Below are 72089 nucleotides of genomic sequence, written 5' to 3'. Positions count from 1 at the left end.
TTTGGTAATGAATGATAAACATGAGGCTGAATAATCTTAAGAAGAACTGTTACCTTGAACTTGGTCTGGATTGGCGGAGAAGTGGTAAGGATACTTGGTACGCATGTCTGCCTCTGTTTCCCAAGTAGCTCCCTCAATAGACTGATTTAGCCAAAGAACTTTGACTAGAGGGACTTCTTTGTTCCGCAATCTACGAATTTGATAGTCAAGAATTTCGATCAGAATTTCCTTATAGAAGAGGTTGTTTTGAACATCAATGCTCTGAATAGGGACTATAACTGACGGGTCACCTATGCACTTCTTGAGAAAAGAGCCATGAAAGACTGGATGGACTGAGGCTAGATCAGAAGGCAACTTGAGCTCATAAGCTACCTTGATGAAATGACTGAGAATCTTGAAAGGACCGACATATCAGGGACTGAGCTTTTCCTTCTTACCGAACCTCTTCACTCTATTCATGGGAGAGATCATGAGATAAACATAATCACCAATCTTGAACTCAAGATCATTTCTGCGCACATCTGCATAAGACTTCTGTTAGCTCTAAGCAGCCCAAAGTCTTTCTCTGATCAACTAGACTTTCTCTAGGGCATCGAATACTAAATTAGGCCCTATAACTGAGGCCTCACTAACCTCAAACCACCCAACTAGAGATCTATATCTCCTACCATAGAGAGCTTTGAATGGAGCCATCTGAATACTGGAATGATAGCTATTGCTATATGCAAACTCAATCAAAGGCAAGTGGTCATCCCAACTTCCCTTAAAATCAATTGCACACACTCGCAGTATATCTTCAAAAATCTAAATAGTCCTTTCTGCTTGACCATCTGTCTGAGGGTGAAATGTTGTACTGAGATGAACTTGGGTACCAAGACCCTTTTGGAATGCTTTCCAAAAATGAGAGGTGAACTGGGTACTTCTATCTGAGATGATAGATAATGGAACACCATGTAATCTGACCAACTCCTTGATGTAGAGTTTGGCGTAATCCTCTGCTGAATAAGCGGTATGTATTGGAAAGAAATGAGCTGATTTGGTCATCCTATCTACAATGACCCAAACTGAATCATGCTGATGACGAGTTTGAGGCAAACCCATCATGAAGTTCATGTTCACTTCTTCCCACTTCCAAGTAGGAATGGTAAACTCCTGCATAGAACCACTAGGCTTCTGATGCTCTATCTTAACCTGCTGACATGTAGAGCACTTAGCCACAAACTTTACAACATCTTTTTCCATCCCATTCCACCAATATATCTCCAGCAAGTCGCGGTGTATATCTTAGTGGCCCCTGGATGAATAGAGTAGCACACACCATGCGCTTCTGTAAGAATTCGCTGCCTCAAGTCATCTACACTACACACAGACGACCCTGACAACGCAAGACACCATCTCCCCCTTGAGACAAAACCTCTACTTTATGATCTTTGACTGACTCTTTTAACTTAACAAGGCTGGGATATCTATCTTGGTTTTCTTTCACCTCAAAAATTAGAGATGATTCTGAACTACTCTGAACACATACACCACCCTCTAAAGAATCAACTAAGCGAATGCCTAGTCTGGCAAGCTGATAAACTTCCTAAGATAACTTCTTCTTACTTTCCTCAACATAAGAAACACTACCCATAGACAATTTATTGAGAGCGTCGGCCACTACATTGGCCTTGCCCGGATGATAAAGGACACTCATGTCATAATCTTTCAAGAGCTTTAACCACCTTCTCTGGCGAAGATTAAGATCTTTTTGAGAAAATACATACTAAAGTCTCTTATGGTCTGTGAAGACATCTACATAAACTCCGTTTAGATAATGCCTCCAAATATTTAAGGCAAAAATAATGACTACTGACTCGAGATCATGAGTAGGATAATTCTTCTCATGGGGTTTAAGCTATCTGGAGGCGTAGGCTATGACCTTACTATGTTGCATGAGGACATAATCCAAACCTACTCTGGATACATCACAATACACTATGAACCCGTCTGGACCATCTGGAAGCACTAGAACTGGAGCTGAGGTGAGTCGAGTCTTCAAATCCTAAAAACTCTTCTCGCAAGGATCTGACCACTGAAACTTGACTTTATTTTGAGTTAATCTGGACACAGGGGATGCAATAGAAGAAAATTACTCAACAAACCATCTGTAATAGCCAGCCAAACCCAAGAAATTCTTGATATTTGATGGAGAGATAGGGCGAGGCCAGTTTCTTACTACTTTGGTCTTCTGAGAATCTACTCTAATACCATCACCAGAAATGATATGGCCAAGGAATTCTGCTGACCTTAGCCAAAGCTCGCACTTACTGAATTTGGTGAATAGTTGATGGTCTCTGAGAGTTTGAAGTACTATTCTGATATGGTCTGCATGAACATGCTCAGTGCGGGAATAGACCAGAAAATCATCTATAAAGACTATGAAAAATATATCCAAGTACTGCTTGAACACACGGTTCATCAAGTCCATGAAAACTACAGGTGCATTGGTAAGACCAAAGGATATAACTAGGAATTCGAAGTGACCATACCAAGTACGAAAGACTATTTTCAGAATGTCACAATCTCTAACTCTGAGCTGATGAGAGCTTGATCTGAGGTATATCTTAGAGAAATAACTGGCACCCTGAAGTTGGTCAAATAGGTCATCAATTCTGGGAAGTGGATACTTATTCTTGATCGTGACTTTATTGAGTTGATGGTAATCAATGTATATCCTGAGAGAACCATCTTTCTTGCACACTAATAAGACTGGTGCACCCCACGGGGAAATACTGGGTCTGATGAATCCTTTATCTAAGAGATCTTTCAACTATTCTTTTAGTTCTTTAAGTTCTACTGGTGCCATTTTGTATGGTGAAATAGATATAGATTGAGTATTTGGAAGGAGATTAATGCCGAAGTCTATTTCCCTCTAGGGAGAAATGCCTGGAAGATCTTCGAGAAAGACATCTGAGTATTCATTAACCATTGGGACTTTTGGGAGGTATGTTCTGTTAATGAAGAGAAGAAACGGATTAGACTGAGAGTTTAAATTGAGACTATGATCATTGGCATGACATGAATACTGAAAGGAGAGAAACTGTTCCTAAAACATCCCCTAGCTTCCTGCACATAAATGTAGTGCGCAATACACCCATGTACAAGACTCTACTAGATGCGGCTTTCAGACTTCCTAGGATACTATTGAACCTTAGGCTTTGATACCAAGTTTGTAATGCCCCAAATCTAGTACCTGGAATGCTACACGGTGCTCATGACCCCAAAGGACCACAAGCTAACCCATGACTGATATCTGTACCTATATACTACATAATATCTCATAAAAATACGAAAAGATGAACTCAAAGGCCATAAGATTCAATACTGAACATAATCTAAATCACCACAATGTATGAATAAAGTGGTATCATAGTACCAAAAAAATTGAAATACTGAAGTTTGAATCTAATTTGAATGCCTCTAAGTAATTTGAATGCCTCTAACTACTATCTGAATAAGGAGTTGAAGGAACATGTCTCCAACTAACTCCGTCTAACATAACTGAACTGAAATAAATAATTATGTAAAGAATGATTATGTCCTCAAAGGATGAGGAATCACTACTAGTCTGTCTGTTGAAGGTTTGAAGTCCTACTACTGCTTTAGAACTCGTGTTTCTGAACCTATAGTGTGAAAAAAATAAAGACACCATAGAGCAAATGAGTTAACATGATTAATTGTACTGAGTATGCATGGGGAGGGGGTAGACTGAATGTATAGGTTCATATACATGAACAATACTAGCTGACTGACCAATATGAATGTGAGAATGCAAGCATGAATACATAGTAACTGTAACTGAAATCGTGATATCATGATTACTAAGTCTGAGTACTGATGACATGTGTTTACTGATACTAACATGACTGATATAACTGATAATATGGGTGACTATATCTGATAGTCCTGAATCTGATGGAACTAGATGAGTTCTATATTGTATCTAAGTTGTTTGTATCTGACAGTCTTGATATTCTGAGGAGGGGATAAAAAGATAGATGAATTCTGGATTAACTACTGTGGTATGTCAGTTTGTTTTGGCTTACAAGAGTTTGCCATAGTGACGAGCTTGATATGCGATCTTCTAAAGAACATATCACCAGGGCAAGCAGGATAGACAAACCACCACAAGCAAATAGAGGGAAGGCATTATCCCAACGACCACCCAACAAAACTACCAAATGCAAGGAAAAAATAGATGGGTTGTTGGACATTGCTGGACGTAGCTACAAAGCATAAAATTTGATGACAAATATGAAGGATAAAACCATACCAAAGCAATACAGGGAGCAATTGTCCTTAGTTTGGTTAGCCCATTCCGTTATATTGGCAAGAGACGTCAACAAGGTCATAGAAGATGATTTATTGGCGCGTGCTGAGGATTTTGATAAATTTAACAATTATCCCTGGGGATATGACAACTTCTACTTGATTGTCAAATATTTATTGACAAAGCTATACCCAAGGACAATCACATTATACGACTTTTCTTGGGCCTTCATGGTAAACTTAATCACTATTTTTACTCATCCATTAATTTATATTAAATATAGTTAATATGACTTTTTTTGCTTGCTTCCTCTTTACATCTTTTAAGCTTGGGCATTTGAATTTATTCCTCGCTTCTGACAGTAGGTAATAGATTACTCGAATAAGGTTTCTCATCCAAGGATATTTAGGTGGCTGGCTGCAAAGAACAACACAAGAATTAAGGAGGCTGATCTCTTTAACCCTCTGAATGATGCAATAGTTCTTCTTTAAAGTAAAATAATTTGACTCAATAAAAGATATTGAACAGACTTTATATCTGGTGCAACAAATGTTATATCTGATGCACCATATAGGACATCTGTTGTGACAGATTACCCTTTCTGTGCCAACGAGTGCAATAGATGGGTAATCTGTTGTGACAGACGATTGATATTTTACATCAGATTACCCATCTGTTGCTTTGGTTTTCTGAACCTGAATCTTCATATTAACTATCTACTGTAAATTATGCAACAGATGGATAATTTGATGTAATATATTATTAATCTATTACGACATACAGATCATCTGTTGCATAAGTTATATGTATTAATATGTAACCCAACTATGAAAATTATTATATTATATGATTTAAATGTGTCTATCTTTTTTATAGGTTGTGCATCCATGGATCGTGCCTACTGAGCAGAAGTTGGGGATGACTTTTATTATTACTCTAGGTCATGTTGATGTTATAGAAAACCCAATAGTGGAGTTAATAAAGAAGGAATTGGTTGTAGCAATAGTCATAAGAAGAGTAGTTAGGTAAGGTCAGCCTAGTGTTGAGGCTCTTCATGACCAAACTACTGTAACAGATTCTGGCGCTTCTTCTGGGGGTATTATTGGTAGAGTTGATGTTGGTGGTAGACATGCTGATGCTACTCCCAGTCGTGATGTTGAGTATGTTGATGCTCAAGAGAAAAAATATGTTTGAAAACACACCTCTCACAAGTCCCTCTCCCCATACACAGGGCCCTCTTACCCTTATACTGGTCCCTCTCACCTCTCTTCATCCTCATGTTCTCGTTACAAATATGAAGAGTGCAAGGACAATCAGGATAAACTCTTTTAAAAAGTAGAGGCTATCTCTAAAGATGTTAAGGAATTGAAATCCAAGAAGGGTGTCCTACCATCCAAGAAGGTGAGGGAGACATACACTACTACAATGGCGGTTAGGAGGAAGAAAAAAGAAATTAGACAAGTACTCTCCAATTGGAAATCCAAACGAATTACAACTTCTCCCTTTCCAAAAGTTGTTGAAGTTCAGGGGTCATTCAAGAAGGTGGACATATACGAGGAACTTGGCGCAAAAGAGGAGAGGGATCTGCGATGGGCCAAACAAGGCGCAAAAGATTACCCCATCCATATCTTTTTACCGAAGACTTCAGAAGTATAATAGATATGCATATGCCAGTATATGTATAACCTAGCCTTCTAATCTACTTTTCATTTGTTGAAATATATGTGTATTCTGGTGCAACTTGTGGTAGTTCTTTTGCAACATATTACCCATCTCTTGCATAAGTTGCATTAGATGGGTAATCTGTGAACAAATTCAGAGACTCTACAATAGATGGACCATCCGTTGTATCTTTCACTATGTTTTCCTTTTTTACAATTACTAACCTATTTAAAAATTGACTTCTTATATCACAGTATTTTGAAGAAATTCTCTGCCTCTTGAGGAGCAGGCAATTAGCCTACCCGAAAGCTTATGATGCTACAGATAGAATAATGGACCTCAACTTCTACAGGAATCTCAAGGATAGGTAGATTATATCAGTAACCTAGCATTAACTCCCGGTTGCAAGGGATTTTATTTGTTACTTTTTGGGTTCCAATGGGATAAAGAAATGATAAAATATGTTAGAGAGGAGAGTCCAAATCCATACAGCAAGAGCTGCACCGAGGCAAAGAGAATTCTTGGAGTCATGAGCATGGATGACGTACATTATTGGGATATTGAGATACTTCTCGAGGATGAAAGATCAATGTTTATGACTGCAACTTACCTGCCTTGGATGAGATTAATTTTTGTACCTACATGCAGCCACTATTGGAGTTGTTCCCTATCTTGTTGAGGCAGAGTAAACTGATGGATTGTTTGCCAACAAAAGTATTGATGAAGCAGCCATGGAATTTTGAAGGTCAAAATAAGGACATGGACCTTACAAAAAATAAAACCACTGCCGCGTGCGGGTCACACGCTCTTGCACACATCGAATGTTTGCTAACCAACACAGAAATAGTCGAGCCAATGACCTTTCTATATGACAACGCTGTGACAAACATGCAAGAGGTCTGGTCTTATGGGGTATTAACTAGAGGCTTGGAGCCTGTGTATAAAGAAGATCCTTGAAATAATATTTTTTTTATTTCAAGTCACTTCACTTTACATACTTACATTACATTGCATACATACATACATACATACATACATACAAACATGTAGGAGCAATTTTTTTTGTCTAATGATAGTTGAATTTTTCACAATGCAACAGATTGTCCATCAATTGTAAAATATATCCTACCTGTTCTGACAGATGGTTTATCTGTTGCAATAGGTTAGTCCTCGGTTGTATTATGCTGATATAGTCTTAGCTTTGAAACAATGGGAAGACCTATTTGATAATTTTCAATAGATGACCTATATGTTGCTACATATTTCTAAATCTGTTTGATATTTTCCAACTATTTTGCTTGAATATCCATATGCTCAATAACACCAAACCAGTAGCAAATACAAACACCACCATAAAAATTTCAGCAATTAGCATTGAATATCCATGTGCACAACACTACTAAACCAGTAGTAATAACACCAACAATATAGTATCTTCTTGCTCGATTTTGTTTCTCTTCAAAAGCCTTGACTTTCTTTAACAAACCCCAGATTACATGATTTGCTTATGAAGGGTGTCGTTATTCATACCAATCAAAGTAATCATATCCACCCAACTTCTAAAAAACAAGACCACAATTATAAAATAATTATAAGTCAATAAGTAATCAACTAATTAAATAAAAAAATATTACCTTTGAAATCTTACAAGTAAAAAACCTACGACCTGAATTTTGTTGAGTACAAGAAGTCTTAAATAGAGCTTCATGACCACACTTACAATATCAAAAATCTTTGTCACAAAAAATAGCGGAAGATGAGCTCAACATTATCAAGCTCAGTTGAAAATAAGAAAAAAATATGCAAAAAAAATACAAATAATTGAGATGAATTTGAATAGAGAAAAAAAGAAGAAGAAGAAAAAAGAAGATTTGGGAATTTAGGGTTAAATTTTAGGGAAAAAGATGAATATATAAGACAATGAGAGAAAAATAATTGTTGGGGGCCAAATCAGCAAAAATAGGAGTTCAACTATCCTTGGCTGCGTGAATTACATGCGCGCAGCCAAAAGGGCAAAAAGTGACAAACTGACGCATTTAATGCTTATTTTATTTTACGTGTTTAAAATGAATATTGTCTACTTGATGTCTATTTTATTTTAGGTGTTTAAACTGAACATTGTCGATGGATTCCGCCGTTTTTATTTCAAATCACTTTCACTTTTTTACATGTGGTGAAAATTTTTATGTCTAATGAAAATTGAATTTTTATAATGCAACAGATTGTCCATCTATTGTAACAGATATTCTACCTATTCCGATATATATTTATCTATTATAATAGGTTGGTCATCTGTTGCATTATGTCGATATTTCTATCTAAGTCTATCTGTTGTAAAAGTGGGAAGACCTATTTGATAGTTTCCAATAGATTACCTATTTGTTGCAACATATGTCTAAATTTGTTTGATATTTTCCAACAGATGTGTCGTCTGTTGCAACAGATACATTATCTGTTGCAATATTTGAATCTAGTATTCCATTTCAATTAATGAGTTCAAATCTAAGGAAAAATAAAATTCATAGACAAAATAACATAAATCGAAGCCTTCAAAAATTAGCTGAAATAAATCAACAAATAAATAAAATGTAGAAAAATTGTTATGGGTACAGATCTCAATAAATACATCAACAATTTAAGTATTGATGCCAAGAATTCCTAAGGAGGGGTGAGGTTATTACTTTGATAGACTTAAGCTATAAAGATCTACTCAATATGGACAAGTTGTTCTTCATCCGGCACTATGAAATTCGGCTTTGGTAGTCATGGATCTTTATTGTCGCTTACGTATGATTTCTGAGCTTTTTGTTCTCCTTATTTCCATAAAAAGAGTAGCATATTGTCAATGTTGTTCAACAGTAGCTTCTACATCTATCTGGAAAGTCAAAATTGATCAATGCTAATCACAGAGATACAACAAAATAAAAAAGGATAACTCATCTGTTCTAGCAAATCAAACAGGTATTTATCTTATTTTAAATTATCTCAAACAGATTATATTTCTATTACAATAGATGAATCAACTGTTGGGATAAATTTCTACATGAGAAAGACCTGTGTGATAATTTTCAATGGATGAACCATCTATTGTAACATATGACTTATCTGTTGCAACAAATAAGTCATTTGTTGGTATAAATAAAAGTGGTATAAAGAGCTGCTTGATTTGCTAAAACAGATGAGACACATGTTGCAATAGATACTTTATCTGATGCAACAAGTTAGTCAACTGTTGCAACAGATATATATCTGTTTGATCATTTTTAGCAGATGTGTCATCTATTAAAATAGATATGTGTCTGTTTGTTAGTTGGAACAAACATATATATTCACCTTCTTCAGCTCGTGCTGCTCTTCTTTGGCCATTATACATTGCTAAATGCAACATACGAACAGAGGAGTTGTAATTTTGCCTTTTTAAATGCTTGATAATGCCTTGGAAATTACTTTCTTTCTCCTCTTAGCCTTAATCTCTAATAGAGTGGATGGATATAAAATCCTCTTTGATGGAATGACACCCCTCTTAGATATCAATTCATTAGCAGAAGAAGTTAATGCATTAATAACACATCATGTTTCATCTTGCAGTCTTGACATTTGCATGTAGAACATTCACTGGGAGAGATAAAATCTGTATAACCAGTATGACCGTATTCATAATGGTTTGTTTTAAATAGTGTAAGAGGAGCATTATTAGCACCAACAATAGAACCACTACCACCACCACCACCAACAGCTTCATCACCGCTAAGAACATCAACAACAACAAGCCCACCCTCTAAAATTATTTTTCTTGTAATGGTTGTTGCTTCAAATAATTTCATTTTTATTGTGTCAATGACCTTAGGGTCAGATAAAGTTTGCACATATCGTAAAGTAAGAAAAAATGACATCTTCAACTCTTGATTGATCAAAACTAGCGACGGATGCACAATCTAACATAAATCATTACATATATTAGAATGATGATTAGAGCATTAAAAAAATTATTAATTAAAATAAAAATTTAATTATAATTATACTTACTGCATCCTTCGGGAGGTTGAAGAGATCAAGAAATTTTATATTTTTATCAGTTTTGGCCGACAACCATCTCAAGATTCTTGGACAGGAAACTTCTTCCTAGTAGTTCACTTGTTGTCTCAAATAAGGAATGACTTCAAATGCCCAAGACTATAAAATAACACCAATAAATCAAAATCATTATTGAGTAAAACAAAGAATGCTATCATAATAAAAGAAAGAAACATTTACCATGAAAGCCCATGAAAAGCCATATAAGTGGACTGTCTTTGGAGCTTACAGAGTCAACAAATATTTGACAGTCATTTTGAAACTTTCATAACCCTATGGATAGCTGTTAAACGCCTCAAGATTATCGGAGAGCTTTATTAAACCAACGCTTATGTTGTTGTTAACGTTTCTCTCCCAAAGAATATTATGTACAAACCAAACCAAGCACAATGACTGTTTGTGCTTCTTTGAAATTCTTTTACCTTTTAACGCTTCTATCAAATTTTTATTTTTAAAGTTAGGACCAACAATAGACACCAAGTCATCATGATCACACGACTTGCCTTTGTCTTTTTTGGATGTGCGGGGTGCTTTTTTGGGGTTAGAATAGGTATAACATGAGAATAAGAATGAAGAGAATATTTTAGTCCAGTAATTATGGCAAACTCCTTCCAAACAAAACAAACAGGCATGCCATAATAGTTTATCCACACCTCATCCATCTTATCTTTATTTCATACATAAACCAACGCTTGAGAAGTTCATATACCATTTTTATTTGGAAACGAGCATTGTTGTCCTCTGGCAAATCAAGATATTTTTCAAAGCAGTTGTGCCTGAAATAAGCATCTAATTTTTGTTCTCGAAGTATTTTTCTGAAGGCATCAAAAGATTTTCCTATGGCTGACTTAACCATGAAATCATCGGTTAAATCTGTTGCACTATTGTACTGTATTCTCATAAGATAACAATCAATGCTAAAAGTTTTGACCAACTTTTCGGTGGAAGGGCTATTAGCTTTTGGATCATCTCTTTTGAAACATTCCTCCTCCACATGTTCATCATATTCTGCTCCTAATTGAGATAACGCTTGTAAAGCAAGCTCATAGAGTGGTGGATGTAGCCTATCTGCGTCACTTATTCCTTTATTTGAATTTAACTCGATTTTCATTCTTTTAGGAGCCATATTATCTAAAATTAACAGGAACATAAAAAAAATCTATTATAGTTGATTAATGCATTGTTAAAAAAGGATAACAGTAAATCTAACATGTAAAACAGTAAAATAACAATTGCAACAAATCACACATCTGGTGCACCAAGTAGGTTATCTGTTGCACCAAATAACTAACTTGTTGCAACGGATGAGTAATCTGTTGCAATAATACAAAACATATTACTCATATTTTAAGATAGATAAATGGTCTATGCAACAGATTACACATTTATTGCAACATATGAGTCATCTATTGAAACAGTTAAATAACCTGTTCAACGAATGAATAATCTATTACAATAATACAAAACATATATTGAGAAGGATGAATGGTCTGTGCAATAGATCACACATTTGTTGCAACAAATGAGTGATCTATTAGAATAGTTAAATAACCTATAGCAACGGCTGAGTAATCTGTTGCGATAATACAAAACATATGACTCATTTGTTGAGAAAGATAAATGGTTTGTGCAACAGATCACACATTTGTTGCAATATCTGAGTGATTTGTTTGAACAATTAAATAACCCGTAGCAACAACTGAGTAGTTTGTTGAGACAATACAAAACATATCACTTATCTATTGAGAAAAATGAATGGTCTGTCCAAATGGTCAAACATTTGTTGAAACATATGAGTAATCTTTTAGAACAGTTATTGTTGACACCCAATTTTGACCTCCCGATACTACATTTATGTTGCTATTTAGCAAATTATTAATTTTTAAATGTTAGTATTTTTACACATTTTTTCTTGCATCAAGCAGATTTTTGACGTGTCACATTCATGATTTAAAATGTACAAATTATTTTATTAATTTTTTTGTATCATTTTTACAATTTATTAATTCAGATACAACCTTTTTATACATAATTTTATTAATTAACTTATTTTATTCAGAAAATATCCACACTCACAATTTACAAATATATTGTCTATTAATATTATCATTTATAAATATATCAATAATTTTATATAATATTATTTTATAACATTAATTTCAAATACGTCAGTTATTTCTAAGAATAGTAATTATTGATATTTTATTATATTATTATTGTATTAAATGACAGCCTAGCTTCTTCTTCTTCATCATCAATTTTATATAATAATTTTACGTAACATTAATTTTTACATGCATAATTTATTTTAATATCGATATTTTTATTATTATGTCATTGCATTTATTGAAGTAACAGCCAACCTCAATTAATTCTCCTTATTTAATTTGTAGCCACTTTTTGTACTCAATTGATGTCAATCATTGTCGTCGTTGACATTAATTGGACCATAAATCAAATCCCATCTTTTTAACTCTTATTTTTTTCCATGTCTTATCTCAACCGTTGATCAAATATGATCCAACGGTTGGCATCAAATCCCCCACTCTTCTCTTTTAAACCAAAAACCAAACCCTACCTTCGTTCTTTCCCATAAACAGCCGCCTCTCTCCTCCCCATATTCTCTCTCTCTCACGACAACAGACGCATCATCGACGCTGGCGAACTGCCGCCGGTCGACCACCCAACACCAACGTCTCCCATCTGTCCCTTATCTCTCACTTCCTCTCTTGCTCGAAGGAGGCATCCATGGCTGGCGTCGCTAAGCCAGAGAACCACCACCCTTCCTTCGATCTCCCCTCTCTCCCCTCGTTCCTTTCTCCGGTGAAATGGCCAGCAGCCTTCAAAACCTCGACGACGACGCCACCCTCGCCCTCGCCGGCGAACAACCAGCCATGCAAAGACAATCGCCGACCAGTCCGCCTCCCCTCCGAACCAGCCGCTGCTCCAACGACCAGCCACCCTACGCTTCGATCGCCGCCCCACCACCTGCCGGTGAAATCCGCCACCCTTCTCCCCTTTTCTTGAGGCCGGCGAGCCAACCATGACGACTCCCTTCTCCCTCGTAGCCCTCCCAGTCAGCTACTATCGCGGTTTAATACTATGGAATCCATCCCAAGTTTGTGGTTCTGTTTAAATGTTCCTCTTCTACTTTTTCTTCATTTCTTTCTCCTGATCGATTTTATGGAATCTAACCTGGTTATAAATTATTGAGCTGAATCCTTCTAAGTATCATGTGTGACTTATGCCTTCTAGTTAACGGAAAATTCTTAATTTTCATAAACAGTTTTGAAATTCACGTTCTACTTTAAATTACACGCTACTCAATTCGAATTTGTCTGTCTTTCATCTCACCGAATTTAAATTGTGGTGGTCATTCTTATGTGTGTTTGAACGTATCAAATTAGTTTGCTCCATTTTGGGAAAGCTACGAGAAATTAGATTTTTTTTTCCATACTAATTAACTTAAATTATAGGAAATTGACTTGCTGACAAATCTTTTTGTTTATTTGTTTGCTCTCTCTTTGTTGCAATATTCTGATTTTATTTCCATATTACTTCACCTAACCGGTTAATTTTCTTATTTAATTAATTTTTCGCATTCCTAAACTCCTTTAATGATGACACATTATCACTTTTGTGACTGTTTGAGTTGTTTTTGTTTTGCTGCCTTTTGTCATTGGATCATGTTTTATTCGATCAATGCGAGAATCCGTGCACCGTACAATTTGTTTGTGTTTGTGTATTTTGTGATGTTCGAGCAGGTGCTTTGGTCGAGTTGTGCTAGAATGTGCCGCCTTCAGGATATGTCGCCTTAATTTACTTTTTATTTTTTGGTCGAGTTGTGCTAGAATGTTGCCGCCTTCAGGATATCTCGCCTTAATTTACTTTTTATTTCTCTTTTATTACCATTTAAATTCATACTAATGTATTGTATAAACATCTGTGTAATAATTAATTATGGGGACTACTCGGGAGTGGGGTTTATGTGCTTTACATACCATGTGAATCTCTTAGGCAAACAAATTTAGGATTCGTTACTTGACTTGTTTGTCATTTAGACAAATCTAATTTAGGATTTACTAATTTACGACTTATTAGTTGATCCATTTAGAAATCATGCTTTTAAGAGTTTAATTAATATCCGTCTTGTTAAATCACATTTGAATATGAGAACTTAATTTACAACTTGTTTATTGACTCTTGCATGTTTAACAATTGTGGACATATTATAAACGACATTCTTAGCATTCTAAATCACTCTTTCAACAATTATACTCTCAGCATTTAAAATAACATTTTTGGCATTTTAAATAATATTTTCAACACCTTAAATAATATTTTCTGCCTATTAAAATTAATTTTCAGCCCGTTAATTTATTTTCAACATTTTAAAATGATTTTTGGCACATTATAATTAATTTTCAGCATTCCTATTTGTCTTTCTGTATGTTTCATTAATTTCTGCTTAATAAAATAATTTTTAGCATCTACGTATTTAAAAAAATGACTCTTTATTTCTCTATTAAAGTCATGGTGTGATTTTTGGACTTTCACAATTTAAACAAGACTTGACATTTTACTCTTTGTACTATCTCTTGACCTATACTTAACGGGAAAATAAAAAGAATTACGAAATCTGATTTTCATATTTTTTTTGATACAGTTTTGTGAGCACCATGTACCAAAAGTTTCAAAAAGAGAGACTATACATGTATACATAAATTTTTTTTATTTTTTTTCACTTGTCTTTAAAATTATAATGTTATTATTTTCACTTAAAACCGACCTCTAATTAAAATTATTGCTAAGTTGAACGAACACGATTAATGATATCGTGACATCGTTTCTATAAAGCAACAATTATTTTTTAGAAAAAAAAACTCTTTTTTTTAAGTTTTGAATATTATTCCTCTATCAGTTAGTTGTTGTGCATTTTTCTTATTTCTTTATTTATCTGGGGTAGTTCAAATTTTTTCTGTTGCTTAATAATTTTGTTATAATTTATATCATTTCTTTCTCCTCGTTTGTCTTATTTACATGTTTATTGACTTTTTAGATAATTAATAATTAGAAATGATAAAATAACATGTGTTCGTTTATTCACCATTTTATCACTTAATTAAATAACAATTAGTAATAAAACCAGAGACTTTATTTGATCACATAAAATCTCCACGTAAAATACGAATTCAGCCTGGAACCACCTTTGTGGACCTCGAAAGGTGCTTAACACCTTCCTTTTAAGGTAATTTGAACTCTTACCTGAATTTCTGGTGAACTATGACAAAACAACAAAAAATAGGTTCGTAGTATCCCCGACCGGTGCCCTAACGCACCTTAATACGTTAGGTGGCGACTCTTCACACCTCTTTAAATGCATCCCAAGAGTTTGTCACGCCGAATCCTGCTTACCGAGAGGAAAATGGGGCGCGACAGTTATCAATGGTCAATATTGTTTAGATTTCTTTCAACAGAAGGGTCGTATATCGCTACAAATGAATGATCAATTGAAAAAATCAAGTCTTGGACATGTCCTGTTGGAAGAGTTAATAGGATTTTATCCAATAGGAGATTCATCTGTTGCATTAGATCTTTAATTCGATGGTTTCTCTGTTGCATCATATGGTTAATCTGTTGCGTCAAATTTTTAATCGGATGGTTTCTGTGTTAGTAAATCTGTTGCATTAGATAGTTAAAATATTACAACTTATGATTAATCTGTTGCATCAAATATTTAAACTGTTGCATCAGATGATTAAACTATTGCACCATATGCTAAATCTGTTACATCAGATTTTTTATCCGAAGGTTCCTCACTTCCTTTGTTGCATTAGATGATTAATATGTTTCACCAGATAGTTAATATGTTGCACCAGATATTTAATTTGTTGCATCAGATGGTTGATCCTTTACATGATATGCTAAATCTGTTGTATCAGATGGTTAATATGTTGTACCAAATAGATAATCTATTGGAGCAAAAAAATAGTAGCACGATTTTGTTCAATAGAACAACAGTAATATCACCATTTTACCAAGAGCAAGAACAAATCAACCTAGCAGCGGGCGCAACACGAAAAATACCAAAATAGTTGTTTTGTTCTTACAAACACAAACAACAAAAATCAAACTTCAAAAAAATGCAACAAACAACAAAAAATCATAATTCACTTTGAAAAGAAAAGAGAAGAAATATCAGAAATTAGGATTTTATTCAGACCGCATTTAAAATTAAAGCAACAAATATTAAAATCAATAACTAATACTATAAGAGAAGTCGGCTCAAGTTCCTCGTTTTCTTCAAAACTAAAAAGGCCATAATTTTTTACCTATGAAAGAAGAAAAGAAACGATGAAGAATTTGAAGTTGTTATGGTCGGAGAGCAAGGTTGTCTCATCGATTGACGGTTGAAGTCGAAAAGAAACTCGAAACTCAACTATTTGTCGTTGAAGGTTGAAGTCGTCGGGGATTGAAAAGAGAAATTTGCAGAACTGTTGGTTGAGAGAAGCTGTCGAGAGAGAGGAGAGGGACGATCGATGATTTGGATTGAAGAGGGGTGTGGATTGTGTTAATTTGTATTTTTTAAAAGATTAGAAAGTTTTGAAAATATTAATCAAGTTCACAATTAACTTAATCAGGTTTCCTAATTATGTTTGACCCTTTAAGTTGGTTAATGTCACAAATCCTTCGTTCAAAATTTAAAAGATACCTTTCCTTCAATTTTCTCGAGTTACTTGGCACAGAGTTTAAAAAAAGAAAACATTTACTTGTGAAACTTGCTCTCTAAAATAAGTTATAGATGTTTTTGTCGCTATAAATCATTTCATTAACAGTAAATAGTCATTTTAAAGTTAAATTGATAGTAAGTATAGAAATGTGTCATTCATTTTAGTACTAAATAACAAAAAAAGTGAGTCATATAAGTTAGGACGGATGGAATAACACATGAACTAATTTGAATAATTTTTAAATATTTAAAATTCATATATAATATTTTTAACATCATTAATAAGTGGAGAAAAATAAACAATTGTAACATATTTTGAATTCAATATATTATACATATTATAGACGTATTTCAATGCACGTGGTAAATATATGTAACTAATATTTTAATACAAATATATTATTATAAGTAATGTATGTAAATTTTAAATATTCCATTACAATTTAAATTAGTTGACGTTGTTAGAAGAAATATATTATATTTGTTATAAAATAGCAACTATTGAATTCATAACAATGTATAATATTGAATTCAAATTGTATTACAACGATCTTTTATATTTATTACAGTTCTAATACAAATTTCAAAAACTTCACCTCCTCTTCTTTGTCTATGAATGACCATCATCACACTTCTATTTTGTTCGGCAAACAAACAATAATACTGTCAACTCTGGCTAATCCACCACGATGTCATTATCTTCTCCAACCTTAAGCCATCAAACTCTGATACGACCTGTAGCATTTCAAAAATTCTAATCTAAGATCAAAATCATTCTTTGAATGCATATAAACTCGAATCTAGTGATTTTTAAACGTACATGAGTGTTAAGATTAATTTTTTGTGCGGAGATAGATTTGGATATGAATTAAGGTCACAAGGAATTTCTAGCACAAAGTTGAGTAGAAAGCTTCTTTACCGATTGAGTTTTCATATATAATTTCACTAGGGTCAACTTCAAACGAGCATTTCTCCTAAAATATAAAAAGTTACATATCCAAATACCCACTAAATTAAAGATTTTTGAGTCTTTTTTTCAACTTCATCTATCATTCGTTAATTCGAATTTGGAGTAAAAAATTATGGATATTTTAGGGAGGCACTATTTCAGGTGCACCGTGAACACCGAACGGCGAAACACAAGTCAGGAAGCCACTAGATAGCCTCCGTGTTGGGTGTGTGTGGTGCGGAGCACCCCTCCCAGATGTAAAAATCTGTTTTTTTCCAATTCACTTTTACCCCCCAAATTCACCTCAAAACAATGAGAATCATCTCAAATCCCTTATCCCTCTTCTCTCTCAAAACTCAAGAGCTCAATAAAGGTTGTTTCAAATCTCAAGAACCTAAAGCTCTTAAGTTTAAGAATTCCTCCAAGAATCTTCTACCTTTGGGTATTTGAGATTTCAAGGAGAGTTTCCTTTTCTGTCATGCCCAAAACTTCATGACTTTTAGATTTACAACTTTATGATTTCATGATTTAGGGTTTAAGTATTGAATTCCTTGATTTTTTTTCCCACTATTCTTGTTGAAGTTGACTGATTACATATAACTACCCATTTATTCCATGCCATTAATTTGTCTAATATGCATAGACAAAAAACTATTACTCAATTTGTAGACATCGAAATTTTGTGAACTCTACAAAAAAATTATTTTTTGTTAGAGTTCTTTAAAATAATAACTAACGAACAATTACCAGTATATAATGTTTATTTTAAAAAGCAACGAACCACTTAATATTTTATAAGTATAAATTTTATCCTTGTAATTACACTCGCGAGCTAAGAGGGTAGTGTTTGAAGAAGTACGAGCCTTGAAAAAAGTTTGTGATTATATTAACTCTCGCTTTAAAGATCCTAATTAATCATAAAACACAAAGTATACACGTATTTTTTATTGTCAATCATATAAATATCGCAAACTATGAAAAAAAGTAAAAAGGAATCATAAATAAGAAATAAAACACGTATTTGTTGTCTTATCGAGAGTTTTGGTGTTAAAATTTTGTAAAAAAATAATAAAATTGATGAATATAAAAGGTTAAAATCAATTTTTTAAAATTATATTATCATTTATCACACATTATGATAGGACAAATAATTGAAAAAAAAAAAAAGAGGAGAAAGAGTTTCCTATATATACCAATAAAAGAAGTTTTTGGTATAAGGCACAAATTAGAATATTGATTTTGTTCGGTAATAAGACAGATTTTAAGAGTGAAATATTTTATTTTAAAATTTTTTTCTAATGGTTAATTTCATTTTTTTTTTAAAATAAAGTTTTTTAGAAAAAGGTTTAGATTATGCGCAGTATATTTTCTTGGAAAAGGAGGAAAAAGTTCACATTCCAATAGGACTCGAACCCATACAGATCCAGCAGCCAAGACCTTTGTGTAAGCCTCTATCTAACCACTAAGGCCTCATTTATTTGCATTTAATGAAAGTCTGAATCTAAATGGTTTAGACTTCAGACCATTAAGTGCATTTGTGTAATACCCCAAAAAATTCAAACCAATATTAGTGTCATGTTTCAAGCTCATGCAAAGTACATCATGGTTCTCTTATAGTTTTATGAGTAAGTTAAATGTACATTAAGGCTTCAAACAACTTCCAGCTATTCGACAGATCAAAACATTCCTTACCGATTGAATTCTTGGGAAAGATATTACTATAGTCATCTTCAAATGAGCATATCTCTTGTTATACTATGAATTTTTGAGCCCATGAACCACCAATAGATAGATAATTGAATTAGCTTTTCAAAGATACCAATTTTTTCCAAATCTGATATCGGAGCAAAAAGTTATACGCATATTACTCCAGCATGTCAGTCTGGCAACTAAGTGACGACATGAGCTGACGGCTTATCATAGATCTGACGGCTTATCAGTCCATGTCATCCGTCAGACTTAGATAGAAACCCATCAATTTCAGCTCCCAGGTGATGACCTGGCTGACGGGCTATCACAGATCTGACGGTTTATCAGCCTTGGTCGTCAGCTGAAAATTTCAGCAACTGGGAAGTGATTTCATAGGGGTATTTTGGTCTTTTCCCTAACCCTAAACCTTACCCCCACGACATAAAACACTAAAAACACGTACTTAGCTATTGTGATTTAGTTTCAAAAGCTCTTAACCCTCTTTGTTCCCAAGAACAAACTTAGGGTTTCTTCTCAATTAACTTTAAGACCTCATCACACTCCCCATAAGATAATCAAGAATTAAGATCCCAATCCAAGAACGTTCAAGAAAGGTCAATTCTCTTTCAAGATTCAATCTCTAAGGTATGCATAGTGTTCATTCATGGATCCCTTTCATCCATGAAGTTCAAGAATCCACTTTTAACTTATATATCATGATGTTTATGTTATGGATTAATGATGACCATGATTATGTTGTTGTATGATTCCCAAAATGAAATCTTTATGTGATTTTATGAAACTACGTTGTCATGTGAGTTGAAAACTATGAATTTAGTTGGTGATTATGGGTTACTTTGATGATTATGCCTAAGCCCTAGTTTATGCATGCAAGGTGTTTGATAAAATGCCTCAGAGAATAGAAATCATGTTCCATAGCTTAATTGTGACTAATTGATAAACACATGCTATCCACTTATGTTCAAAGTGACTTCCATGCTATTGTTGTGTATCAATATTAGTTGATGGAATGCTCATGAGGTTAGATGGATTAATTTATGACATGATTATATGCATTCCTACCCATGTAGAATATTGTGATAATCAAGTACTTCATGAAATCCCCAAATTATTGTAGTGTGGATTGTTGATGTTGATTATGTGTTCAAGAAGTGTCATGTATTGTAAGTTTCCTTCTATCGAGTCCAGGAGGTATTTATACCCGAAAAATATAGGCGTGTGCCTAAAGTCAGTGGCAGTTTTCAAGATACTCTTAGTCAAGCCATGTTCAGTAGAATTCAGTCAGTCTAATGACTCAGAAAATCTCAGTAATTCAGCAATCTCAATAGTATTCCATCAGTCAACGAAACTCCATGAACTCAATCCAGTACAGTTCAGTCAATCATGTTCAGTGTCTATTCAGTTGGGAGTAGGATTCAGCATCGAGTGAACCCAAGGATAGGAATCCACACTGCCAGATTTAGGGTGAGGTTCCTAGCAGCAATCCTTGCACTCCAGAACTATATAGACAGCATAGGTTGAGACATCAACAGTGCCAGATTAAGGGTTGATGAGGTGGATCAACACTGTCAGATAAGGGTCACCCACAACTTGTCTTTACCAGTGATGCGGTATTGACACCCTTCCAATCAGGGCAAAGATTGGACCCCAAATTGGCTATTGTAGCTTACGTGAGGCATGTCGGTTAGATAACTACTTCCCATAATCTTCGTCTCAGTCTCTGTAAAAAAACTCAGATAGTTCTTCAGATATCAGGACTGTCAGATACAGTTCTCAGCTCAGAACAGAACTCAGATAGTTTCATCAGTATTAGGACTATCAGATACAGTCACTCATGTTATCAGTTATACGAAACTCATGTTATCAGTATTCAGATTTGGGACTGTCAGATACAGTCAATCAGATCAGTTTTTCATAAACAAAACTATCATAAATAGTCACTCAGTTATCAATATCAGTAAACTCCGATATCAGTAAGTCCATGTTATCAGTAGACTCAGTAGTCAGAATTCAGTATTTAGTTCTATTATGACTTCAGTTACAGTTACGTATTTTCATGCATGTATTCTCATATTCATGTTAGTCAGTCAGTATTGTTCATGCATATGAACCCCATGCATTCACCCTACCTCACTTGCATACCAGTACATTCAGTCGTACTGACGCATTTGCGATATGGTGTTTTTATATCATAGGTTCAGCAGCACGAGATCTAGAGCGTTAGTAGCATTTTAGATTCCAGCAACAGTAGATTAGCGGCGAGTCCTCATCATTCAAGGATGATATAATTATTGATTATTTCATTATTTCAGTACTTAGTTATTACAGTAGACAGATTTAATTGGGGACATGTCCCATCAATTCCTTATTCAGACAGTTCAGACTGGATTTTAAGACTTTAGTATTTTTAGTATTCATGTTCAGTTTGGGTATTGTTATACCATATTTTCAGTGATGTATCAGTATTCAACCTTATGGTCTTTCAGTTCATACGCATTTACAATATTATTGTTATTATTCAGTACTCAGTTACAGATATCAGTCATGGGTTAGCTTGTGGTCCTTCGGGGTCATGAACATCGTGTAGTGTTCTGGGTACCAGATTTGAGGCGTTGCAATTTATTTTTTATTAAGATTTTAGCTCTTAATAGGTCTGAATAGGTCTTAATCATTCAGATCTAGAACCAAATCTTAATAGGTTGAAGCGATATTCTGGTGTTAGATAATATTCACCCCTCTATTCATAATCAGTAGTCACCACCACTAACCATCTCTATCATCGCTACCATTGTCAACCACCACCCGTCACTACCACCCACCTCCATCATCACAACTATCATCGATAATAAATATCACTACCAACCATTATTGTCAATCACTACCACATCTACTAGCTCTATTATTCTAATTATATTCACCGCCGTCAACAACTCCACCATCATCAACCACTGCCGGCCAATCTCTACTACCGATCAATCCATCTATCATAACTAACACACCACTAATACATCACAACCTCCATATATTCTTCGACTGCCATCACCATTGTCACTAGTAACACCACTTCAACCACTAATATCGCTACAATTTATCTCTACAAACAGCCAACTCCACCATCACAACAAACAACATCTCCAACTAGTACCAACACATCATCAACCATCATGCATTCATGTTACAGCCAACACAATCAACACATCAAAACACTAACATCAAGCAACATCACATCACAACCACCAACACCATCACAACAGTCACTACAATATCAACCATCACAACTATCACCACCAACATTATTAATCACTAACATCAATCATTGTCACCGCAACCACATTATAAACCATCTCCACTATCACTAACAAACATAAATATTTTTTTCTCAATCAAATAATAATTTTATTGTATTAAATTAATACTTTTCTAATGTATAATTAATTTTTATTTAAATTATATTTCTATTTTATTATACATAAAAACAAAAATATTTGCACATTCAGATAATGAAAAACAAACAGTCTTAATCATTCAGTTTTCAGATCTAGAGACAACATCTTAATCATTCAGATGTGCATTCAGATTCAGACGTCTGAATCTTTAAAAAAAAACAAATGCACCTTAAGCCAATAAACAAGTTTTCTACCTAGGTCTGCAATACTAATATGTATACTTTTTTACTGAATTTTTTAATACAAGTATCAATTCTTTGCAAAAAGTACTGAGTTCAGTCGAACTGCTATATTATACTGTAGCTCCACTCCTGTTTGGAGGCTACTCTACCCTAATTTCTAAATTACGCCTATATAAAGGGAGAAATATTTTCTTGAAAAAGGCATCTCCAATCCTCCACAAATCATGGGATATTCACAAAGAGATCATCATATATTCGAGAAATACGTTACTAACGGTCCTCGAATCATGAAAAAAAATTCAAAGAGAAGAATCAAGGAAGGAACACAATCGTACCCTCATATTAATTATCAATAAAATTCTTCTTTCTTCATAAAGTATTTTATTTGTGGCTGAATTTTATTTTCTATAAATTAAATTATACTGATAACAAATTGGCAAGCCCAGTGAAATCAAATCTGTAATTTATATCTTCTCTCAAAAATTAGATCTGCAAATCTGTTGCCGCAAGACCAAAAAGATGAAAGTTCTATGAGTATTTCAAGATTCGCCTTTGAGTTTCATCAAGTCTACACTTCGACAAACCTTTTTCCTTAGTAAAACACACAAATTATATAGAGAAAGTGGCTAAAAGCCCCTCAACCTTTACCCCAAATCCCAACTACATACTTATACTTTGCAGGGGTCGTATGACCCTCTGAACTATTTTAAAGTGGAATACTTACACCCCTAAAAGCTCATGCCCAGATATTGTTTCAGGAAGTGAGCTTCACTCGCTGCCACGTCATTGGCACGTCATTTTTAAAATTTTTATCTAAAAAATTAATTATTTTACTTTATTTATTTTAATCTCAATTCATTTTTCCCTTTCTCTTCATCTTCTTTTCTTCAATCTCAATTCATTTTTACTCTTTCTCTTCATCTTCTTTTCTTCAATCTCAAAAGCCAAAATGAACTCATTAAATTTTCTTTACTTACTCTATCTATCATTTTCTTCAATTTCAGTTAACATATTTGGATTGCTGGGGTGATTTCCCATGGAATGACGTTGGTAATTTTTGATTTGGAGGTCCCGCAAAGCGTCATCGTCGGAGTCCACGACAGACATCATATTTTTCGATCTGATATTGGCGTCAATTGGCGCACTCTTTTTTAGGGCTTCTCGTTGGGTTTTGCTCGCTCCAAGAAGGCACATCTTTTGGCATTGGCTGTTCTCTGTTTTTCATTGAACAGCGGCGGCATCGCCTTCACCAGAGATCGCCAACGGCGGCGCTATTTTCGAACTCAAATTCCCAGCGATTGGAACATTATTTTTGGGGAATTTTTGTTGGGATGAGCTCGCCTTAAGGCGGCGCTCCTCTTGGTACTAGTCCGCGACCACCAAAGTCGTTGGAGTGATGTGCGATGTTTAGATTGAATGTTTGTTCGTTGTTTGATCTTTGTTATCCATGAATAATTGCTCATATTGGTTTGTTGTCGATTCTTTAATTATGAATTGTGTGATGAAGTCAAAAATAATAAACAACATCGATTTTGAAAAATTTTGACAACCTTAAAGTGGGAAACAATAATCATATCAATTATTAAATTTTTGTCGATCTTAAATCCGGAAACAACAAACAATAGCAATTTCAAAATTTTCAACGACCTTGAAGCCGGAAACGATGAATAATACCGAATTTAAAATTTTTGATGACCTTAAAGTCGGAAACAATACATAATTTTGAAATTTTCGATGACCTTGAAGTCGAAAATAATGGGCAATACCCATTTTAAAATTTACGACGACCTTGAAGTTGAAAATAATGGACAATATCGATTTTGAAATTTTCGATAATCTTGAAGTCGAAAATAATAAACAACATCGAATTTAAAATCTTCGACAACCTTGAAGTGGAAACAATGAACAATATCAATTTTTAAAGTTCTGACGATCTTAAATCCAGAAACAATGAAGAATATCAATTTAAAAATTTTCGACGATCTTGAAGCTAAAAAAATTGAACAATACCAAATTTAAAATTTTCAATAACCTTAAAGACGGAAACAATAGAGAATTTTGAAAATTTTTAGCGACTTTCAAGTCGGAAACAATGGACAATACCCATTTTAAAATTTATACGACTTTGAAGTCGTAAATAATGGACAATATCGATTTTAAAACTTTCGACAATCTTGAAGTTGAAAACAATGAACAATGTCCATTTTGAAATTTTCGATGAATTTGAATTCGAAACTAATTGATTTTGTGCTTGGAGATGAGGAAAATGATAAATTAATTTTCGATGTCATTGATGAGTTCTTGGCAGTGTTTTTAAAAGCGGAGGCATAAGGCAAGGCACTTTACCTGGCATGGGGCGAGGCGTAAGCCCTGAGGCGATGAGGCGCAAGCCTCATGGATCCATTAATTTTTTATATTTTACAAATTAATATAATTAAAAATAAATATTTTAAAAAAGATAAATCTCCAAAAAAATAAAACTACATCAAATTTATTAAAAAATAAGTAGAAAATGTATTTAAAACTACTTAAGCCTTACAAAAATTAACCAAACCAACACAATACAATCAATATACGAAGTCAATTTTTCATATAATAATAATACTAAATCATAATATATCCTCAAAAGCACCAATTTGTCCATAAAAAAAAAATAGAACATAGCTAATCAACCCCTCATTTGGAAATAAAAAGGATAATTTTTATTTTAATGTTCAATCACTATCAAAGAGGAGATCATCATCATCCATATTGTCAATCATATTTTCATTATTTGTAGTGGAACATCTGACTTCATCAACAATCTCCACATCTTGTAGTCCTTTCTCTGTTTGAACTTGCATGGATTGTCCTCTCTCTAGATATTAGAAGAAAAGGAAAATGAAGTTAGTTTTCATTAGTCATTACTAAAAGCATAAAAGAGTTTGCCATGAAAGAATAAGAAGAGGAAAGTAATTCATGGCAACTACAAGTTATAAGTTTACATATACAATTTACATGTTAGATATAAACAAAGCTCACATAGGCAAGCTATAGTGTTCAATACATATAAAGGTCACATATTCATATGTAAGCTACATGATTCCGACACTTATATTGTTACATATTTATTAGAATATTGGCATCTTTCATTTTTACTTTTACTCTGAATTATAGTTTTATATTACATGAACCTATACAACATAAGTGAAATATGTATATACTTACCAGAAGTTTCAGCTTCTCGTTGTCTTTTTCTTGATCCAGCTGTGTCTTTCGCACTAGTGACGTTAGCCACAGTTTTCAGAGTAAGATCATTCTCCTATGGAGTAACTGGTATCATTTTAATAATATCAACATCAAATAAGTTCTCTTCATCAAGCCATGAAGGTTCTCCAGGAAGCACTGGATCTTCTTTTTCAGTAATCCATTCATCATCTGAATCAATTTCAACTATAATAGGGTTAATTCTCTGTATTTTTCTTTTGATGCTCCTTTCTCTTAGCCTTGTATTGTATCTTACATAAACTAAAGCATTTAATCTGCAATGCTCAAGTCTATTTTTTTTCTTTGTATGAATCGAAAAAAATAAAATAAAAGGATAAGTTAATTATCATGCGTCGCTAAGCAAATATAGAAACTCAACCATAATCAATTAGTTCGTAGTTCTTACCGACTCAAAGGTACTCCAATTTCTTTCACATCCCGAGGAGTTGCAAGTGACACTTAAAACACGAATAGCAAACTTAGTTAGTTCAGGTGTTCGACCCCCAAAATGCATCTACCAGTCTGCAGGAGTTCTCAATTTTCTTGAATCCATAGCTAATTGGCTGCTGAAATCCCCTCTCAGATGGTCATAAGAATCTATTGAATATCCACTGTAAGTCTCTCTTGATAATCCAACATTCGTTCCATGCACATATATAAATCTTCTTTGATATTGATATTATTAGACTGAGTAGCAAAATTTTCTTCAAAACGCAGTTGTGAATTCAAATAATATCCGGTAGCATGAAGTGAACGATGAAGTTGATTTTTCCATCTTTCATCTATTCTTTTCCAAATAGGACCATACTTTTTCTCATTGTTTCCACAACTGAAAGCTATTTTTTCCTTCGCCTTACTCAATAAATAATACATATATCCCATACAAGGCTTCTCTTCAGAATCAATTTCCCTTAAAACACTCACTAATGGAGTAACACTCTTCACGCAGTAAGAAATATGAGGCCAAAAATCTGAATCAAACAATACTGTAGCTCTTGTTTTCACTCCAGCATGTTTCTTTGCCAAGTAGAATTGTTCTAAGCTTCAGAATTGAACATAGAGCGAAGAACTTGTTTCTGTTTTTGTATACTTTAAAGAGTGAGATATGCTGTAGCAAAATGAGTAATAGCAGGACGAATAAGTTCGTGATTCTTTGTAAAAGATCTCATCAAATCCAACACCCAAGTATGTCCATAGATGTACTTTACCATTTCTTTTGCCTTAGCGAGTGTTGACTGATGAATTTTCAACTTTCCAATATCTTCTAACATAAGATCAATGCAATGTGTTGCACACAGAGTCCAGTAAGTATGAGGATGAGTCTCCATTATCTTTTATCCAGCACTCACAAAATTTGAGCCATTATCAATTATTATTTGAACGACATTTTCCTCTCCAACTTCGTCTATAATTCTATTCAAATACAATGCAAGCATATCACCACTTTTTATTGAATCAAAAGCATCTATAGATTTCAAAAAGAAAGTACCTGAGGGGCTATTAACAAGAAAGTTAATGAAAAATCTGCTTTTCCCGTCTGTCCAACTATCCTACATAATCGAACAACCATATTGCTTCCATGGTTTTTTTTGTTCCTCCAGTATCTTGTTAATGCTAGAAACCTCTCCTTTTAATATCCAAGTTCTCAACTCATGCATTGAGGGAGGCACGAAACCTGGTCCATAATTTGCTACTCCTTCATACATTGATAAATAGTATGAATCATTTGCGACATTGAACGAAATTCCACTAGAGAAGAAAAATCGACGAATAAGTTGACAAACTGATTTTCTTTCCTTTTTTTTTTTTTTTTCATTTAGAATTCAAAGTGGCTTGCCTAACTTGAGAAGTAACAAAATTATTTATCGGGCCTTTAGACCTCGGAGGTAAAGTATCAATAGTTGAAGAATTAAGAGAATCACCACCTAAGTTACTTCCTCTAATTGCAGTAACTCGAATTTCATCTAAAGTAGCATTTCTCTTAGCTTTTATCTCTTGCGCCTCATGTAACACATTCTTACATCTTTCCGATACATCAGTCGGAACCTTAGAACAAGGCTTCATTCCTTTATGAGTACCCGCCAAATGGTGTTTCAATCTGTTGATTGAGCCACTACATTGTTGATCACAAAACTTACACTTGAAATACTTCTCGTTTGGATTTATGATGTTATAGGTCCAAGCGAAATCTTTTTTGTTCACATTTTCAGACTCCCTTTCATCCATTGTCATCAACTTACAAATAACTCACCTGAAAGAATATTTTTCAAATTAAAATATTAATTAAATCACTTAAATAAAGAACCACTGATCAATAAAATTAATTCAAACAATATAAATATGATCTAAATAAGAAAAATACTCCAGTTCATTTGAATATTTGTTGCTCCAAGTATTAAGTGATACATTTAAAAAAATTCTTTTCCTCTTTTATGAACAATGAACTTTACAAACAATAAGTCACGAAATTAAAAATTTCTTCAGCCAATTTTTTTTTTAAAAAAACTACTAAATTAGAGAACATCCATTATCCCATTACTTCTTTATTTATCACTTATTCATTTATTGTATTTTGGAAGAAGCACAAAATAGTAAAAATTAAAAATTTGAAATACAAAATTATCAGTTACTAATGGAAATGAGAAAATAAAGGAACTTGAATAATGAGAAAGGTAAAGAAAGTGTTTACCTTCTTCTAAGCTTCTACCGGTGCCGTAAAAATCGACCATGAATATGAAGGCATAAAACGGCAAAGCTACAGAGTATGAGACTAGAGAGTACAAACAAAAGGTATTGAAAAGCTTTCTTTGGAAGATAAAAGGATTTTATTTGGAATATTTTAATATAAAAAGTTGAGGGTTAATATTAAATAATCTAAAATCTTAACATTTTTAGTGGGTTTTTTTTAAAAAAATTTTGATTAATTGTTTTAATTTGTCAAATTTCAAGGCGTACGCCAAAGATTAAGGCGCACCTCACGCTTAGGCGTTCGCCTCAAATCACGGGGCATTCGCCTTTTGAGACGTCGTTTTAACACAAAAAATAAAACTTTGATAGTGCACAAATATGATCTTTAACTATTCAAAACTGTACAAATATGACCTCCCTCAAAGTCAATCCTTTTAATGATGTGGTACTGTGTAATTGGATTACCTTTTCACGTAGGCGCGAGTGAAACTCACGCATGAGGGTTGCAAAATGGAAGGTCATATTTGTTTAAATTTGAATAGTTAAAGGTCCTATTTGTGCACTATCAAAGTTTAAAGTCAAAATTATAAATTAATATCAAATTTAGGATCATATTTATTATTATGCGTTTTAGAATATTTTGATTATGCATATATTTTCCATCAATTGACATCATGAGTCTATGACTCTATGCTTACATCTATATGGATAACCAAGATAATATGTGTATAATAGTGAGATTTTAATGTTTATAATCAGATTTATGATTTTATCATCGAAAATATATTTCAATGATCAGTATTAAATATAGAATAAAATTTTATACTAATTATTATGCGATAAACGTGCAATGCACGTTTTCCAAAGACTAATATGGAAAAATCCTTGATACGCTTTCCCAAATGAACTTTACACAATACAAACTCAAATTAATTAAACTTTACACAAAAATAAAAATAAAAAATCTAAATAGGAGTGTGTTGGCAAACAGGGCGTTAATTTAATTAACCCTTATTATAATGCAAAGAGCTTACTGAAACTAGAGGACTGGTGTATACAAGGAGTGGAGCTTCTTGCATGCCGAATCGTCCTCCTCCGGCCGCCGTCGAGTTGCTTTCCGATCATTTCTCCGGCGAATTTGAGTCCTCGGTATCTTCTTAATCCCTTTTTATAGTGTACAAGATTATGAGTTTGCAAAATTGCTGTGTGTCTGCTCAAGTTGTATGAACAAAAATTGAATTCCCCCTTTACTCCATTTACTAAATTTTGTATCTGTTTGCTAAATCAAATTTTCTGTTTACAAAAACCTCCAATTTTGTGATAATTCGTTGTTCATTTTGAGTTTTTTTAATTTTAATAACCATGGTGTCCGAAACAGTTTGTGTTCATCTCCACTAATTCCACAGGGTATCTGTAGCGGGTTCAAACCTTGAAAATAGCTTTTGGAAAAAATGCAAAAATGCAAGGTAAGGCTGCGTACAATACATCCTTGTGGTGGAGTCCTTCCCCGGACCTGCACATAGCGGGGGCTTTAGTGCACCAGGCTGCCCTTTTAGTGTCTTTTAGTCTCCGCTGGGATTTGAACATGAGACCTCATGATTCTCACCCACTTCATTGACCACTAGTCCACACCTTTGGGAGCTTCTTCATTTTGAGTTTGTTCATTCTCTATACATTAGTAGTTACAAGAAAAAGGAAATTTTAATAAAGAAAAAAGATGAATTTACCTTATTTATATGGTTATTGGGATTTTTCTATTGGGATGAAAATTTGTTCCATGTAGTTAGCTGGTATGTGTTGCTGGTGGGAGGTGACAGGTACCCAGTGGAATTAATCGAGGTGAGTGAAAGCTAGCCCGAACACCACGATCATCAAAAAAGAAAGTTCATTTCATTGGTTAGTGTTATACCTATATTGCATTGTCTTTCATTTGTACTACAAGTGTGTATTTCATGCACATTCTTCAAAGTACACTGAAATTAGCGAAAAATAACTTGGATTGCATAGTACTTTTTAATATAGACTCCCTCTGTCTTGGAAAAAGAAATATTTTTGAAACTTATGGTTTAATCTAGGACTGAGGAGTAGTTGTTGTTGTGTTGCACAGAATATTTTTGGCATCTTGTAATTTTGATGAAGTGATTTTTTTCTTTAATGAGTACAATAGATTAAAGCTTGTATGGACTTAAAAGGATAATTCTGGTGTTCATGAATCTTGTTAAGTATGCTATATATTCCATATGGACTTAATTCTTGGATAATGAAAATTGATGTTTTAGGCTGTGAAAATCAAAATAGTTGTCATTTAAAGTTGTATGACTTACCGATCAGTTTCTCATTCGCTGATTGATAACTTCACCTGATTTCAATATATGCAAAGCTGAGGGTTTCCATTTTTAGGATTGTTAAATGTTTTTGTTTTGTATCAATGTGCATATTTGCAGCCATGAAGAGGGCTCTTGAACAAGTGGATCTCTCGTCAGATGAGTCATCTTCCTCTAATGCGGATGACCATAAAGCTAAAAATGGGCGTACGAGCAACATTACCGTCGATCAAGTTGTTGATGAACTTGTTTCTGAAAGTACTACAATTAAGTGTGACAGCAAGCAGATGAATGACAATTTCAACATTGGTCAAGGAGTTGAAGAACTTTTTTCTGAAGGTATTTGTCATTGTTCTGACACAGATCAGTGTACTTCCATTTAGAAGTTATCTTTTCAACTTTTATGATAAATAAACTCTTTTATCCAGTTTTCTGTTTGAGTGGTTATATGGTATTTTTCAGCAGTGATTGATTTTAGTAGATATTAGCTAATTACACCGAAAATTTTACCTTTTCCTCTTGATTGAGCTTGGAAATTTTGTAGGCTGAAATTTTTCTGTTTTTGGTGAACTATTTTGGATTTTGATAACCATTTGACATAATGCTTCAGGCCAGTCAAGACGTTTTCTGTTTAAATATAACAACTCCGTTTCCAATATGAGGACTGAGGCTGTCAAGGACAGAACTAGGAATTTGTGTCAACTGGGGGGCAAAATTAACTCAAATCAAGCTTGCATATCTGTGCACATACTGTAAAGTGATTGCTTATGTAATTAGCAAGTAGTTTATAAGCAAAAGAAAGGCAGCAAAATACGTAGGAGGGAACTGTAAAATTCATCTGATATCTATCAGGAAGTTTGTTAACATGGTGTTCCGAAACATCTTTTTGTAATTAAGAATCTTCTTATGACACTGTTGGTATGAATCTTTATCCGTAGACCATTTAATAGTGTTTGTAACTGTTCACTATTTTTTTTATAAATTCTACGTGGCTTATAAGTTAAATAAATTGCAAAAGCATGCTTTATGAAACCTTGCTATTTGCCAGCCAAAAGTCATGGACTATGGTTTGCTACTCATCAGCTTCGAACCAAGACTGATTCAGGTTTCTTGAGGGTGTTGTATCACTCCGGGAGACTTTCAACCATACTGAAGATGGTCCAGTAAACAACAACATACCTAGTGTATTCCCACATAGTGGGGTTTGGGAGGGTAGAGTGTACACTGTCCATACCACTGCCTCAGGTGAAATAGAGAGACTGTTTCCGATAGACCCCCGGCTTAGGACCAACAACAGTATAACAAACACAAAACATAAATACATATAAACTAGTACAGTATGCAAAACAAACTAACACCGCTAGCCACAAGATAATACCACAGCCACAAGATAATACTAAAAACTATCTATCCGAAACCATAGACATCACTCAACACCACGAACAAGAAACTTCAGACACAAATAAAGAACGCTCCCCTACTGTTACCGACGCACTCCCACCCCAACCCTCTACCCTAATCCGCGTCCTCCACACTTTCCTATCAAGGGTCATATCCTCCGTAAGCTGTAACTGCCCTATTTCGTGCCTAATCACCCCCTCCAATATTTCTTCGGCTCTACCTCTACCTCGCCTAAAACCATCCATAGCCAGTGCCTCACACCTCCGCACTAGAGCATTAGAGCCCCTCCTCATCACATATCCGAACCAACGTAACCTCACTTCTCGCATCTTGTCCTCCACCGAAGCCACTCCCACCTTCTCTTGAATAATCTCATTCCTCACCCTATCTTTTCTGGTATCACCACATATCTATCGCAACATCCTCATCTCTGCCACCTTCAACTTATGGATGTGGGAGTTCTTAACTAGCCAACACTCCCGAAGCGAGCCTCCATGATATCCTCGTCAATATCACCATTGCCCTGAATCATAGACTCCAGATACTTGAAACTCTTCCTCTTCTGAATGGCCTGAGAGTTCAACTTCATAACCACGTCAGCCTCCTACGGCACATCACTAAACTTATACTGCAAGTACTCCATTTTGGTCCTGCTCAACCGAAATCTTTTAGACTCAAGGGTCTGTCTCAAAATCTCCTATTTATCATTAAATCCTCCCCGAGTCTCGTCAATTAGTACCACATCATCAACAAATAACATACACAAAGCACCCCCCTAAATATGTCGCGTCAAAACATCTATCACCAAGTCAAATAAAAAAGGGCTAAGAGTCGATCCCTGTAGCAACCCTATAAAAATCGAAAAGTGCTCTGAATCGCCACTTACCATCCTCACTTGTCCTGAATCGACCTAGTGTATGCTACAGACACCCCTTTAGCCTCCAAGCACCTCCACAGAATTTTCCTGGGAACTCTGTCATATGCTTCTCAATATCAATAAACACCATGTTCAAGTCTTCTTCCTCTCCCGAAACTGCTCCACTAATCTCCTCAGAATGTGAATATTCTCAGTAGTCGAGCGACCTGGCATAAAACCGAACTGATTCTCAGAGATAGTCACGATCCTTCTTAGCCTCAACTCTACCAACCTTTCTCAAACCTTCATAGTATGTCTCCCTTATTCTTATATAATGGAATCATCATGCTCCACCTCCATGCTTCAAGCATTTTCGTCGCCCTAAAATTTATGTTAAACAACCTTGTCAGCTACTCCAAACCTACCTCGCCAGTGCTCTTCCAAAAATCCACTGGAATCTCGTCTGGTCCGTCGCCCTACCCCGACGCATCCTGAGAATAGCCCCCTTGAACTCCCCAACCTTGATACACTACAATAACCATAATCGCGACACTTCTCAGATTTCTCTAAGTCCCCTAACACAAAACCTTTGTCCCCCTTGTCGTTCAAAAGTTTATAAAAAGAGGACTGTCACCTCTTCCTAATGAGGGCATCCTCAACCAACACTGTACCATCCTCTCCCTTGATGCACTTCACTTGGTCAAGGTCACGAGCCCTCTGCTCCCTGGCCTTGGCAAGCCCATACAACTTATCCCCACCTTTCTCCTCTAAAGCCGCATACAAGCTCTCAAAAGCTGTTGTCTTAGCCGCCGTAACCACTAACTTAGCCTCTCTTCTAGCTACCTTATACTCCTCCTTATTAGCATAAGCCACCTTCTTAGACTCCACCTTCCTCTTTAACTTCTTTGTTCGACCCCCAGTCCCTCGATGCTTGCTAGATCGACCTCTCGAGACACCCAACACCTCTCTAGCAGTCTTCCTAATGCAACTGGAAATCGTCTCCCACATACTATCCACATCTCCTTTACTCTTCCAAGCCCCTCTACTCTTCAACTTCTCCCCCATCTCCAAACCACAAACCAAAGTCAAGCTACCTCGCTTAATCTTGGGTAGAGCCTCCACACTCCTCTTTTTTGTGCCCTTACTGATTACCAAGTCCATCACCAACAACCTATGTTGAGTCGAAAAATTCTCGCTAGGTATGACTTTACAGTCTTTACATAGCGCTCTATCACCCTTCCTAGGGAGCAAAAAAGTCTATCTGAGTCTTGGCCATCTATGTTGCTTGGACTCAGCGGTTATGCCGTCGAACCCGTTCTGACGTGACACTAGTGCGGACGTCGGAGATGTTGACCAACATCAAGAAAAGAGTTGTCTTCGTTGTCGAAAAGGAGAAATCGGCGACTATAATTGTTGTCGTCGTGAGAAAATCGGCGGTTGTGAAGGGTTGTCGTCATCGAAATTTCAATGTTTCGATGTGGAAGAAAGAGAAAATGGTAGAATGCTCTAATCTGTTATTGTCGGTGCTGACTGTTGAGTGGTCCTATTTTTTAGTTATTTATATTTTTTATATTTTTTTTAAAATACAACAACAACAAACCCAGTGTATTCCCACTTAGTGGGGTCTGGGGGGGTAAGATGTACGCAGTCCATACCTCTACCTCTGATGAAGTAGAAAGGCTGTTTCCGAAAGACCCCCGGCTCAAGTCACGAGATATCACACAAACACATAGTACAGCACAGAAGCAGATGACATAACATAGATACGGCACCCATAAGGAATATAAAACAGAGTAAAGCAGGAATGCAGGAATATAAAGCAGAGGAAAGCACACAGATTCGTAATAAACATGGAACACGGAACACGAAACACTGAATACGGAATCATAACAGGAATACACCCCCACCAATTAATTCCCTACACTAGCGACCCGAACTGGCCCTAATCCTCTGCCGTAATTCGCATCCTCCAGACCTTCCTATCTAGGGTCATGTCCTCGGTGAGCTGTAACTGTTCCATGTCCCGCCTAATCACCTCACCCCAGTACTTCTTCGGTCTACCCCTACCCCGTCTAAAACCATCCAACGCTAGCCTCTCACACCTACGGACCGGGGCATCCATGCCCCTCCTCTTCACGTGTCCGAACCATCTCAATCGTGCTTCCCGCATCTTACACTCCACTGAAGTCACACCAACCTTCTCCCGGATAGTCTCATTCCGAACTCTATCCCCTCGGGTCAGTCCACACATCCAGCGCAACATCCGCATTTCTGCCACCTTCATTTTTTGGATGTGGGAGTTCTTAACTGGCCAACACTCCGCTCCATACAGCAAGGCCGGACGGACTACCACCCTATAGAATTTGCCTTTAAGCTTGGGCGGCACCTTCTTATCACACAGCACCCCCGATGCGAGTTTCCACTTCATCCATCCCGCCCCAATACGGTGCGAGACATCCTCGTCAATCTCACCGTTACTCTGGATCACGGACCCGAGATACTTGAACTTATCCCTCTTCCCTACCTCCTGTGCTTCTAGCCTCACTACTACCTCATTCTCCCGCCTCACGTCATTAAACTTACATTCCACATACTCTGTCTTGGTTCTGCTCACCCTGAACCCTTTAGACTCCAGAGTTTGCCTCCACAACTCTAATTTGTCATTCACACCCCCTCGAGTCTCATCTATCAGGACTACATCGTCTGCAAAAAGCATACACCACGGCACCTCCCCTTGGATACGCCGCGTCAACACATCCATTACTAACGCAAACAAAAAGGGACTAAGAGTAGATCCCTGATGCAATCCTGTCAGGACAGTGAAATGCTCTGAGTCTCCTCCCGCCGTCCTCACCTGGGTTTTCGCTCCCTCATACATATCCTTAATTACTCTGATATATGCCTGCGGTACTCCACTCACCTCCAAGCATCTCCAAAGCACTTCCCTGGGGACTTTGTCGTACGCCTTTTCCAGGTCGATGAACACCATGTGCAGATCCTTCTTCCTCTCCCTATACTGCTCCCCCAACCTCCGTACCAGGTGGATTGCCTCCGTCGTCGAGCGGCCGGGCATAAATCCGAACTGGTTTTCCGAAATAGACACTATCCGTCTCAGCCTCACCTCGACCACTCTCTCCCATATCTTCATAGAGTGACTCAGTAACTTAATCCCCCTATAGTTATTGCAACACTGAATGTCCCCCTTATTCTTATAGAGGGGGATCATGGTACTCCACCTCCACGCCTCGGGCATCTTTGCCGTCCTGAAAATTTCATTGAACAATGCAGTCAACCACCTTACACCAGCCTCTCCAACGAACTTCCAAAACTCCACCGGTATCTCATCCGGCCCCGTCGCCCTACCCCTTCGCATCCTGCGGACTGCCTGTCTAACCTCGTCTACCTTAAAACGTCTACAATAGCTAAAATCCCGACACTCCCCTGAGTGCTCCAGTTCCCCTAACACAATAGCTCTGTCCCCCTCGTCATTCAAGAGCGTATGAAAGTACGACTGCCATCTCTTCTTTATGTGACCGTCCTCCACCAACACTCTACCGTCCTCCCCCTTAATGCACCTCACCTGATCGAGGTCACGACCCTTCCTCTCCCTAGCCTTAGCGAGTCGGAACAACTTTTTCTCCCCTCCTTTCCCCTGTAACCCTGCATACAAGCTCTCAAAAGCGGCCGTCTTAGCTGCCGTGACCGCTGACTTCGCCTCCTTCCTCGCTAGCTTGTACTCTTTCCTATTTACCCGCTTCTCTTCTTCGTCCTTACTTTCCACCAACTTAGCATACGCCTCTTTCTTGGTCTCCACTTTCTTCCCCACCTCTTCATTCCACCACCAATCCCCCCGATGATGTCCGGCCCGGCCCCTAGAAACACCCAACACCTCCCTTGCATTCTCCCTGATGCACGTTGCCGCCCTGTCCCACATATTATCCACGTCCCCCCTACACTCCCACACCCCCATTCCCGCCAACCTCTCCCCTATCTCCCACGCATTCACTGGCGTCAAGCCGCCCCACTTAATTCTCAGTCTACACTCCTTACTCCTCCTCTTTCTATTCTTCTTTATACCCAAATCCATAACCAAGAGCCTATGTTGGGTCGAAAGATTCTCACTCGGGATGACTTTACAGTCTTTACACAACGCCCTATCCCCTTTTGAGTGTTTGATATTCCAAATACTACTACTAATTGAAATGAATTTACTTTTTTTCCATATAAAAAAATAATACTCCTAATTTAAAAAGTAACTAAAAGAAATAACCTTAAAAGTGGGTTGGGAAAAGTAAAGAATATTTATTTAGGAATAAAGTTTCCTCGACACATAGGAAAGAGTAAATTGGAATGGTTGTTTAAATATGGGAAATGTCCAAAATTGTCTTTATAACTCTATATTTATAATATTTGATTTTTTTTAGCCGAATCCCCGCACTTGTATCCATAATCGAATTCGCACCCCCAAAGGGTCCCCGGTTCATACCCACTCCGTGGGTGTCGGGGAAGGGATGTCTAGGCAGCCTCACCCCAGCTTCGCTGAAGGGCTGATTCGAACCCAGGACCTGGTACACCACGGTAAGCAAGCTTACCGCTGAGCCAAGCCGGCCCTTCTTACCCTCAAATCTTAAAATTTAAATTTTGACGAACCTAACTCTCGGATCCGCACCCGTCTCGGATATCTGCACCCGAGGCCATGCAACTTTGTTGGCCACTAAACTACGAAACGTAATAAGGTGTTCCTCCTTCGAAAAGCTCGAATTCACTATCCACAACCCAAAAGCCTTAGAAAAATCCAAAAGAGAAGCTCTTCCTTCATTCCTCTCCCCAAAACTGAAATCGCCATGCACATAATCATAACCTCTCGACAAAGACCCAATATGCCCATTGAAATCTCCTCCCACGAAAAGCTTCTCCGCTTGGGATGCCCTTCACCACCTCATCCAAAACCATCCAAAAGCCCTTCTTCTCCTCCTCGTCCAAACCTACTTGCGGAGCATAGGCACTAATAACGTTCACCGTAGACCCTCCAATGACCAACTTAACAGAAATCAACCTATCACCGACTCTCTGAACCTCTACCACTCCATAAGTTCTTCATCTACTAAGATACCTACCCCATTTTTATGTCTCATGCTACCCGAGTACCACAACTTACATCCATCCACATCTCTTGCCTTAGTGCTTACCCATTTAGTTTCCTGGACACACGCTATACTAACCCTCCTCTTTCTAAGAATCTTCACCAGCTCTATAGACTTATCTTGAAGCGTCCCTATGTTCTAGGACCCAACTCTCAACCAAGCACCCTTATCCCACCTAGCCCTACTACCCCTCTCCCCCAACCACAGACTCGAACCTAGACCCAATCCCATCCCCGACCTCAACCTATGACATGACCATAGTCCACCATCTATCACCCCAGCCACCACTCAAAAGGATATAATAGAAGAAAATGAAGAAGAAAAGGAGACAAAAAATACGAGCAAAAGGGTACGGCTAAAAACAACTAAATAGGCAAACAAAAACCAGCAAGTGGGCTTGATACTCACAAGCAACAACAAGCACTATACTACCCACCGTAAATAGGTATGTTAATAAAGAATACCTACTAAGTTACGGAGAAACCGAAACCCGCAATCCCACTGGAACAATCAAGAAAACCAGACAAGAAATCAAGATAGAAAAAGAGACAGGAAACCTATACCAAATAAACTAGGGAGGAATAAACTAGAGAAGATGAAACGAGTGACTGGGAGAAGACGTGGGAGAAGACGCACTGTAGGATGTTTTCTTGATCGTTTTGTCGAATTCGGGCAAATTGTTGCAGAAATTGGTCGCCGAAATTTGTTGCCGCCGCCTTTACCCTACTGCTGGTACCGCGTCCCTGTAATTGGTCGGCGGAGAATTTGCTGGTCGTCGGAATCTTGATGTCGCCGCCTGAAGTGCCGGATCTGGACTTGTAGTACCTAAAAAGGGTTATACAGAAAGGAGAAGAGAACTGAAATATGAAAAACGACGATCAGATCGCCGGAAACCGGCGTGTATGGTTCAGTAAAGCAATGAGAAAAATTAACATAGTAGGTGTCTCCGCAATCCCAAAAAAGCTTTCAAGTACTTTTGTTGTTGTGTTTGGGTAAAATTAAAAAAGTGCTTTTACGCATTTGTTTGGCTTTTGGCCTATAAACCCATCCAAACAGTCTCTAACTGCCAGAAGGCATAATTTCTGCTTCTACTTGAAAATATAAACAGATTACCATAATGTTGTTCTGAGATCAGATTTAGCTATATTTAAGGAAGCGAATCATTTCCGATCTAATAAGTCATTTAAAGCAGTGTTTTAAAAGGCGTGGGTGTGAGGCGAGGAGTAAGCCTCGAGGCACTGGGTGTAAGCCTCATGGATCTTTAATTCTTAATATTTTATAAATTTATATAATAAAAATAAATAAATAAAAGACAGAAGTATATACAAATTATAGAAATTGCAAGACAGGATCTATCTACATTTCCACAATTTTATATTTTCTTGCAATTTTTAGGAAAACAGAAAAGTGAAAGCAAGCAGGAAACTAGAAGAATGGTAGAAAGAAGCAATACCTACTAAATCTTGATTTGCGTCAGCAGTATGGGAAGGAAAAATAGTTGGATCATTCAAGGAAGTTTAGGGCTCCTTCTAATTTTGTTCTTTGCTTACACACGAAGAGAGGGCTTCTCATATAGGTTGGAGATATGTGGGGGAGAGTAGTCTGGTGGTGGAGAATAATGTGACAGAAGCGACAAAACTGGATCACATTTCCTTTGAAGGATGTTTAAGGGATGCTTTTCCTCGTGGTATGAAAATGCAGCTTTTGCTCTAAATAAATGACTTACCTTGTGATTATTTTACTCCAAAGCATCCAAAAGAGGAGAATTAGAAAATATGATCCTGTTTTGTTGCTTGTGTCACATTATTCTCCACCACCTGGCTACTCTTCCTATATATTATTCCAGAACGGGGGCACTACCATATGAGAACCCTCTCTTTGGTGTACCCAAAGAACAAATCAGAAGGAGATCTACACTTTTCTGAATCCTTTCACTCTTCTTTATTTTGGTATTGATTCATTCTACCGATCTATTTGGGCTGTAAAATTGTTGAGCATTAACATTGTTTCGGGGGTGCAAGACATGACAAATTAGCTTGCTTCCACTCTTCTAAACTAGCTTTTGGAAAATTTGGAAATTAAAACATGCAAAAGAAACCGTGGGAACAAAATTCTTTATGAAAACTGAAACTGAAAATACTATGAAGTCACCTCAAGATGTTTTTGTCCCCTTTTCTAATTTTTTCTCGTCTAATAAATGAATCATTCAACAGAGACTCTGTGGCTCAAGAAGCTTTAACAATTATACGAAAATGAGTGTCGCCTTCTTTTTATCTTGATGAGATCAATAGATCTGTCTATCTACTGCAAGGGAGTATTGTTTTCTTCTTTTTCCCTTCAGTTCCTTGTTTTGGTTGAGTATTGTGGATAAAAAATGATATAGATCTGATGAGATGCTTCAGCTGATCCATTTGGATGGGAACGGGAATATAAGATTTCAGTTTAGTGGTCATTCTAGCCATAGTTTATCAGCCGACTTCCATGCCAACACGAGTAGAGGCAGATTTAGGGTTTAAGTTCTGTGGGTTCAATTCTTAAGGCCCCTAGCATTGAACCATTGTATGTCTAAACTTATGGATTCACACTTACTATTTATTGCAATTTTAGTGCATTTTTACACACAAAATTATGTTCTGCATTGAAAATACCGGATTCAAATGAACCCGGTGCCGCTATGCCGTCTCCGCCACTGAACAGGAGTGGGTTAACTCTTTAGGAAGAATTCTTACGTTGACCTGGAATAAGAACATAGGAGAAGAGCCTAATAAAAAATAGAATGCAGGAAGACATAAAGTTGGACAAGAATTAGCATATAAAGAGAGATTTGTTCTGCCCTTTGCTTTTCCCAGAGTGGATTAGTCAATAGAATGGATCCGTCCCTAAGAATCCCCTGAAAGTGATGAAGAATGTTGTAGCATCATAAAAGAAGTCAGATGTTAGAAAAGCTCATCCATGGATCTCTTCCCATACAAATTAACCCCCAACCCCCAAACAAAAACAAATCAACAACAACATACCCAGTGAATACACACAAAGTGGGGTCTGGGGAGGTTAAGTGTACGCAGTCCATACCACTACCTCGGATGAGGTAGAGAAGCTGTTTCCAATAGACCCCCAGCTCAAGAAAACAAAAACAAATCATTATGAGGATTGTTTGCCTCTATTTAGTTAAGTTTTTTGTTGTTAAGTCCGACCTATAAAAGAATCTTTTGACACATCTTCCATAAAACAGAAGAATAGTTTGTTTACAAAGTTAATGTGCAGATCTTGAGTCTTGTTGATGATAGTGCTGATACTGCAATGAGATCTTTTCTTTGGCAGGAAAATCCTTTTAAGAATTTGTATTCAATCCTGAGTTCAAACTAGTTTCAGTCAGTTGAAAGGTGCATGAATTAAGTAGATTTATGAATCACCATATGTAGGTCCTTGACCATTATTCCTTGAGTTACATCTATATAACTAGTCTGACAGGCTGTGGTCTGCAATGCAGATGCAATTCTCCGAAGAGCGAAAATGTACCAAGAGTACATGCAGATGGTTCCTATGCCTACAGAGGCGCACTCTCTGATTCCTTGCAACTCCTGGAGAGGATTGGCTGCATCAATCAAGACATTATATGGGCAACCACTGCATTACCTGACCAACCTCCGCATGAAGGAGTGGGATAAAATGAGGATTGAGGCCGATAATGAAGACGATCCATTGGATATGCTCATCCATCCGAACAATGCCGAATCATGCATCTGGCATTTGGAAGAAGTTCACAGGCGTACTTCGTCTCCTTCATACCTTGCCAGACTCTGGGTTGCTGATCCCATGTATCACGTTTATATTGATGCTATTTTCCCAAAGTTGCAGAATCCATCCAAATAGATTCTTCTGCAGATACCAATCCATCCTATGGACTTGGTCTAGAATCCTGAATTTGTAGTATTGTAGTATTAAAAGACAACCATGTATGGTTTGGAAAATGTTTATCCTATGGATGTTTGAGTCTATGCTGTGTTCTCGTGTTGAGAGAGCATTTTATGTTCATATTTCATATGCTACAAATGTTGATCAAATTTGCTAATGTGCTTCGTGGTAATGGATTTTAAGAGATGCAACTTTGTTCGTATTTCAAAGGCCATTGTGGTCTAGCCCTTTCCCAGCCCTTGCACATAGCGGAAACTTTAGTGCACCGGCTGCCCTTCTTTCTAGTTCTATGAGAGGGAAGACATCTAACCTCTTGGTTATTGGACTTCCAAGATTTGACCATGGGCCAAAAGCTTTCTTAGTTTTATAATTTAGTTGTGTATTATAATTAGCTAGTTCTTTTTCTCCTATCCTCATCTTTAGACCACAATTCCAGTTGCATTTGATAAAGTTACCAATACAATGTACGTATCATACACCATATACAACATTGAGCTACCAATAATCACCACAAGAACACAACCCTCCTTGGAAAAAATGGAAACGGTTGTTATCTCGGACAACAATATGCCGGTCATATACTTTTGAAACAAATTTTGCAAATGAATGGCAATCTGAGCACATGCGGAGGTTTTTCACTATACGAATGGGATGTCCCTGAGTTGTAGAGATGAGTCCATATGCCATGGCTATTTTCTCGCTATGTCGATTGAGCAAGAATTCTTTCTCTTGCTCATCAACATCTATGAAAACATTTGTAAGATCAGGGACATGACCTGCCTCTCCAACCCTGCAGTTCATTTCATCTAGCATTAGGCAAATGTTGTGGTGTTCTGGGTGAAACTCATCACCTGAAGTGAACTCGTGAATGTTCCCATTCACCTCGATTGAGCTTGAACCGGGGTTCTTCTTTATCCCTCTCTCCTTCATGGACATCCTTACCTTGGCAACATCAGTCCATTTCCCTCTTAAAGCATAAATATTTGAAAGAAGCACATGGATCCCAGCTTTATCTGGGGATGATTCTGAGATCATATCAATTGCATAAGTTGCCAGCTCATCGTTTTTATGCATCTTACAAGCAGCAAGGAAAGCCCCCCAAACTGCATCATTGGGCTCCATTGGCATGTTTTTAATTATATCAACAGCTTCTTTCAATAAGCCAGCGCGACCAAGCATATCAACAATGCACCCATAATGCACTATTTGTGGTGAGATGCCATGGATCTCTTTCATACGCCTAAAAATTTCCATTCCTTCTCCTACTAAGCCCCCATGGCTACATGCAGTCAGTACAGCCACAAACACAACATGGTCAGGTTCCACCCCTTCCCGAAGCATCTCATAGAACAGTTTGATTGCCCTCTTACCATTTCCTTCCATAGCCATGGCCCCTATTGTGGCAGTCCAGGCAGAGACATCCCTCTCTTTCATTTTGTTGAACACTTTCATCGCATTTGCAGGATCACCACACCTAGCAAACATGTCAACAAGTGCAGTACTTAGCTGCATATCTAGATAAATTTCGTACTTCTCAATGTAAATATATATCCACTTAGCCAGATCATTAGCACCTAAGTATCCACAGGCAGATGCAACACTGACCATTGTCACTCTATCTGCTTTAATCCCTTCATTCTGCATTACACGAAATAGATGAATTGCATCCTCAAACATGCTCTGCTGTACCAAACCACCAATCATGGTGTTCCATGACACGAGATCGCTCTCAGGCATATCGTTAAAAGTTTTGCAAGCTTCCTCCACATCACCATTTCTCAGAAAGCCCGCAATAAGTGAATTCCACGAGACTACTGTCTTGTTCGACATCTGATCAAAAACTCTGCAAGCCCATTCTTGACTCCCACACTTCATGTACATATCTATCATGGCATTACTAATGGAATCCCAATTCTCTAACCCGTTCCTCAACACATAAGCATGACACTGCTTTCCAAAGTAAACATCAGCCATCTCTGTAGAAGCTGATATAGAAGACAACAAAGTTACTCTATCCGGACGAGGTCCTCCATGAGAAAGCATTTCACCCAAGACCTCAAGTGCTTCCCTTACCATCCCATTACGCACATAGTTTGATAAAGCAGTGTTATAAAGTACCAAATTCCGATCAACACATTCCTCAAGAAGCCTTTTCGCCTTACCCATCGATCCACATTTCATATACATATCTACAAGAGCATTTACCATAACAGTATTAACCTTCAATCCCACCTTCTCAATATAACCATACACTCGTTCTGCCAATCCCAAATCCCCCAACTTCGCACAAGCCGATAACACACACACCATCGTCACAGAATTCGGCACAACAGCGCCCTCCCCCTCCTCCCCCGCCCCCTCTGTCATCTCAAAAAACAATTTCACCGCCTCTTCCGCCTTCTCACTCCTCACATACCCATTAATCAGACAAGTCCACGACACTAAATTTCTCTCCGACATTTTATCAAACACCTTCCGCGCTTTCCCTACCTCCCCACATTCCCCATATAAATGTATCAATGAATTCAACACAAACACATCATCACCAAAACCCCATTTCAATGCCAACCCCATAACTTGAACCCCTTCACTAAACCTTCCGTCTTTAGCACAAACACTCAAAACCAATGGAAAAGTATACCCATCAAACTCCACTGATTCACCAACCATTCTTGCAAAAACCAACAATGCTTCATAGAACAAACCCGCTAACCAATACCCTTTAATCAATACATTATACACGTAGGTAAAATTACTGTAGCCTTCTTTACGTAAATTATCGAAAGCTATTTGCGCGTATTTCATGGACCCCGTTTCGGAGTATTTAGTAATGAGTTTGGTAAGAAAACTAGGATGTTGATTGTAGCCGTGTTTAGTGAAATGGGCGTGGAGTTGTTTGATTTGGTTGAGGTTTTTGCATGATTGTAGTAAGTTGGTGGTTGTTGTTGTTGGAGTTTGAGTGGATTGAGGTTGTTGTGCAGTGGAAAGAAGAGGAGGAAGTGAGAGATTTAAGGTTGTTGCCATTGTTATTTGAGGTGTTTATTCAACTCTACTGATCTCATGCTCCATTGATGACAAGTGAGAACTACAACATATTGTTATTTCCACAATATGGTCGGGTATGCAGAATCTGTATAGCAGAACAACAACTTCATCTAGTTCAAATTTATAAACAAGAACACAATGAAGTATATATTAATATCCTCAACATAAGATCAAAATGATCTTTTCAAGAGGTGTATTTATTTTTTCAGAAATAATAGATGAAGTAGAAATGAATAAGGCCAAGTCGTCCAACTTCACGAAGTTTCCTTAAGAAAATAATTTCCCTCACTGTACCCGAGGTTGTGAAATTTTTCCTTCCAGAATAAAATGACCTTCAATCCGATTATAGCGGTACCTCAAATAGGCGAATTCTACGAACGCACTGAACGATTTAATGATCACACAGAATAGTTTTTTCAATAGAAAAAGAAGAGTTTATAATCTGAAATTTCTGTAATTTCTATTTCAAACCTGTGGATGAAACCCTGGTCATTTATAGCCATAAGATGCCTCTTTAGAAAGGAGGTAATGGTTCACTCCAAAGGTTGCACCTTTGCTGTAAGTTCATGTCTGTTCATCAAAGATTACATCCTTTCCTGAACAGTCATATCTTTCCATGAATCAGTGTGTCTTTTGCTGAATGGTTATATTTGTTTGTTCAACTAGTGCATCAATTCAGTTAAAAAAATAGAAAACAATGCATCAGTTCTGAAGCAATGCAACATTTCCGAAGCAGTACAACTGTTCTGCGTCACTGTTCACGTAAAATAGTAGCATCAATTCCTGCATCACTATTACTGCATGCATATATACATACGTAAATGGATGATTAAACACAAAATATTTACTACGTTTTCTCTTAGCATCGTTCAGTTCCTGCGTCACTGTTACTGCATGCATATATACATACGTAAATGGAGGATTAAACACAAAATATTTACTGCGTTTTCTCTTGGCATTGTTCGGAATTCAAATAAAGTTTGTCCAAAAAAATAGATCTCATCGATCGATCATCCAAATTCGAAGCCGAAGCCGAGCGAGCGACGAAGACGGCGCGAGGCATCTCTATTTTCTTGCCTCACTTATCCATGTGGAAGTGTGTTTCACAATATAAACACTTTAAAGTTCTCTTCTTCCACCAATGTGGGAGAACGAGTAAACTTTTCAATTTTTTAGTACACTTTTCATTTTGGTGTAAACTCAATTTTTCTCTTCCACTTAATTTCTCTATTTTTCATTCAACACACATATAGAACCCAACAATCCCCCACATAAATGGGAATGACTATTTTTCGTAAAACTTTTACTGACAAGTATGTGGTCATCAAGCAAAGACTGATTGTATCTGGATAAGTGGGTTTCCCTTTGAACTTTTCGTAGTGAACATGCATCGGTTGCACTCGGTCAATCGTTAAATTTAATATCTTTGAACCGTCTAGTTTTAATGTACACCTAGACAACACATGTCACATAACCAGCCTTTTACCGTTTATGGTTCTTACGGTTTTGTTCTTTTCAGCCATGAACACGTCCCGATTTTATGAGAACTTAGAGAATAGGCCTTTACTAACATTCTCTTTGAAGCGGCTTCCACTTCGCCCTCGCATAGGTGATTTCTAAACGTTCAATCCTGTAGATTAAACTATTTGGTCAAATCTGCCAAATTTAGATAATCATTAAAAGACTTTTCACTTTAAGTCTTATCCTAGTTTACTATACATTATCTACATCATGAGAATGAGTTGGGTAATTGACAATGTTGAACCTGTCAGACACAACTTTGTTTGATCTCCTTGAACTTAGTTCTTGAGATCTCCAGTCTGCTAGGTAGAGTTACCACCATGCTGACTTATCCTAGGCCTTAAACTCATTCCCTTGGATGTCCTTTCTACTCCTTCTCTAGATAGGCCTTTTGTAAGTAGATCCGACATATTATCCTTTGACTTTACATAGTCTACAGTGATAATTTCACTAGAGAGAAGTTCTCTAACGGTATTATGTCTTCGTCTTATATGACGAGATTTACCGTTATACATCATACTCTCTGCCCTACCTATTGCCGTTTGGCTATCACAGTGTATACATACTGGTGCCACTGGCTTGGGCCAATACGAAATATCTTCCAAGAAATTCCGAAGCCATTCTGCTTCTTCACCGGCTTTATCTAATGCGATAAATTCATATTTCATTGTAGAGCGAGCAATACACGTCTGTTTGGATGATTTTCAAGAGACTGCTCCTCTACCGATAGTAAATACATATCCACTTGTGGATTTTACTTCGTTTGATCCGGTAATCCAATTTGCATCACTATATCCTTCAAGTACCGTAGGATATTTATTATAATGCAAAGCATAATTTTGAGTGTATTTACGATACCCCAAAACTCTTTTCATTGCCATCCAATGAGTTTTGTTGGGATTACTCGTGTACCGACTTAATTTACTGATAGCGCATGCTATGTATAGTCGTGTACAGTTCATTATATACATTAAACATCTCAATACTCTTGCGTACTCTAATTGCAAGTCACTTTTACCTTCATTCTTTCGAAGTGCAAAGCTTGCATCCAATGGAGTCTTGGCAATACCGAATTTCATATACTTGAACTTGTCAAGTACCTTTTCGATATAATGAGACTGTGACAATGCCAACCCTTGTGGAGTTCGATGGATTCTTATACCTAAGATCACATCTGCAACTCCAAAGTCCTTCATATCAAACTGCTCTCGAGCATTTGTTTTGTTGCATTTATGTCAGAAATGTCTCTACTGATTATCAACATATCATCCACATATAAACATACAATGACTTGGTGATTTGGAGTGTCTTTAATATAAACACATTTATCACATTCATTTATTTTGAATCCGTTTGCCAACATGGTTTGGTCAAACTTCGCATGCCATTGTTTTGGTGCTTGCTTTAGTCCAATAGCGACTTGATAAGTTTACACACCTTGTTTTCCTTTCCTGGAACCACAAAACCCTCAGGTTGTTTCATGTATATTTCTTCCTCCAAATCTTCATTTAGGAATGCGGTTTTCACATCCACTTGATGGATTTGAAGATCATATACCGCCGCCAAGGAAATTAATATTCGAATCGAGGTTATCCTTGTTACTGTCGAGTATGTATCAAAGTAATCAAGGCATTCCTTCTGTTTGAAGCCTTTTACTACAAGTCTTGACTTGTATTTGTCAATAGTATCATCCGCTTTCATTTTTCTTTTAAAGATCTATTTAGAACCTAAAGGTTTATTTTCGGGAGGAAGGTCAACCAATTCCCATGTATGGTTACTTAAGATTGAATCTATCTCACTATTGACTGCCTCTTTCCAAAAGGATGAGTCTGACGACGACATTGCTTCTTTAAACGTTTGAGACTCATTTTCTAAGAGAAATATTACAAAATCCGATCCAAATGAAGTTGACGTTCTTTGACGTGTACTACGTCTTGGATTTTCTTCATTATGTACATTCCCATTTGGTTCATCTCGAGGTCGTTTAGATCCTCCATTAGACTGTTCATGTCTAATTTTATACGGATAAATGTTTTCAAAGAATTCAGCATTGTCTGATTCAATTACTGTATTTTCATTAATATCCGGATATTCAGATTTATGAACCAAAAATCGACATTCTTTACTACTTCTAGCATATCCTATGAACATGCAGTCCACCTTTTTAGGTCCTATCTTAACTCTTTTAGGTATAGGAACTTGAACCTTTGCTAGACACCCCCACACTTTAAAATATTTCAAGTTGGGTTTCCTTCCTTTTCATTTTTCGTACGGAATTTATTGTGCCTTACTATGGGGAACTCTGTTGAGTATACGATTGGCCGTAAGGATAGCCTCCCCCCATAGGTTTTGCGGTAAACCAGAACTTATAAGTAAGACATTCATCATTTTCTTCAAAGTTTGGTTTTTTCTTTCCGCAATTCCATTAGATTGAGGTGAATATGAGGCTGTAGTTTGATGGATGATTCCATTCTCTACACATATTTGCGCAAAGGGAGATTCATATTCTCCGCCCCTATCACTTCTTATCATTTTGATCTTTTTGTCTAACTGATTTTCAACTTCAGTTTTCTATTACCTAAACACATCTATTGCTTCATCCTTACTATTTAGCAAGTAGACATAACAATATCTAGTGCAATCGTCAATAAAAGTTATGAAATACTTTTTTCACCACATGATGGTGTTGACTTCATATCACAAATGTCAGTGTGTATTAAGTCTAAGGGATTGAAATTTCTTTCAACGGACTTATAAGGATGCTTACACACGTATGACACTTAGATTTATTGCACTCAAATTTTGGTAAAACTTCTAAGTTAATCAGTTTTCGTAACGTTTTGTAATTAACATGGCCTAAACATTCATGCCATAAATCATAAGACTCAAGCAAATAAGACGAATTCGAACTTTTATTTATTTCAACAGTCATTACATTCATCTTATAAAGGCCTTCGGTCAGATAACCTTTTCCTACATACACTTCTCCTTTGCTAATTACGATTTTCCCAGAAACGGTTACACATTTGAATCCGTTCTTATCTAGGATTGAAACAGAAATTAAATTCCTACGTAACTGCGGAACATATAACACATTGTTTAGTGTCAAGACCTTGCCGGAAGTCATCTTTAAATAAATTTTTCCTGTTCCCTCCACCTTAGCAGTAACGGAGTTGGCCATGTAGAGCATTTCTTCTGCTTAAGCCGGAGCAAATGACGAGAACAACTCTTTGTTTGCGCAAACATGGTGTATGGCACCCGAATCCATCCACCATTCGTGTGGATTCCCCACCAAGTTGCATTCCGTGAACATAGCACACAGATCATCATATTCTTTGTTGGACTCAATCATATTCGCTTGATCCTTTTTCTTGCCTTTCTTCGGGGCTCGACAATCCGTGGACTTGTGGTCAATCTTGCCACAGTTGAAGCATTTTTCCTGGAATTTCTTCTTGGGTTGATTGCTTCCTTGTTCAGCTTTCTTTCTCTTCTTAGAATTGTTTCGCTCATCTTCTACAATATGTGCTCCATTAATTGTAGAATTTTCCTTTGACCTTCTTTCGACAGCTTTATTGTCCTCTTCAATACGGAGTCGAATGATAAGATCTTCAACGGTCATCTCCTTGCGTTTATGCTTTAAGTAGTTTCTGAAGTCTTTCCACAATGGTGGTAGCTTCTCAACTATCGCCGCGACTTGGAAAGTATCATTCACAATTAAACCTTCTGCTAGGAGATCATGTATGATGACTTGCAACTCCTGTACTTGAGAGACAACAGATTTGCTATCTATCATTTTGAAATCCAAGAACCGTGCAACAAGGAATTTCTTAATTCCTGCATCCTTCGTTTTATATTTCCGTTCAAGTGCCCCCCACAGTTCCTTTGATGTCTTGGTTCCACTATAGACATTGCAGAGGTCGTATTGGAGACCACTCAGAATATAATTCCTGCAAAGGAAATCCTAATGTTTCCAAGCTTCTACAATAACGAAGCGATCTTTGTCCGAGGTTTCCTCGGGCACCTCAGGAGTGTCTTCGCTAGTGAACCATTGCAGACATAAAGTGGTGAGGTAAAAGAACATCTTTTGCTGCCACCGCTTGAAGTCAATGCCCAAAAATTTTTTGGGCTTCTCAGCCTGTGCCATTGTTGGTAGAGCATTTGTGCGGCTTGATGAAACAATATTGTTTGCCCCCACAGTCGTAGCCACATCATGCATTTGACTTTCAGTTGTCATTTTTCATGTCACCACAAGACAGAAAATTTAGTATTTTTTTCAGAATACTATTTATAAAGTTAAATAACTTGAAACTTTTCTTCTTGTTTCTAGTTAATGATGAAGTTTTTATTACTTTGAATTGTCAACCAAGTGAACCTTAACTTGTGATGAAGATTTTATGTTTTCTAATCACTAGTTAAATTCAAGCGGAGTAGAAAGCTTAAGCTTTAATCTCCAAAAACAAGCAATACAGATTCTGTAGGGTTATTCCTTAAGTTTGTTATTTCCACAATATGGTCGGGTATGCAGAATCTGTATAGCAGAACAACAACTTCATCTAGTTCAAGTTTATAAACAAGAACACAATAAAGTATATCAATACCCTCAACAAAAGATCAAAATGATCTTTCCAAGAGGTGTATTTATTTTTCCAGAAATAATAGATGAAGTAGAAATGAATAAGGCCAAGTTGTCCAAATTCACGAAGTTTCCTTAAGAAAATAATTCCCCTCACTGTACCCAAGGTTGTGAAATTTTTCCTCCCAGGATAAAATGGCCTTCAATCCGACTATAGCGGTACCTTAAATAGGCGAATTCTACGAACGCACTGAACGATTTAATGATCACACAGAATAGTTTTTTCAAGAGAAGAAGAAGAGTATATAATTTGAAATTTCTGTAATTTCTATTTCAAACCTGTGGATGAAACCCTGGTCATTTATAGCCACAAGATGCCTCTTTAGAAAGGAGACAATGGTTCACTCCAAAGGTTGTACCTTTGCTGTAAGTTCATGTCTGTTCATCAAAGATCGCATCCTTGCTCTAAGTTCATGTCTGTTCATCAAATATTGCATCCTTTCCTGACCAGTCATATCTTTCCATGAATCAATGTGTCTTTTGCTGAATGGTTGAATCTGTTTGTTTAACCAGTGCATCAATTTAGTTAAAAAACAGAAAATAATGCATCAGTTCTGAAGCAATGCAACATTTTCGAAGCAGTGCAACTGTTCTGCGTCACTGTTCATGTAAAACAGTAGCATCAGTTCCTGCATGCATATATACATACGTAAATGGAGGATTAAACACAGAAAATTTTAAAAAACAAAAAACAATGCATCAGTTATGCATGCATATATACATACGTAAATGGAGGATTAAACACAGAAAATATTTACTGCGTTTTCTCTTGGCATTGTTCGAAATTCAAATAAAGTTTGTCCAAAGCCGAAGCAAGCGATGACAACGGCGTGAGGCATCTCTATTTTCTTGCCTCACTTATCCATGTGGAAGTGTGTTTCACAATATAAGCACTTTAAAGTTTTCTTCTTCCACCAATGTGGGAGAAAAAGTAAACTTTCCAATTTTTTAGTACACTTTTCATTTTGGTGTAAACTCAATTTTCCTCTTCCACTTGATTTCTCCATTTTCCATTCAACACACATATAGAACCCAACACATATAACTAGTGCGGGATATACGTATTTGGTTTATAAAGGTTTTTTATTTTGGTTTGTCATTCCCGTGTTAGAGTTTGACTAATTTGAATCCAGCACGTAGTACTTTGCGTTGAAGTTTCACATTCTTTGATGAGTTATCTTTTGACTAATTTGAATCTAGCATGTAGTACTCTACGTTGAAATTTCAATATCCTTGGATGAGTTAGCACGTTGGAGTTTGACTAATTTGAATTCAGCATGAAGTACTCTGCATTGAAGTTCCGAGATTCTTTGATGCGTTATCTTTTGACTAATTTAAATCCAGCATGCAGTACTCTATATTGAAGTTTCGACATCCTTTGATGAGTTATCTTTTCGAGTTTGACTAATTTGAGTTTCGACATACTTACTTTGATGAGTTATCTTTTGACTAATTTAAATCCAGCATGCAGTACTCTATATTGAAGTTTCGACATCCTTTGATGAGTTATCTTTTCGAGTTTGACTAATTTGAGTTTCAACATATTTAATTTGATGAGTTATCTTTTTGAGTTTGACTAATTTGAGTTCAGCATGCAGTACTCTGCTTTAAGAGTTTCGATATCCTTTGATGAGTAATCTGCTTTAAGAGTTTCGATATCCTTTGATGAGTAATCTTTCTTAATAAATGAGAGTTTAGTGCACTAACACTCTCAAAGCTTTTGCTATGTGTCGAATTTGAAAACTAATCATCTATTGCGCGCAACTAATAATCGGAGAATAATAGTCTATTGCTCGAAACTTTACATTTCATCTTAATTTCTTTAATTTCTAGTTTTAACACAATTTCTAGAAAAGCGTCACAACTCACATGAATTAGAGAATAGGGGAAGCAACTTGCATGAGAATTGTTGGAGACCTTTGTTCACCATATCACTAAACCAAATGGATCACTACATAAACATATCACTAAGACAAAGGGAACACTACAAAACATTATCACTAACATAAACACCATTGTTAAGAGAAGCAACACAATCATTTTAGTTCATAACTCTTTAACATATTAGCCCCAAAAACTGAGCTTAAACTCCTGCTGGAGAGAACTTTGGAAATAGCCCTAATCGTATTTGGGGTGGTCCTGCAGCAACCTCCTACGAGAGACACACCAGCCTCGCACCATTTGTCCACGTATGACACGAAATCTTCCTCTGCAATGCCCTTTGAAGCCTATGAAATGATGTATAATTTATATGTAAAAATGAAGATCTGGAGATAAAACTAAGAAGAAAAATTGTAAGAGGACTAGAAAGTAGATGTATAATTCACTTACCACCCATTCCTTTTTGTCTCCATCATAAGTCTCACCACTGTTAGGATATACAAGTATTGGTTTACTTGTTACCTGCATATCATTTGGCCATTTAAGCAAAATTAAAGTTTCAGGAGTTTCAAGATAAATCTCAGTACACGACGAGACTTTTTATCTTAAATATCAAACATCAAAAACCAAAGAAGTAAATATACCACCTTTCGGATCAATTGAATTAGTCCCTTAATGTATCTCGGAGGGGTACAATTGATTCCAATTGCAACAACTTGCTTACACGAATCAGCGATTGAAGCACATTCGACAATGGAATCGCCACTGACTACATTGGTACCATCTTTAGAACTGAAGGAAAACCAGGCAGGAATTCTAATGTCCTCTTCCTCAAGAAGCTCAGCATAAGCCTATACGAAGAGAAATTGAAAGTTCAGCACACAACTAAAAGATAAGGTATCGTAAAAGATCAAGAAAGTAACTACCTGAGCTTCGATTTTGTTTGGAGTTGTCTCGAATGCAATCAAATCAGCACCTGAATTTGCAAGAACCTGAACTCTCCTTCGATGAAAATCTTTCAGAGTTTTCACAGTAATGGCATCACCATAAATTCCACTGCAAATGAAATGCAAAGTAATCAATTTCTACTACAAGTCTACCGTTCTGTTAAGACGTTCAACAATGAACTCACCTATACTCAGAACCATCAGCCAAATAAGCTCCATAGCTTCCCACAGACGCTGCAACCAAGACCGGTTTGCGTTTCAAACCATCACCAAAATCATCCCAAGAACCTTTGGTAGCCCTGTCATTGTATATATTTCGCGCTTCACGTGCTATCTCCACACTTCTTTTGAGCAATGCTTCACCTTCATCCCTTGAAATTCCCTTGGATTCAAATCCCTGAAGAGTTGCCTATCAAAGTGAAACAACCAATGTGAGCATTACTAGTTAATATCTAGCTAAGCCAAGAACAATAAAGGAAAATGTACACATTACTCATAAGTTCATTGCAACCTGATAAGATGCAGAAATTATAATGTTGGCACCAGCTTCCAGATAATCTAGGTGCACCTGTTACATAAAACAAAACAACAATCAATTTCTCTCTTTTTCTTTTTGGCCCATTCGAATGTAGTATTAAATATAAATATAGTAATTATGTAATTATGCTGATCTGCATATTGTGATAATTATAGGCCTCTTATATAAATACTAGTAGACACCAAGTATACCCCTCTACCAACTTTTTCATTTAACATTTTTTCAGAGGAATTAGTAAGCTTTGAATTAAAAATGCATAATGGTACTATGTGGTTTTGCTATTTGATTTTGGGCAACTCATAAAGGTCTCCTTTCTTTTTCGTTTTCCTTAAAAATGAAAAAAGCTCGATTAATATTGATGTTTCAAATCATTTACTATTTCTTTTTAACTTTATGGTATGAGAAATCTGTTATCTGTGACCTGTTACTTCACTTTTATATAGAGTTTTAAAAAAAGATATTTTCTTTTATGAGTGGGCAAGAGATGTTAATTTCTCTGGAATAACGAAAATTAACTTGTTACAGATGTATCAGACTTAATGAGTCGGCATAAAGTAACTAGGAGGTGTCAAAGATAAGGTTACCCACGTTATTGTCAAAGAGATCTATCGTAGGTTTCCAATATGTATGATGTAATCAAACATCAAAAGGACATTAATTTATTTCACCTCACATGTTCCACATTAAATACATTAATTAAAACAGTTCATCTCGAATCTTCGACATAAACAAATGAAATAGCAGTAAATAAAATATAGGAATAGGATTTTTACAAAGGAGAAATAAAATATCAAAAAAGTTAAACATACAGAGAAATTATTTTAAAAATTGGAAATACAATCTATTTATTTACGATATAATTTTCAAGGAAAGAATGGTCAATTGACACTTTTTCGAATAACTCTGTGCTATCTAGTGTGATGAAATAAATAGCTTTACATATTTTAGTTCTAAATTTAATTTTTAGAAATGATCATCCGATCTTATATTGATATATAGTATATGAAAAAATTAACGTACACGGCACTAATCTTTATTATTTTTCTTCCTTTTATCACAGTCGTGTTCGATTTGCTGGCTCCTACTCTTTGATTCACTTTGTGAGATTCCTTATCTTCCATTAATATAACTATTAAAAAAAAATTTATCCAGTTTGAACAAATAAAAATATATAAATTACCTCGTACTAAAATTAGAGGAGCTAATTTATCTTCACGTTTCTATACATACATTATTATAGATAGTTGCAATGCGTTCAAGCAGAAGTAAATACGTCGTTACACAATATTGACAATCAAGTACATATATATATATATGTATATGTTCCTTCAACAAATTTTAATTTTACTTTTAGTGACATGTTTGTTATAGCTACATAAATTTAATGTCAGTTTATCTTTCGCAGGATTACAAATTTAAAAGTTTCTTTCCTTTTTTAAGACTCTATCCAAATCATCCAACCTAAATTAAATGGAAAAGGTGAGGATAACATCTTGCCACTTGCAAGTCCATTAATACAACAACATATTCATACCAACTGAAATTCCGGGGTTAGACAGGGTAATTAAAGTGTACACAGCTTATTTCAATCTCTCGTAAAAATAGAAAAATTATGTTCAAAGACCCTCGATTTGATTCAAATATAGTAAATCAAATTAGTTACACAAAACGACACGACAAGAACAAAGGTGACAAACAGTAAAAAAAGTAATAATATAGCATTCAATTAAAGGACGGTAATAACAATTAATTAGACTCCCTCCATCCATTTTATTTGATCCTGTCCGTTTAAAAGAATATATCAACGAAATGCATATTTTATCAAATAATGTTAGTTTTGAAACTCTAAACATAATTATTTCTTATTTTATATAGTTATTTCATTTATTTTTTTTTTATATTAATCGATCATCTTACTAAAAATAATTCTTTCGTATTATTTAATCATTTTATTAAATAAAAAAAACATTAATTAAAATCTTTTCACACTATTCTTACAATTAATTTTTTTTAATATATTCAAACTTGTTTGTAAATTTTTTTAAAAAATTCTTACAAAGTGAATTAATAAAATTACCTCTTTATTTATAATTCTTCTTAATATGCATGTTAAAAAAATAACCAACTAAATGAGATAATTGGAGTACTAAATATCAAAAACAAGAAACTACACTAACAAGGCTACTTGCAAGTCCAATGAGTTCCCATAAAACAGAAAATGAGATCCAAAATAAACATTTATTTTATTATTAATTAAGATGAACAACTAAAATGGAACACAGCAAGTAGAGAAAGATGAAAAATAGTTACCCTTCTTATAAGATGAGGGGAAGTGACAAGGCATTTAGCACTCCAAAGAGGATCATTTAAATCAGCACCATGCCTTTCCAGCTCCGTCGCAAGTCCACCGTCTACCACCGCATAGCCACCACACTGCCGGAGAAAATCACCCATAAATGTACCCAATCCCATTTTTTGCTTATATATCTCTGCAAATTAAATATGGACTACAAGTTAAATAGAGAGTGGGAGAAAAAATGTTTATTTCGAAAAAAAGTTGGCAGAAAGTTTGATAGGGAAATGAGCTTAAAGAGGAGAGTTGCAAGGGAAATAAAGTTGAAACTTGTGTCTCACCATATATAGTTTGCATTTGCCACATTTATATACCCTCTCTCCTTCTACCACCGCATAACCACATTTTACTAAAAATAATTTTTTTTATATTAATTGATTCCTTATTAAATTTAAATAGAATTAATTTTTTTTTTATTTATACCCAATAAATATTATCAATATGGATAAAAAGTAAAATAGTAAAATTTATTTTTTAATTTATCAGGATAGAATTAATTAATTTTATTTAATTTATATTTAATGAATATCATTAATGTTTATCCCTCAATTTATGATTTCTTAATTATCGTATAAAATAAAATATGCAGAATTAAAATGAGACGGAGAAAATATACTCCATCCATCTCACTCAAATTATTTATTATGATTATTTTAAAAATAGTTATCCCAAATTATTTATTATCTTAAAGTTTAAAATAAAAAAATATTTTTTATTTATTATTAACACTTTCTTTGCCTACTTTTAGTTATTCACTATATAAAAAGTAAATATCCCTTTACTTATTTAATTCTAAAAAATAAAAAGATCTGATCATTTATAATTATTTTATTCTTGTCAGTAAGGATTATCATTTATTTTTCACATGTCAAGTTAGACATAAAACAAGCCTACAGGGATGAAGCAAATAGTAGAAGTAAAGTAATGATTCTAATAAATATGTCGTGAAGAGAAATTATATTTTAAAACATAAATGGTAATAAAATAATAAAATCTTTCTAGTTAGTATATTTGTTTTGATTTTTTTTTTCTTTTTGGATGGTTTAAATTATCGCAATTGATTTTTCTTACCACTCCAATCTATCCATTCAAAATACTAAAATTTCGTCCCCTCCTTTCCTGATGATGTAATAAAGAAGATTTTTTCTTTTTTTAAATTGCATGCATTTTCTCCTCTTAAAATTAAAACATATATCTTTAAATTAATTCCATGAATATAAAAAGAGATATATCCTTTGCTAGAAAAACATTATAATTTTATACTAAATAGAATGAAAATAATAATGAACTATGTACCCCCAAAAAAAAAAAAAAATTGCAACCTGCTGTCTTGAAAGTTATTCGATGTGATTAGAATAAAAATTGTTATAGCCGATCGCTTCTTAAGATCTTACTATATTCTCAACTGGAAATTTGAAAATTACACCAAATAATTTGTCTTCAAATTGATTTTAGAAGTAATGTTGAAAAGGCATTTTTCGACTTCGCAAAGACAACTCCTTTTATAGACAAGCTGTTGGAATTTGTTGCAAAAATGGAATTACTCTTATACTAAATTAAGTAGCATGTATCTAGCCATATTTTATAATGTATCTAGACAATTTTTGTAGCATGTATTTGAACATTATTTTGGTAAGTTAAAAAATATTTTTGGCAAAATCAATTTTATTAGGTAGGCGTTTGGCCATAAAAATTAAAAAAATTTGAAGTTGGAGTTGGAGTTGTGTTTGACCATGTATTTTTGAAAGATGTGTTTTGACTTTTGAAAAGTCTTTTTTAAATTTTATTTTATACTCCAAACTTTTTAAAACTATCAAAATTGTCCAACTAATTTATCTACTGATTATACTCATGAATGAAAAGAATTTCACATCAATGATAGAAGGGGTCCTGAGCTTAAAAATGAAAATATACCGGTCTTTTAGCTTAAAAATCTTTATTTGTTGTTCAAAAATGTCTTTTACAGAGAAGAAATGTCTTTCAAAAATGTGTCCGAACTTGATTTGTTGTTCATCAAAAATGTCTTTCTTTCCGACTTTACTCCAAAACTCATCTAAACCTCTTTTATGTAATATTAAAAAATTAGGGTTATATGTAATAAAAAAAAAAAACTTGAAATTGGAGTTGAAAAAAAGTGAAAACAACAAAAAAGTTATTTTCACTTTTTTTCAAAAAGAATTTAAAATATTTTTGAAATATCTATGGCCAAACACCATGATTAAAATAATTTTTTTTTTAAAAAAAAATAAAAAATATCTATGACCAAACGGCATCTTCGCATATATTTCGCTTACATGCAGGCAAAATCGACCCATTTTGCCTTTGACCCCATTTCAGATATGTGTAATTTATATATATATATAGTATACCCCTCCACAATTAATGAACAAGAATGTCCTTACATATACTTTATATCAGTTTCGAGATCACTTTGCCATCAATGGGATCATCAAAACATCTAATCGTCCAACGTAAAGATGATTTTCAGTTATGGAAGCGATTTCGTTTTAATATTTGCATCTCTATATAAACTGCAATCATGATAAAATCTTGATTTATTTAATTATGAGGGACTCCGCAACATGTATGTAATCTACAAATAAAAATAGAAAATGAAAGACGTGTTATTCATCAATGTAACATTACTTATATACTCGTCTTTTAATGTAGTTATTTATAAGTCAACAGGTATATAATTAGCTAATTAATGGGGGAGGAGGAAACTTCAGAGTTCAGACCAACAAAACCTAAATAAATGGAAGCATATTAAAGGAATTTGAAACTTAACTCTATGCCAACTCATAATTAGCTAGTGTCAATGCCTATCTTAAACAAGAATTAACATGATTTGCGCTTATCAAATAATAAAATCATTAACTTAAGTTTCATGCTAATGTTGTGTAGCTACAAACAAATCCACTTATAATGGCCTTTTTTTGGTGGAAAAAAATAATTTAAAATTATTTTATTTCGTTTATCTTTACTTGTCCATATTATTAAAAATAGCTATCTAATAATATTTGTGTAGCAAACTGAATTTCTTAACACAATTCTAACAGAGACTATAGAGTAGTGAATAATACAGATGGAGAAGTATCTAAATTACATGATAAAAAGATAACTAGAAGGAGATGAGATATTAGAACATAGAAAGGAGATGAGAAAGCTATTAGACTTAGCCAAAACTTCGGTGTAATTGCATAACCCTTTGTATCCAACCCTTAAGTCCTATTTAACCACTGATAATTATATTACGCCTCGATCTTAAATAAATTTTTTTAATATTTTAGTCAATTGAATAATTCTAACTAAATCAGCCTCATTCACAACTTCTAACCCATAGACTCGTACAACATCGACCTGGTTTGCAATAGCTTGTCCAGTTTTGAAAAATCAACCGTTGATTACTCATTTAGGTTCATTTTGCCTTTAGTTATTAACTATAACCGTTATCAGTAGTACTTTTAAAAATGTTGAATTTATTATATTTAAAAAGTGATACAGTAAAATTACTTACACTTTCTCTATCACATTTTATTTCACACGATGATTAAGAAATCATAAATTGAATGAAGAATTTTTACTAGTTTACCTTTACCCATATTAATAATATTTATTGAACATAAAAATGGACATTGAAATTGTAATCACTCACATTTAATATATACTATTAGTCCTAGAGGTAAAATTAATAAATTATATTTTAATTTAATAACTAATCAACTAATATAGATATTTATTTTTATTAAGATAATCAATTAAAAAGCGACGAAGCAAGTATTATTTATTCAACAACAACTAACCCAGTGTATTCCTACAAAGTAGAGTCTGGGGAGGGTAAGATGTACACAGTTCATACCGCTATCTCCGAACAAGTAGAGAGGTTGTTTCCGATAGACCCTCGGCTCAAGATAAAGAATAGTAAACAAGGAGTGTCATGCCTCGGCTCAAGATAAAGAATAGTAAACAAAATCGTAATGAAACAAGCAGCAGGATGGATAGCATAATAGAAATAAAGACTAAAATAGCAAAAATAGAAATCATAGAAAATGCGAGATAAGAGAAATAAGAGCACTACAAAATAAGGACTAAGAAATAGGACACCCACCAAGTAAGAACATACACACACAGACCAAACACACCCACCACACGCAAACTCTCCTGGCTACCTATGGACACAGTCCAAAGAATACTAATCCGGCTACACAAGAAAATCACCTAACTACTTGCTACAACCCACACACTTACACTAGCCTTCTACCCTTATCCGCACCCTCTACACCTTCCTATCTAGGGTCATGTCCTCAGTAAGTTGTAACTGCTCCATGTCATGTCTAATCATCTCCCTCCAGTATTTCTTCGGCCTACCTCTACTTCTCCTGAAGCCATCTAAAGCTAGCCTCTCACACCTACGAACTGGGGCATCCGTGCCCCTCCTCATCACATGCCCAAACCATCTCAATCCTTCCCGTATCTTATCCTCCACTGAAGCCACTCCCACCTTCTTCCGGATAATCTTATTTCTAACTCGATCCCCTCTAGCAAGTCCACACATCCAACGCAACATTCTCATTTTTGCCACCTTCAATTTTTGGATGTGGAAGTTCTTGACTGGCCAACACTCCACTCCATAGAGCATGGCCGGAAGGACTGCCACTCTGTAGAATTTGCCTTTAAGTTTAAGGGGCACCTTTTTATCACACAGCACTCCTGAGGCAAGCCTCCACTTCATCCATCCTGCTCCAATACGAATAGAGACATCCTCATCAATCTCGTCATTCCCCTGGATCATAGACCCAAGATATTTAAAATTATCCCTCTTACAAACATCCTGGGAGTCCAACCTCACCACCACATCATACTCCTGCCTCAAGTCACTAAACTTGCATTCCATATACTCCGTCTTGGATCTACTCATCCTGAACCCCTTAGATTCAAGGATTTGCCTCCAAACCTCCAATTTTTCATTTACATACCCCGCGTCTCATCGATCAGCACTATATCATCCGCAAATAACATACACCAAGGCACCGCACCTTGGATACTCTGTATCAACACGTCCATTACCAACGCAAACAGGAAAGGACTGAGAGTCGATCCCTGATGCAATCCTGTATCGACCGAAAAATGCTTCGAGTCTCCTCCCGTCGTCCTCACCCGAGTCTTTTCTCCATCGTACATGTCCTTAACAGCTCTGATGTACGCCATCGGAATCCCTCACCTCCGAGCATCTCCAAAGAAACTCCCTAGAGACTTTGTCTTACACCTTCTCCAGGTCGATGAACACCATGTGCAAATCCCTCTTTCTTTCCCTATACTGCTCCACTAATCTCCTCACCACGTGGATTGTCTCTTTCTTCGAGTGACCAGACATAAATCCAAATTGATTCTCCGAAATGGACACCACCCTCCTTAATCTCTGTTCCACCACTCTTTCCCAAATCTTCATAGTGTGACTCAACAGCTTAATACCCCTATAGTTGTTGCAACTCTGAATGTCACCCTTATTTCTATATAACGAAATCATCATACTCCATCTCCAAGCCTCCGACATTCTCGCAAACATGAAAATGCCATTAAACAAAACGGTCAACCACCTTAAACCTGCTCCACTAGAAAAATTCCAAAAATCTACCGAAATCTCGTCACCCCCCCCCCCCCGGCCCCCTCCGAATCCTACGAATAGCCTCTCTGACCTCCTCAACCCCAAAACGTCTACAGTAACTGAAATCACGGCTCTCCTCCGAGTGCTCCAGCTCCCCTAACTCGATGCCTCTGTCCCCCTCCTCATTCAAAAGTCTATGAAAGTACTCCTGTCATCTCTTCTTAATGTGAACCTCCTCCACTAGAACACTACCATCCTCCCCCTTAATGCACTTTACTTGATCGAGGTCACGACCCTTCTGCTCTCTCGCCTTAGCAAGCCTATACAACCTCTTTTCCCTGCCGTTCTCTTCTAAGCTCGTATACAGGCTCTCAAATGCTGCTGTCTTAGCAGCCGTAACTGCTAACTTAGCCTATTTCCTCGCTACTTTGTAAACCTATTATTTATTATATCTTAAAAAATATATCAAATAAATAGTACTGAATAAATAAAGATGGAAAGGAGACAAAGCACAACTATAAATTCTTTGAATTGAAGTGCTTAGTCATAATATCGAAGGGAGGAAATTGCTTCACGTAATTTCTAAATTCTTTTTCTAATCACCCATACATTTTGTGTATTGACAACTGTTTAATTTTAAACAAATTAAAGCATGTTCTAAGGGTGTGTGTTGCGTTGCGTGTCGAAAAATATTTTTCATCAAATATATTTTATCAAAAAATAATTTTTAAAATAACAAGTGAGTTTATTATTATTTATTTATTTATTTATTTTATGTTCACGATGTAATAAAAGATATTATCTTAAAATCATTTGAAAGGTAGTAGTGTGAATTAGTAGTGATGGTCGTTACCTGATAAGAATGAAGATGACATAATTAATGCTAATCAACACTTGTAGATTTTTTTCAGTATTGGAGTTCGATTAATTTGAATTCGCGCCACGTAGGGTCCCATTTGAAGGGAAGTGCTCCCTACCTAAAATTTTTTCATACTCAGAGTTCGAACCCAAGACCTCTGATTAAGAGAGGAGCAGCCTTATCCGTTGCACATCATCCTTTGGTGGTCACTTGTAAAAACTTATTTTCATTAGAAAAATTATTTTCTTCATTTTCAAGAAAATTGATTTTTAGAAAAATATTTTAAAAATATTTTGACCAGTCAAATATAAAAAAAAATTGAAACACTTTTTCCATTTCCAACGCACTCTATTCTTATCAACCCACAAAACATTTTGGGTGATGAAACATATTGTTTGACTGACTGTAAAAATGTAATTTTTTTACCAGAATAAAAACATATATAGATAGTAGTTTTTGGTTAATGAGTGCATAATATACTTGCATCTTTTTATAATTTTCTTAAAGTTTTTCCCTGAACTTAGAGAAGAAAGTTAAAAAGGAAATGAAAAGATATAGTTGGTGATATTTGAATTATCCATATAAATGATATATGGTGGCATTATATACTTTGAGTGGAGCTAGAATGTGGACTGCGAATTACGTCGAATTCAGTAATTTTTTTTTTCTTTTTTTTTTCATATCAATGTTATATAATGTAATGATAGTTGCACTAAATAATTCAGTTTTATTTATTATATCAATTCTATATTTGTCTTTTTGTGTACAAATTTTCTATATCTCATCATTAAACTTCTTTTTGTTCCTCATTTGTATGATGCGCCATTATATTGAGGTGTAGATCGATATTTCACGTATCAATAATTAATTTTGACATAAATTAAGCTAAGTTAATATTATGTAGGCCGACATCTCACGTGTCAATATTTAATTTTGACATGAATTAAGCTGAGTTAATATTATATAGGTTGATATCTCACGTATCAATAATTAATTTTATCATAATCAAGTTGTTAGAATAGAACCATCCAAGCAAAGATTATTATGTAGTCAAGGAATAGAATTCCTTTAATAATGTGCACTACAATGGTGGAATTCTTTCTTCTGATTTATTTTCCATTTCCTTATTTTTCCACTCAAAAGTGGTGCTTTAATTTTTAAACCTTCTTTATTTTTAGAATAAAGTTGATGAATACCAAGAAGAAAATATTGGATGATCTTATATGTCCACCTTCATTTAAATAAGAGAACATAATCCTACAAACATCTCAAATTTTATATTACAAATTATTCACGTGTTATTTTTTGTGTGTGTGTTCAGCTCATTTAATTTGTGAAAAGATTCGTATAGCTATTAGCTAAGATAATATTTTTAAGTTATTTTTAATGGACTACAATGTTGATCTCCAAAAAAAGGTAGCAATACGCATCTTTTGTTTATAAAGTTTATGAATGATTATTTCTAGACAAGTTTTAGACCTCCACAAAAATTCTGATAACTTATACTCTACTAAGTAATGTTTAATGGTGTACTGCTATTTTAATTTGAGAAAGGAGCTTTGATTAAAGTGTACTACGTTACACATTAAAATTTTTTTGTGGTGTTATTATCACAAAACAATTTTATCATTATTAATTTCGAAAATCGTTTTAATTAATCTGATAAATTGAAATAATTTGATACGAAGGAACCTAATCTCGCAGTTAGACTCGTAATGCTTCTTATCAAAGGATTGTTTATATATCTAAATTTAACTTCCACAAGCAACTTTTTATTATTTTATTTAGGTCATGTGATAACTATGAGTAACTCATGTAATAACTTTCCTAAATGTTCCAAAAGCGTAACTACTCTTAATAAAAATAGATGTTCTAACAACACTACACTGTCTTGTTTGAAAAATCAACAAATGTTTATTTATTTGTGTACATATTTCCCTTAATTTTTTACTATAGTCATTATACAATATATTTTCAAAGCATTGAATTTATTATATTATGTAGTAAACTAGAAATTAATCATGGTATGCAGAGGAAATTGCTTCACGTAATTTCTAAATTCTTATTTAAGTACCATGTTCTTTTATCCAATCGCCCATACATTTTGGGTATTGACAGTGTAAACAGAGCAAATTCAGTGTGTGTGTTCAGCGTATGAAACATGTTTTATTGAAAATATGTTTTTTAAAAATAATTGATTTTATTATTTATTAATTTTATGTTCAAATTGTAATAAAAATATTATCATAAAACATCTATTTGTAATTTAGATAAAATATTATGAAATTGTGGTGTGGATTGGTAGCAATGGGGACTATGAGGTGGGAGATAAAGTAAGCGTGTTGGATGGTGAAGAGGATACAATCACGATATTTGTGAAACTTGTTATCACTACTTTTCTTCAATTTTCTTTTTAAAAAATCCTAAGAGAAGAATTTTTTTTCAAAAATTTTGACTAATAAATTATGAAAAATTTTAAAAATAATTTTCTCAATTTCCAACGCACCTATATCCTATCACACCAAACATTTTGGGTGGCGATAAAAATACTACTTATTGTTTGACTAACGGAAAAAATGTATTGTTTGACCAGATAGACAGTTTTATGCATCTAGTCATGCATGAAGTGCTAGTATCTTAATCTTCTCCTAAAACATAACTATCACAAAACAGTTAATAACAGAAATAGTAGATTATAATAGATCGGAATCTACAACAAAACAATATGGTTAATCCTAAACCTTTACGTAAAAATTCGTTAAAGCTTGACTGACTCTTTATCTACCACCTGTAAACTGTACAACAAAATAATACAATAATTGAGATATCAAAACAATATATTAAATTCTAATCTTTACAAAAATTCATCAAAGCTTGATTAAACGTTCATCTACCACCTGTATTAAGCAGAAAAAACTACAGATAGTAACAAAATAAAAACTACAATAATTAATATATTAGAACGATATTGTTAAACCTAATTCTAACACAAAAAAATTCTTAAAGTCCGACCGAACATTCATTATCAACAATATAAACTTGAACAGAATAAAAACTAAAATAAAATAATGTGATAATTGAGATATTAAAATAATATGATATAGATAACACCTTCAGAACTCATGAAAAAAGATTATAAGAATATAGTTGATGTTATTACATTGTTGTAGGGGAAAACTCAACTTATACAAGCCCAAAAATTTTTTCTCCAAAAAAAAATTACCTAAATATGAAAATTTTTAATTATTCTGTTGAGAAAAGTAAAAAAATAACTTATCGAATTATTTATGGTAGTATGCATTTGGATATTGATTTTCAAGGTAGCATATATGGTAATATTTATGACAATTTTTTAGGTGTAACAAATATTTTCCTCAAATTTTTTTTTCCAAAAGTATGTTAGTTTTTCTTTTACCAAAAACAATTTTTTTTTTGGTCAAAAGTATGTCAATTTTTTTATTTTACCAAAAGCAAAACAATTTGTATTTGTAAAAATCACGTAAGACTCCTAATTTTACACTTTACTTCTTAATTACTGTTACGAAATAATAAAGAATAAAGAAGAAGAAGAGTAGAGAGAATAGAGAGGGTAATTTTTATTTCTTCTCTTGAGGAATTTCTTGAGGTGTGTAATACAATGAAGGAAACCTTCTATTTATAGGGGAAATTTACTCCTAATCTGAGTAAAAGACAAGATGCTTCAAATCCTAATAGATATCAAAGTAGATCTTGATAGACATTCACTATAATGTAAATACATTTATAACACTCCCCCCTGAATGTCTAATTTATAGATAATGTGTCTCGTTAAAATCTTACTAAAAAAAACTCAGTGAGAAAAAATCTAGTGAAGGAAAAAGAGTACACATCTCTAATCATACGCATTTCAGTTGCCTCATTAAAAAACTTACAAGGAAAGCCCAGTGGGACAAAACCTCGTAAGGAAAAAAGAGTACAACACGTATTAACTCCCCCTAATGAGAACATTCTTGAATCTTTGCATCCCGATTTTGTGCACCATCTTCTTGAAAGTTGCAATTGGAGGAGACTTGGTGAATAAATCAGTCACATTGTCACTTGAATGAATCTGTTGCACGTTAATATCACCATTCTTTTGTAGCTCGTGTATGTAGAAAAGCTTTGATGAAGTGTTCTTCACTCTATCTCCTTTTATGAAATATGAATCCTCCATTAAGATGTGTTATGCATGTTGCATTATCTTCGTATAAAATTATGGGTACATTATGACATTTCACACCACATTTTTCAAGAATGAGATGTATCATGGACCTCAATCATACACATTCTCGGCTTGCTTCATGAATAGCTATTATCTCCGCATGATTCGATAAAGTGACTACGATAGACTGCTTTATATATCAATAAGATATGGTAGTACCCCACATATGAACACATAGCCTGTTTGAGATCGAGATTTATGCGGATTAATTAAATAGCCAACATCAGCACAATCAATAAGATCGAGACTGCAATCTTTAGAATAAAACAAGCTCATGTGTTTTATCTCATTCTGATGTCTTCTAGTAGGAGCAGAAATATACCTTGCTAATAAATTGACTGAAAAGGCTATATCAGGCCTTGTAGTATTTGCAAGATACATGAGTGCATCAATTGCACTAAGATATGGTACTTCACAACCAATCTAATTCGGTATATTTCTCATTTCAGCAAATAATCTATTGCTTTTGAAAACTCTCCAAGAGTTTCAATAATATTCATACCATCAATTTATCCCTCATAAGGATAATAAACAAGTTTCCCAGAAACTTTATATGTTTCATGCATTTTGAATCCTTTAGTGATTTTCATATGGATTTTTGTCAAGTGACAATATCAATATGTGTGACATCTTCAAGTGTCTGAACTGCAAATCAAATAAGTGTTAAGCTTACCAAGATGCATCATTTCATGTCACTTGATAAATTTTTTTACGGCAACATACTTAAATTAACGTAGAATTCAGATCCTCATAATCTTTCATAATATTATGTCAATATTTTATCAAAGATATCATCGACAATTTCTCATTTTATGTCGCAATGTGACATAACATTTTGAGATCTTATCACTTTATTATTTTCAGGTACCTGAACCTATTATAAGATTTCATGAAGTGTTATGTCGTAGGCTCTTCAAGAGCACATTTCCTTCTTATTATGATTATTTGCTCCTTGTTTTATTTGAAATCGATTAGTCTACCATGTTTTATGAATGCATGGACTTTTTCCTTCAACGACACAAAATAGGAGCACTTGCAGCTTAAATATGAGATATTTTTGGCATATGACTTGAATTATCTTATGAATAAGGATCTTATGATAATTCCTAATATAGTTCATAACTGCTTATAACCTCCCCCACATGTTAGGAAAACTTATGTTAGGAAAACTAACATACATCCTCCACCTTCTTTGAGGAATCCATCTTTATACATCATGGTATATTATTTGATCGTATACCGTACATCAAAATTATTAGATGAAATAGTTGGTTCCTGACCTTGAACCAATTGAGAGAGAAGAACTAATCATAATTTATTGGTCTAATGCATACAAATGCTATTGTATACAACATATCATATTTCAGACCAACACATGAAGTTTTGTTCTCATATCAATGGTTTAATTATTTATTGAAGGCATTTAATGTCAAACCATCATCATCAATGCAAGATGAATTGTCTTGATTACACAATCTGAAAGTTATGCTCTTAACTCAATTTTATTGAGCAAACTTTATGAATGTTAAACTATAGGTTGACAATAAATGTATAAGTGATCATCTCATATCGACGCATCTTAATGATCACATGACTCGTGAACGGGCCCATATTCACCTTTTATATTTTTCAGATTTTAAGGGATTCAATCCCAAAATTAGTTGGTCCAACCAACGTCTCATGAGAACAAACAACATTAAAGTTCATGAAGAATTTTGAATTCTTCAATATATGTTTAATACTTAATATGCACATCTTTAAGATGTCGCAATCGTTCATATCAATTTATGAACTTTTATACTAGCAAACTCCAAGTTTTTCATGACATGTATTTTTCACTTTAGTAAATTTCAGATTTACTATTGCATGAATAAATTTCAGATTTACTACTTTAAAAGTAGATTTCAAAATAACTTTTCTCAATTATTCAACCTCTTTCGGAGGTGAGCTGTGATAGCATCACAATCAAGGGCACATTTGCATTAATAAGCTTTTCATTCCCCAGGAATGAAATATAATCATGCCTCAAGTGTATCAAATTTTGATAGCTACTACAAAAGCAAATTGAGGCATACATATGATTTATTGCTACCATATTCAATTCAAGGAATGTAGCATATTTAATGAAACATGTTTCACCAAATACTCATTATTTTGCCTTAGCCATCATAATATCATCAATATGATGCATTGAGATTCAAACTCAGCGTCTTATCCATATAAAGGCGTCTTAGGCATAAATCGATGGGACTTGAACCCAACATATTATCATCCCTTTTGATAATATTGTTCTTGAGGAATGAATTTTAAATATAAATGGTTCTAAACTGATTATTTTTCCTTAAATCAAACAATAATTATATCATTATTAGAAAAATACAAATAACATAATAAATTACTAACCTTGACCTTTAGATTTATAATCTCACCTTATTTGATAGAGTCTCGTGCTGATAATGTGTTATGAAACAATAAAGAATAAAGAAGAAGAAGAAGAAGAAGAGTAGAGAGAATAGCTGATAACGTGTTATGAAACAATAAAAAATAAAGAAGAAGAGTAGAGAGAATAGAGAGAGTAGTTTTTATTTCTTCTCCTGAGGGATTTCTTGAGGTGTGTATTACAATAAAGGAAACCCTTTTATTTATAGGAAACATTTACTCCTAGTCTGAGTAACAGACGCTTCAAATCCTAATAGATATCAAAGTAGATCTTGATAGACATTCGCTATAATGTAAATACATTTATAACAATTACTACTTTTAAAAGTCGTTATTTATTAATTTGCCTAATAGTTCTTTACCATATATTTTAGGACTCCTTAATTTATAAAATATATTTTCTTTTGACAATGTATTTTAGGAATCTTTAATTTTAAATATTATAGAAATAATTAAATAATAAATTAAAGAAAATAGTAAAAAGACAGTTTTGTCTATTGCAGAGATCTATAATGAAGGGTAAAAAATTCAAATCACATTTTTAAGGGTCTTCACACTTTTAATATATTATAGATGTAGATTAATTTTGTATAATGAAAAGACAATTAATGTTGCACTAAATAATTGAGTTTTACTTACTATATCAAAAATTCAAATCACATTTTTAAGGGTCTTCACACTTTTAATATATTATAGATGTAGATTAATTTTGTATAATGAAAAGACAATTAATGTTGCACTAAATAATTGAGTTTTACTTACTATATCAATTCTATATTATTAGTTTTCTGTGTACAAATTTTCTATATCTCATCTTTAAAAACGACAGCAATAGTAAGAATCTGTTATGTTGAGCCTTCTCCAATCGTACATTTGTGAAAAAATAATTGTTTTTCTACTAGATGAAAGTCATAGAGAGTTAAAAATTTTGATTCCGCATCTTTTATTTATTATGATATATTTTATTTTTCAGGCTTTAAACTCAAAACCTAAAATTTATGATAATGATGAAAAATTCTAGTCATCTCATCACCATTCTAGGTGATCAAATAAAACTTTGATTCTTGTTTGTTCATGCACCTAGCCTTGTTCATGACTACATTCCTTTGTTGTCTATAACTTTCAACAACTACTCATTTTTGGGTCTTAATTAATTTAGAGTCGCTTCATGAAAATTCATAAAATGAGGAAGCTCTTTCTATCAAGGTACATGCAGAAGCTAATATATGATTTTGACTAAACTTTAGAACATAGTTATTATTGGGCAAAATGCTCTTCTGGATTCATTTACTATATCGGTTTTGTAAGTTGGACACTTCTACTTACATGTTTGTCATCTAGACCCTTGAATCTATTAAAAAATAATATTTTGCACCCTTTGACCATTGA

The 72089-nt window shown here is 35.0% G+C and overlaps 3 protein-coding genes across 3 annotated transcripts; 1 reads left to right on the top strand and 2 right to left on the bottom strand.

Annotated features, from left to right (window-relative positions):
• Window positions 1-30012: 30012 nt before the first annotated feature.
• Window positions 30013-42830, top strand: LOC107864143 (protein RDM1). Its single transcript, XM_047409180.1, has 4 exons — window positions 30013-30148; window positions 30406-30465; window positions 31444-31662; window positions 42215-42830. Exons 2-4 carry the CDS (start codon window positions 30459-30461, stop codon window positions 42595-42597), a joined length of 609 nt encoding a protein of 202 aa, XP_047265136.1. The 5' UTR covers window positions 30013-30148; window positions 30406-30458; the 3' UTR covers window positions 42598-42830.
• Window positions 42831-43057: 227 nt separating this feature from the next.
• On the bottom strand, window positions 43058-45819 carry LOC107864142 (pentatricopeptide repeat-containing protein At3g22690). Its single transcript, XM_016710423.2, has one exon. It carries the CDS (start codon window positions 45661-45663, stop codon window positions 43135-43137), a length of 2529 nt encoding a protein of 842 aa, XP_016565909.2. The 5' UTR covers window positions 45664-45819; the 3' UTR covers window positions 43058-43134.
• Window positions 45820-53733: 7914 nt separating this feature from the next.
• LOC107864144 (homocysteine S-methyltransferase 2) lies at window positions 53734-57840 on the bottom strand. The gene is made up of 7 exons (XM_016710426.2): window positions 57515-57840; window positions 55178-55234; window positions 54852-55075; window positions 54646-54775; window positions 54367-54570; window positions 54170-54241; window positions 53734-54066 (listed from the first exon to the last, which is right to left on the bottom strand). The coding sequence occupies exons 1-7, from the start codon at window positions 57674-57676 to the stop codon at window positions 53875-53877; spliced, it is 1041 nt and encodes a 346-aa protein (XP_016565912.1). The 5' UTR covers window positions 57677-57840; the 3' UTR covers window positions 53734-53874.
• Between the last annotated feature and the right edge of the window lie 14249 nt (window positions 57841-72089).

This window comes from Capsicum annuum, chromosome 3, assembly GCF_002878395.1.
Source record: "Capsicum annuum cultivar UCD-10X-F1 chromosome 3, UCD10Xv1.1, whole genome shotgun sequence".
NCBI lineage: Eukaryota > Viridiplantae > Streptophyta > Magnoliopsida > Solanales > Solanaceae > Capsicum > Capsicum annuum.
Note: the sequence above shows the minus strand (reverse complement) of the source record. Positions and strands in the feature narration are given on the sequence as shown.

Excerpts from the sequence above, each read along its gene's own strand:
- LOC107864143 (XM_047409180.1), top strand. Across the intron at positions 31,663-42,214 it reads TGAAGAACTTTTTTCTGAAG|ATGCAATTCTCCGAAGAGCG; the intron begins GTATTTGTCATT and ends TCTGCAATGCAG.
- LOC107864142 (XM_016710423.2), bottom strand. The coding sequence starts at position 45,663 with ATGGCAACAACCTTAAATCTCTCACTTCCTCCTCTTCTTTCCACTGCA.
- LOC107864144 (XM_016710426.2), bottom strand. The coding sequence starts at position 57,676 with ATGGGATTGGGTACATTTATGGGTGATTTTCTCCGGCAGTGTGGTGGC. Across the intron at positions 55,235-57,514 it reads CCCCTCATCTTATAAGAAGG|GTGCACCTAGATTATCTGGA; the intron begins GTAACTATTTTT and ends TTTATGTAACAG. Across the intron at positions 54,776-54,851 it reads GCTGATGGTTCTGAGTATAG|TGGAATTTATGGTGATGCCA; the intron begins GTGAGTTCATTG and ends TTTCATTTGCAG.